The sequence below is a fragment of the Scomber scombrus genome, chromosome 11, assembly GCF_963691925.1.
Source record: "Scomber scombrus chromosome 11, fScoSco1.1, whole genome shotgun sequence".
NCBI lineage: Eukaryota > Metazoa > Chordata > Actinopteri > Scombriformes > Scombridae > Scomber > Scomber scombrus.
In genome coordinates, this window is record NC_084980.1 from 23,058,623 (window position 1) to 23,130,711 (window position 72,089).

Below are 72,089 nucleotides of genomic sequence, written 5' to 3' on the forward strand. Positions count from 1 at the left end.
TATGACAGAGATTAACTCCCCCCCAAAAAAGAAAAAGACCAACTATGTTTCTACATTCTTTTTTTTTTTTTTTTACTCAAACACAGAAAAAAAAACTAACACTTTAGTGACAGAAAACAGTAAAAACCCTCGGATTTTATGTTCAGACTCGAGCTGTTCTGTTTTAGTTTCACAGCTTGTTTCCTTGAAGCTCATTTCAGGAGTGTATTTAAAGTTAGAAAATGTTGAGTTCCCAGCAAGCGCTGTAAAAGTAATCTGCAAAGGTTAAGCTTTAAATGTGACAACAACATTTTAAGGTTATTGAACTATATTCCCCCAAAAAAGACGACTGATTTGATTTTTACGAACGTTTCCCTCACTTTATCACTTCTCATGAGATGCATACTTCAGCTTTGATGATGCAAACGTGTCTCAGTGGCACAATGCTCTGTAGAAAAAGTAATTACGGCTGAATATCGAGCTTAAATTCTCTTTATTTAACGATTTTTTTCAATGCTGTCTAAATTTTGGCTTCAAACTAAGCCCGCAACGATTATTCTCATTGATTTTAATCTGTTAATTTAATTGATTTTGTTATGTTGTTTGTTTAGCCCTGACTGACAGTCCACAACACAAAGATATTTAGATTATTATGAGAAAGGACAAAAAAAAAAAACTTAAAATATTCAGTTAAGAAAAGAAGCTGAAACAAGAGAATTTTATGAAAAACCCAATCGACCAATTAAAATAGTTGGTGATTCATTTTCTGATTGACTAATCATTGTAGCTCTACACTGAATGTCTGGCCTGATTCGTTAAGAGCTAAATTACCAATATTAAGTCATTAATAGAGCAAAACTACCAAATTTCTGCTGGTTCCAGCTTCTCCAACATTGAGATATGCTGCATGTATTTATTCTGCTGCAACTTAAATATCTTTGAGGTTTTTTTGGGACTGTTTTTCACATAAAACAAGAAATCTTAATTTGTATTTTCAAACTACACGCAGTCTTAGAGATAATATATTGAAATAAACTTAAATGGGTGGTGATTCCAGTTTAAAAAAAGACATTTTCAGATAGTTGGAAGCTCTTTATTTGGCACTTGACATGTTAACTACACTCATTGGCCTCGTTATTAGGGACACCTGTGCAATCTAATTCAATCCAATACAACAGCCCTGCTTTAAATTTGGGTGCATTATATTGAATGGAGTTCTTAATATTTTGTCCACTCCATTAACATACACGAGGGGGGCAAAATATTAGGAACACCAGTTAATATAATGCACCTCAGTACGCCACCACCACTTAGTACGAACTTTAAAAAAAAGTAGAATTTAAAGCAGAACCGCTGTATTAGATGTACAGGTGTTCGTAATAATGAGGCCAGTGAGTATAAACTACAGCTTCATGCTATCTAGAAGTTGCCATCAGCTGAATTTTTGTCATAATTTGACTATTTGTTGTTATTTCAAATATCCCAATTATGTTTTTCCTCTGGAGAAGTTCTCCCTCCTTAAAAAAACAAGCTTCAAACTAAACAGTATGAGCAGCTATTAAAAAATGTAAACATGAACAAACTGCAACTGTATGTTTGCGAGTTGTATTTTTTTTTTCTTCACAGCTTTAAAACAGAAGACAGTGAAACCTGACGATCCCTCAAGCATCTGTTTCTGAGAGGAGGGGATCCTTTCATCTCAGACACATCGGGAGTAAAAAGGCACGAACATTATCCAGATTGTCTCGTTATTTAAGGTCATTCAGGTCCAAGTTTTATCATCCTCCATCGATGTCACAGCAGAGAAATACACTGAGGGGTGAAATAGAAGAACTCAATTATTACCAAAAATAGATGTTTAAACTGAATAGAGAAAGAACAGAAACTTTGATTTTTGCTGTAGGTGCACTGTATTAACTTTTATTTAAGTTTCGAGGCTATCAGTAAAGTTTTACATTATGTTTTAATGGAATTTTATTACTTTGATTTTTATGGTAAAACATTTCTGAAAAGCAACACTTCCTGAGGGAACTGTGAAATTTGAGCTGGATCGAACTGAAATACAAAAAAAGTCAAGAGTAACACATCTGAAGAGCCTGTAAAAGCAGAAATAACACTTTATAGAAACACATAGAAAATAATACATTGTGTGCTGAAGAGCTTCAGAGTCAACTCTTCTTAAATGGATCTTATGGCGCTTTTCCACTACACAGTTCCAGCACTACTCGACTCGGTTTTTTTTGGGTTTCTACTAGGGATAGTACCTGGTACCTGGTACTTTTTTAGAACCTGCTCTGGTGAGGTTCCAAGCGAGTCAAGCCGATACTAAATGTGACGTCAACAGACTGCCGGCCACTGATTGGTCAGAAGAGTTGTCGCTGGAAGAGTCATGAGCCGTCCCACACAAGAATCAAACCCAGCATTTTTAAATATCGGCAACAGCGTTAGAGCTATATGGCTCAATTTTCTTGCTTTGTGTTTGACAAAAAGCCACATACAGCAGCAAGTACTCCACTGCCTCCATTGTTTATGTGTTTGTGTCGCATATAAAACGAAGTCATGGCAGTTTCGTGCAGCCGTGCTATGACGACCACGCCCATGTTGAGTAAGTACTAATGGAAAAGATAGTTCCTGGTACCGAGTAGTGCTAGAACTGTATAGTGGAAAAGCGCCATTAATGAAATGAGCCGTCATACCTAATTTTTCATAAAACATCAAATTTAGTTGAAAACCAGGAGTCGCTACTTACCCAAATCAAGATCAATCAAAGATCTTCTTTTTGAGTTTTGACTTCTTTTTCTGGAAATAAACAAAATAATAATGTAAGAAAGTGTGGTTCAGAATCTGGCATAGACAGAGGGGATTCTTACTGTGATGGTGTTGAATATGAAAGTATATGAGGGTTAAAATGACTTTTACTGCAGCTTTAGTAATAATTAGATGGTAAAATCATCACAGTAATAGGCTCATTCATTAAACTCATCAGCTACCATTAAAAACACATTCTGATCACTACATGGCTAGTTTCTTGTACATTTCAAAAGAAGAATAGACCAAAGAAGATGTATCTATTGTGAGTCAAAGTGTGATTTCTTGTGAGCAGAAAACATTTAGGAGTGTAAAACTATGAGCCAATAATCAAACATATTTTTTTCTTCTAGTTGGCGTCTCACCGTTGAAACAGTTGCTGGAGTGTCTACATCTGGAGCCGGTTCTGTCTCCTCCACTTTCTCCTTTAGTCTGTTCTTCTCTGCAAACAGCATCACATGAATATCAGCACACCATGAAGTCATGAATCATTTCAAAAGGAAGAGCTGCACTTCTTTCACAAAATAAAACAAAGACAGCCTGCAGCTTCTGTAGTTAGCTCTTATAAACAATATGGACAGAATTTGGTACAAGATGCACTAAAAACACTGTTTTTCTCTTTTCTCAGTGACAATAAGGATGTTTTACTTGCTTCTGACTACAAATAACACATATTGGTCTAAAATAGCTGTGAACTTGGAATAAATTGGAAAATTCTGTTAAAAAGTCACGAAATGTATAATATTACTTTTTTTCTTTGCAGATACGTCGTGGGCTGGAGTGGTGGGAGTTGAGTTTTCCGTCGTCTCTTCGACTTTACCAGCCTTCCCTTTTTTCTTCTTCTTCCCCTTCTTTGAAAGCGGAGAGGAGACGGCAGCTTCAGGAAGCTCATCATTCTGGTCACTCACAGCACCTCCTTCCTTCTCCTCCTCCTCAGTCACCACGCTGCCCTTCTTCTTCTTCTTCCCTTTCTTCGCCTTTGGAGGTTGGTTTTCTTTTGAGGAATTCTCTTCTTGTTCAGTGTTCATTTTCACCTTTTTCTTCTTCTTCTTTGGTGTGTCGTCTTCCACAGCAGAGTCCGGGTCAGGCGGGGGTCTTTTGGATGCTTTTGGTCTGAAAAAATGTTTAATATTAAATTATTTTCATAACCCTTGAAATAAAATATTCACATTAAGCATCATGTATTATTACTATTGTTTGACCCTGAGGAGAACCAGGGAGCATTTGATATGTGTGGATTTTGTTTTTATCATAACGCCACTATAATGAAGCCTTTTAAACTTTCCTACTTTTCATTTTGCCTTTTTGGTGAACATATATATTTTTTGTGTGTTTTCCTTATTGCACATTCGCAAATCTTACATATATCTTCTATAGGGCCTGATCGATACTGGATTTTCAGGTTCGATGGATGCCAATATTAGTGAAGAAAAAAATTCCAATCTCAATATATTGGTTGATAATCTTATATATACAGAATATATACATAAACACACACTTATAAACATTTTCAATAAAAAATATGTAACAGAGGTATGTACAATTTAAGAATAAACATTTTTATAAAGTGACATCAGTGCAATGAAGCAGTAAACTTCACTTGGAATATTCCTTTTTTACTATGTAAAATCAAAAATATAGTATCACAACATTAGTATGGTATGGATATAATTACTTAACATTCAAGTACCATCATGTTTAGCCAGCTGTGACTTTTGCTTGTTCAAATGACATTAGTAGAAATAGTAGAGCCTAATTAGCCTAATTAGTTGGCTACACCTTTGTTTGATAAAAAAAAAAGTTAATGCACCCATTAGACTGGTCCTTTTTAGTTTTCTTTGTGCATTTTTCCCCCGTACTCAAGTTTGACGGACATTTCTGCTTCTTGTTAAGTGTGATTACAGGAGCAACCTCACTAATTTGGGTGCACAAACTTCTTTCTGTGCTTTCAACTTTCACTTTTGGTTGAGCACAATGTTTTTTTTTACTTAGTGGTAGCTTAATAATCAACATTGCACATCCTCTCATATCCTCTGCAGCTGTAAATAGTATTTTTAGAATGTGTATTGAGAATCTTTAGCACAAAATATCTTTCAGGGTGAATTTATCTTCTCTGTATCTCGTGTGAGCATGCACAGGGAAGTTGTTTAATTTAGGTGTAAATTTGACGTTTTAAAACAAAGATAATGCACTAATGAAATGATAAAACTGCACTGACTTCTTTTTGCCTGAGAGGTCTTTCTTGTGGAGTCTCAACCTCTTCCTCAGGCTGAGTTTCTTCCTGAGACGGTTTTTCTTTTTGGCCGAGGAGAGCTGAGAAGAGTTGCCATCTGCAGGAGAGAAAATATCAGTGAACAGATGATATAGAAAGAGAGAGAGAGAAACCAGTGAAACAATTACTGGTGTCTTCCTTTATAATTAACTACTACTAATGATGACTACCTGTGTCCTCCTGTGTCTTTTCTTTGTCGTCGTCGCCCTCTGCTGGTTTTTCATCAGACGGCAGCTCCTTCTTTCTCTTTTTCTTCTTCTTCTTTTTCTCTTCCACCGTCTCTGCTGGACACTCCTCCTCCTCCTCTTCCTCCGCCACTTCTCCTACAGCCTCCTCTTCTACATCTTTTACCTTCTTTTTCTTCTTGGTCTTAGTTTCAGAAGGTGTGACTGGAGTCTCCTCCTCTTCCACTTCAGCTCTCTCCCTTTTCCTCTTCTTTGCCGCCTTCTTCTCTGATGGAGTGACCTCAGACAAATCCTCTTCCTCCTCTTTCTTCTGATCCTCCACCTCCACTACCTCCTCCACTACTTCCTCCTCCTCCTGTTTCTTTTTATCCTTCTTTTTCTTCTTGCCAGTCTTGGTGGAGAGAGGAGCATCACTGGATGTATCTAGCGCAGATGTGTCTGTGCTGGTGGAGTCTGCGGTTGCCGTGTCCGCATCCTTTTTGCTCTTCTTTTTCTTCTTCTTGGGAGATTGGAGGGTTTCACTAGAGTCAGCAGTCTCCTCGGAGACCAGTTGGCTGGTTTCTTGCTCCGCTGCTTCAGCTTCGTCTTCCACTTGTATGTTGAGGGTGATGGAGGCGTCTGGGTCTGCTGGCTCCTCTGCATCCTCCACAGTTACCTTTTCTGGAAGAGACGTGAAGAAATTGCAAATTCTTTTTCCCGTTTCTTTGACATTATTTTTGAAACACAGCATGTATGAATTTAAATAAATCATAAATAATATATCATATACAGATGTGCAGTGTTGACGCTGAGAAAGAACTGAAATGACAGAAATCTTGATTTACCAGCATCAGTGCCGTCTTGCTCTTCTGTGGTTGCTGGCGTCTCTGTCTGGTCCTCGGGCTTCAGCGAGGATGTGAGGTCAGCGTCCTCCGTCTTCTACGTGAACATACATAAAAAGTCTTATTAGTTTTATTTATATTCTTACTGTCTCTCTGATTCCAATTAAACTCTGAGTTAGTGTAGATTTGTGCTTTTTTAGCCAACAACCAGCCAAAAAACTCAGTCCCATAGAAACATTTTTTATCTTTTAGTACCTCAGATTCGTCCTCTTTTTCTGCTTCCTCTTCTTCTTCCTTTAAATCCTCAGTTGTGGCGACAACGTCAGGCTCTAGACGAGACAAAAACACCACGTTATCTTTTTTTGAAATCTTAGGAAAGTTATTACTGTTGCACAAGCAGACATTTAAACTATTTACTCATGATATTAAAATGTAAGTCTGTGTCTAGAGATTTTTTTAAACTTTATTATTATTTTTCTTTAATTTGCTCACAGCAGTTTGCTAAAACAATCAGAGACGAGACGGTAAGCAAATAAACTGAAAATAAAAATAAATGTAACCAAAAAAACCAGAAGAAAAATACCGTAATGTGGTTTCTGACAGATTAAAATACAATCTTAATAGTTTTTGCTACAATCTAAAGAAAGAAAATGTACCTAAAATGTTAAAATGTCACCTAACTGCACCTCTTTTTGCTCTCAACTTTAACAGAAAGAGCATCTATTGTTTTAATTTGTCTTTGATTCTGTAAAGCGTCTTTGAGTATTAAAAGTGCTCTATCAATAAAATGTATTATTATTATTTACATGTTTCTTATTTGTTTAATTCAAACAACACATTTTCCTTATAGGGGGGTTAATCTGCCGGACTAATTCTTGGCTGGGTGCAATAACTTTCTGGCCTCTCGTCATCACTGTGAGGTAGCCAGGCAACCAGCAGAGACACCAGGGAGTCACTACCAATGTTGGACTGTTTTTTTTTTTATTCATCCTTCATCAAAATAACTTAAATTATGTTTTTTCTTGGCCTCAGTAATGTCTAATGTAGTACACTTTACCCAGGCTTACGACAACAGCACTATAATGTGGATCAATAAAACCTCTAGCATCAAAAAAACTACTCTTTTCTGACACAGCATCAGCAAGCATTACATCAGAATTAAGATACAATATCCGGGTATCTAATTTTAGATTTTCCACTCATTAATGTCCTGTCACCTTTCATATAGTGTCAGATTCCTGCATCTCTGCACCAACATCACAAAAACAATTGGTGAATAAGGTGATTTGTGCTCCAGATGACTGCGATTCTCAGGCTAGCCATCACTCTAGCTTTCTTAACAAGCTCTGACAAGCTTAACAAACCCCCTTTGAGAAGTTAAAACAAGTGACTGACATTTGAAAACTGCTGTGAACAGAGCCGCTTCTCTGAGCTTTGGCAGCAATCCTTCAAAAAACTCTTTACAAATGGCGTTGAATCCAAGTGCCCCAAGGTAAAATCTTAAACTTCACGACTTACTTTCTTTTGCTTCAAATAAAATGATCCAAGGGTTCGGTACTAAAAAACAGCCAGAAACAAAAAAACAAAAGGGAGTATGCTTCTTTTTTCCTCCAGAATTACTTGTAAGTGTTTGATGTAAAATGAAAGAAGGCGGTTGTGCCGAGTAGGAAACTTGCATCCAATTCACAAAAGAAACTTGTTTTCTTTGATATCCACCCCAATACAAAGGATTTTTGAGGCTCGCAGCATTGAAAAATTACATTAATAAAACCCCACAGTGATGAATATTCCCAGAAACTGTGTCCTAGTCACTCTGGATTATTCAGAAATCTTTTCATTGGAACCATGTTTGACTGGAGGTAATAGTCTCTCTAAATGCTGCTGCACGCTCTCTGGATTCTCCAAAAGGAACAGCAACACAATGTCTGTGATTTTTCTGGAAAATACTCAATGTTTTTAAGTATCACAGGGGGAATAATCCATTCATTACCATTACTGGAGGTAGCAGTTTAACTATCTAAATGTTTTTTTAGTGATATGGGCGAACTGATACTTTAACATGCATCACAGTATCAGGGCCACACTTGTTCTCCTATCAGCTGTGAATAGGGTTTCACAATCTCTTTGACATTCATTTTGAAGACTTGTCATCAATGTTTGACGTTTTCTTTGATTAAAAACAAAGAGAGAGAGAGAGAGAGAAAAGCAGAGAAAGATATCTGCTTTAGATTAGTTACAACAAAGTTAAACACCAGCAAGACCACAGTGTGAATTAAACAAAAAAAAAGGAAACATGGCAATCTCTGTAAAAGAGGACCTGCTCTCTATGTAGACTTAAAAAGACTCATTCTAAGCATAGCAAGTGTTATTTTCAGGTGATTATACTCTGAATAAAACATCCATTCCACTAGATGCTACTAAATTCAACACAATGCACCTCAATAAAGACTTATTCCTCTGGATGTGAAGTACTGACACAAGGACACAGAGCTGATGAATGAGGCTGCTAAATGTGTATAAATGTGTCTATAATAAAAATATAGATGATATCGGTTATTGCCAATTCCAAACTTTCACTTTCCTAATTGTTTTTACACTTGCAAATACATGCAATAACATTTAAAATATGTAATTTAACTGGGAACTCAATTCTGTCTGTCACGCATTCCTTTCAGCTTTAATTTTCATAATAAACAGAAAATGATCATGTGGTCTTTCATCTGCAGCTCTGAAATGCAGTGAAAGTCCGCCACCCTGACCCCTGACAGCGGCCTCTGAGTGGTTTCTTCACAACAGCTTGTGACTCTTGTCATCGCAGTGATAAAGACACAGAAAAGATGCCAAGCATAGCATGTAAAGACCAACCCTGTTTTCACTCCACTATTGGTGGTTCATACCTGCAGGGGGCGGGGCATCGCTCTCTGCTGGCATGTCATTGGTCTCCTCAGCTGTCGGGTCGGAGGTGGCGGGCTCGGCCGGGTTTGGCTTCTGCAGGAGAGATTACAGGTCAACCCACAGTCTCCAAAACCAGACGCAAAGTTCCCCCTCATGTGAGGTTTTTTTTTTTTTATGTTTTCTCTTCAGTGGAAACAACAACAAGCTGCAGTAAGTTTCATTTTTTTCCAAGTTCTGATTTTAAAGATGTTGACGTCAGATACAAAATGAGAACCAGAAATGCAGAACCAGAACTAAAGCATTATTCTGGCGTTGCAGCTTAATTAAGTTTTATTTTATCCATCTAAAGTGGATTTTGCAATACTGTGGAACAAAACTAATACACAGGTTTAGTTCTGTCTGCCACCCACGTTCCCCCATAATGCACCTCTGCAGCGCTCGCTTCCTCAGCCTCAACCTCTGGACTCTGAGCAGACGACGTGGCCTCCGTTTGATTGACGGCTGTCTGCTCTGATGTGGAGGTTTCATCAGAGGCGTCGACAGCAGCTTCTGGCTCCTGGAGAGAGAAAAGAGAGCAGAGTGAAGATCAGTTAATGCTGGGTCATAATACTATAACTAACAGAATAGTCTGTTTAGTTTTGTGCCACAGGGATGAAAACAATCTGTTTGGCATTTGAATTTTTAAAAATGGATCTGCTGTAGATTCAGTAATATCATAAAGATGCTACAATAAAGTATGTAGACAACTGAGAGAAAAAGTGATCTTGAGCATAATTCTTGGAAACTGCAAAAAAATGAGAAAAAAAGTGATATTTTTCAACTTAAAGCCAGGATCTCTGAAGTTGATGGTTGCAGATTTTTTACTTCGGTGTTGTTTTGTTTGTTTAAGTTACCATTAGCACACAAATTGAGAGAGAGAGAGAGAATATTAATTTTGTTCATTTGTGTCCATAGCAGCTTGTTCGTTGGGATTCACTTTATTGTCAAAAGCAGTTTTTTAAAAAGTACAATAATAAGATATGGTGACATTAAGGACTGCAACTGATGATTATTTTCATTGTCAATTAATCACCTGATTATTTTGTCAACTATAGATTCCTTTTTTCTATAATGTGTCAAAACAATAGTGAGAAATGGCTTCAGCTCAAGGTGACATCTTTAAATGAACACAAAGACATTCAGTTTAATTCAATGCATCACAAGAAATGTAACATTTCGGTTTAAAAATATTACCAAAATTATTATTCATCTCCTGTCAATCATCTTGATTAGTTGACTAATCTCTAGTGACATTTAATCCCAAATTTATACTTGGCAGAAAACCTCCTGACTCAGCAAAAAACAACAACAAAAAAACCCCTCTGCTTTCAGTGTTGCCTACTACCGGCACAAACAGGCCAGTCACAATCCTGCAAAATAAGTTTCAGATGTGAGCTGTGGGTGAGCTGAGGGAGAAGAGGTTCGCCGTGCCAAGAATCAACAACTACTCCTGTTTTTATGGGTCGTGGTTAAACCTGATTAACATATATATCTGCTCATTTCTTCACACTTCAGCGCAGTTTAGTGGAGCAGGAAGAAAATATACTGGACTGATACTGAAGTAGATTTGTTGCTGGACTGTTAGAGGTGGAAGAAAAGCAGAGCAAAATAACCTGCGGACGTCAGCAATTTAAGGAAATGTTTTAGTGATGACTCCAGTGTGTTCTTTTTGATAAGACGGACTGTTATAATTACTGCCTCGTGATACGTGCAGGTACCTGGGAGAGAACTGACTGAAGACTTCAGACTGAAGAATCCAGACAGCACTTTTAAAGTAAAAAGATGTTTTCACGCTGTTTGGGAACTCACAAAACCACATACTTGGGATTCAGCCTTGGGTCACTAACCTGCTTTGCCTCATCCTTATCGTCTTCTTTGAGCTGAGAAGCAGCTTGGCTGGAGTCGACCTGAGTGGGTTTAACCACTTCCTCAGAGTCTGAGGAGTCAGAGCTGGTACTAAGTCTCAACTATAAATTTAAAAAAAAAGGAAAACGGGGGGGAAGAAGGTTTCACAAAAATGTAAATGTTTCAAGACACATGACGTGAAATATGTTTGGCAAGATTGTGTTAATTCTGTCTTCTGCACGCTGGCTAGATTTAGTTTGATTTCATTAACGATGAGCTCAAGGCAGGAGAAAAAAAAACTAAAAACAAAACTGTCTGCGTTTAATTCTGTTAAGTAGAAACATCTTTGTTCTGTTATAAGTCAGTTAGCAGAGAAAGACGAGAAATAAAACCTCACTGTTGTGTGACTCCACCAACCAGTCAAATTACAATTTAATCAAGTTAAAGTGTATTTTCCTTGAATGCGTCCACATTCTTGATCAATAAAAGAAAGAAAAAATCACACTAAAACGTGGATGCTTCACACACATTTACAACTCTGTAGCACAGAAGATCTAAACAATCACCACAGTTTTAAGGTGGAAATCAAAGATTAGTGTCACCAATTCAGTTATCTGACCAAATGTGTGAAATATGGTTACAATCTCCTCTTCTGTTCCTGAGTTACAGTGGGGGGAAATAAGTATTGGACATTTTTGTTTCAGTAAATATATTTGCAATGAGGATATTCACATGAAATGTTCAGCAGACTTTGGTTTTAACTCAAGAATTCCAAACATATAAAGACATCAAAACATTTAAATCCATAAATAAAGTTATGTGCATTAATGTGGAATGAAACATGAAAACAGTATTGAACATGCTAAGAAAAAGCAACACACTAAAAAGGAAATTCTACCTTCTATCTGTACAGATTCATATAAGCTGGGTTAGTACATATTGATGAGCTATAAAAAAAGTTTTTTTGTTACCAAGGTGCCACATAAGAAACATCTCATGATGGGTTAAAGCAAAGAGCTCTTCCCAAGACCTTTGCAACCTTATTATTGTAAAACATTTCAGCTGAATTGGTTACAGATGTATTTCAACACTTCTGAATCTTCCAAGCACCATTGGGGCAGCAATTGTGGAAAGACCTAGAGATCAGGGTTCATCAATTTATCCTGTTTCATTCCACATTAACTTTATTTACAGACTTAAATGTTTTGATTTCTTTACACATGTGAATATCCTCATTGGAAATATATTTACTGAAAGAAAATGTGAACAGTCAATACTTATTCCCCCTCCAGATGGCCAGAAAAGTGTTATTTCAGAACATTATGATGTCTCAGTGAAGCTGACTTTTGACTTTCTGGGATATAAAATGTCATCACTTCATCATTTTATCCTATCAGGCATTTGTGTGAAACTTTGTAATAGTTTAATTAACGTATGAATTCTTGAATTACAGCCAAAAAACATGTTTTTGGTGAACTCACTGTGACCTTTGACTACCATATTTTTAAAGTCGGTTCATCCTTGATTCAAAGTGAGCGTTTGTGCCGGATGTTATGAAAATTCCCCTCCAGGCATTCCTGAAATTCATGAGAATGGAACGGATGTACAGACACAGACGGATGTATGGATGGATGGGGAACCCGAAATAATAATGCCTGCGGCCCCCGTCTGTCGCCAGCATGGAGGTATTTAAAAAAAGTTAAAAGACGTTAAAAAAACAACAACAATTTTTGCTGTCAGACACAAAACAAAATAATCAGAGCCTCAAAACTGTTGTTGACAGAATCACAATGAGCCATTGAAAATAAGAGGAACACACACACAATTTGTCTCAGAAGATTATCATTCTGTCACACACACAGTTTCTGTCCAAACAGCATTAATCACTGCATCACTGAGCCAACATAAAAGAACAGAGACAAGACTTGAACACTCACACAGACAGACACACACAGTTAAAAGTCACACACAGACACACACAGAGTTAAAGTCACACACACACTTGAAATAACAAAAAGAGCAACGTAACACAAACTAACAGATACAGGACAGACGGGTAGACAAGAAATCAGTGTGTGTGTGTGTATTTCAGAAGCATATAACAACACTGGAGCTACTGTCCATCCATTCACACATTATTACAGTGACTGGACAACAGTTATGTGTGTGAGTGTCTCTCTGTGTCTGTGCATGTTATGACAGCGGCGGTTTCTTGCTGATCTGAAATGTTCAGGACAAGTTACTTTCATGTTTGAATTCATACACATCAAAAGTACCTATACTTTCTTTCTTTTCCAAATCTTACCACTACAGTTCATTATCTTAGCTTGTTTGTAGCATCAGCTTTGAAAACACAAAACCAAAACATTAATATAATTGATAGAAATCAAATATAAATGATGCATAAACAAAAGAAACTCCTTCAGAAACTAGTATGAAAGCACCTAAACTGTAACCATGCAATTCAAGTAATGCATATATCTTGCTTTGTGGTAATAAGTTAGATACAAGAGGTACAACCAGCATGGGGATTTGTTACCGCTGTACAGAGCTAGGCTAACAGTTTCCCCCTATTTCTAGTCTCTATGCTAAGCTTACTGACTGCTGGCTATAGTGTGTTCATATATAAGGAATAGTTTAACAGGAAATACATTTAATCACTTTTTCCACTCTAATAAATAGGTGAAAATGGGTGAAGAAAAGGTCCAAATAAGCTAATACCTGTATTTTGTTACTATTGGACAGAGCTAGGTTGGCTGTTTCCCCATCCGTTTCCAGTTCATCTTAATATACAGACAAGTTAGTGTAAAATATGGAACTACTCCTTTAAAACGTGGCATGTGGTACTCCCAACTCCCACAAGAAAGCAAAGTCAAGTTATGTTGACAAGAGTAATAATCCTTTTTTTCTTTTTCTTTGTTTCTGGTGAAGCAAGAAAGAGAAATTAAATTACATTTGATATTCAAGCCTGACATGATGCCACACAACTTTTTTTTTTTTTGGATAGTGGATGAAGACTTCTCAGCTCTACTTCTGCAGATGTTGCCACGACTGCCCCTTTCATTGTTTTCCTTTTTTTTCCTCCTGCATATATTAATACGGGTGCCAGTCTGATCTCCTTGGAAACGGTGGTTAACAGCTGGACCTTGTTGACGTAAGAACTACGCAAGCAGCAGCAGCAGTCCATGGATAATAAAAAAAAGTGTGAAAGCCAAAACAAGTTACTGTAGAGGGGATTAGAGGGAGGGGGACGTCTTCAAACTCAGAGAGAAAGAAAAGAAAGAAGAAAAGCCTGTAAAGTGTAGTAAAGTAAAAGTTGACTTCTAGCTGAGCAGCAACAGATTGTTTAATGCCATGCTCTCCTTCCCATAGTCTGTACAATAATAAAAACGGACATAGCCACTGTGATGCCACTCATTGGTTTGTGGACTCCCGTTTTGAAGCCTCGACCGTTGCCATTTTGGACTTTTGGAGCCAGAAGTGACCATATTTGGATGAGAGGGTGGAGCTAACCCCCAACGCTATCTGGTTGCGTAGTTAGTCTATGGATAACTGTGATAGTTCCTAGGCTGATTTTCACAAGCCGATAAAATAGGCTGAAACCATTAAAATACTAAATGTATCAACGGAAAAACTTAATAGCAACAACTACAGCCAAACCTATATTATTGATGCCATGGTAGTGACTTGTCAATCACAACATAGCCACACTGTAAAACTTGCATTTTTGTCTATTTCACTCTAAATAGGACCATTTATTAAAAGAACATCATGTTGTGTTGAAGAAGACTTGATGCCATTAACTCATTAAGAAAATGTTTAATTAGGTTCTACTATCGGCCGATATTGACCTATCACAGATCTATCGGTATCAGCGTATATGTTGTCTGATATGTGCCAAAGTTATATCGGCAGCATTTTAAGTATATTTGATCCTTTTTCTTAATTCAAGTTTAATATATAAGTTGTTATATGTTTTCTGTTATTTAGTTAGTGAGTTTGAGTGCACTGAAACTCACTATACACTTTATACAATAAAGTTAATTGTCAAATGGTAAAATATCATGCCTTTATTAACATATCTTTGTCACAAGTATTTTCAAGTGATCACTAAAAAGCAAGCCTATACATTCTTTATATATAAAATAAGCAGGTGATATATATTGATATTGGAATTTTTTTACTCCTCCATCGGCACTGGCCCTAAAAATCCAGCATTGGTCGGACCCTACTTCTGATAGTGAAACAAGTTATTTCACTGCGATTGTGATGCAACAGATTTCACTATGTAAGTCTACGAGAAAAAGGATTTTTGGACCCAATCTGGACACTAATGTTGTAGTAACACGGTTAGTCTGGCAAAAAATTGACTTCAAAGCCCGGTGGTGTTCCTAGAGGCTCAGGAGCTTTTTGTTCCCTTACTACCCTTACTTTCTCAAATGGTTCAGGGGTTCAAACTGGTGACCTCCCAATCATCAATCATTACTTGCTTCTCTTACTGTTATACAATTATATGCCTTGAGTTGTTATTTGACACCTGCAAACTCCTCACCTCTTGCTCCATTTTTGTTTCCTCCTCTACTGTCTCCGTCGTCTCTTTTTCCTCTTCACTTTCGGAGGATTTGGGCCTCTCGTTGTCCAAGTCTGTAGCTTTGGTTTGATTTGCAGGATCCGACAGCTGCTCTGAGACAGTCTCAGCATCTTTCCCCACACTGGGGAGCTCTGCCTCAGACGACTCTGCAACATCTGTCACGGACTCTGAAGCAAATGAATGTAATGATTCATGTGAAAAATTGAGGGGAAAACTAAATCACGACCATCTGAACAGCTGAAAAAAGTACTTTCTGACAAATTGTGTAAAGAAAAAAGCAAAATATATCAAAAATAATCAACCAAACTACCTAGTGGAGGTTTGGCATCTACATGATCTTCTTCTGTGGAGTTGGACAGTTTGGTTTCTGCAACTTCTCCTTCTTCTTCTTCACTGGTGGCTGGTTCTGGTTTGATGTTCTTCTTCTTCAAACTGATGGAGTCCTCCGTCTCCTGCTTGGCATCTTGGGCCAGCGAGCACAGCCTACACACACACACAAAAACACACACTTAAATTACTTTTATCACTTATTTGGAGAGACCTAAAGTGATTTAGACATACTAGAAACACTGCTATCTGAAGATTATGTTAAAAAAGTGGGTGTTATATTATATTTGAGGATTTATTATATCGGATTATGGGTTGTTTGTAGCCTAATATTGATAATTTAATGAGTTGAGGTTCATGTATAGTATGTTATTTGGAGTTTGTCAGTCATAAAAGACTTTAAGAAGTCCAGATTAACCTACAGGAGTTACTCGTGTGATACATTTCGGAGAAAATACATTCCTGACGAGTGAAAACAAGTCGACAGCATCTCCTGACATCTTTGCTGCAGAAACAAAACTGACCGGGGACCGAGACATCTGTCAAGCAGCCAAGAATTACAGCTGCCACTTTTAAGTCATGATGAGCAGCTTAAAAACAGTCTGAAAAGTGATAAGAGCCAGAAAACAATCATCTCGACAGGGGGAATGTGTGAGCGTGTGACTGATAAGCAGATGGGAAGAATGAGCTTAGACAATCACCCTGTGGAGTTTCTGTCCTCTAGTAGCGGTATGAAGCAGTTTTTTTTATTATTTTAAGAGTGGGTCTGTTTGTCTCACAAATGCACATGAAGACTCACATGCATGCAGGTGACGTGATACACAATCATGATAATTGTGTCAATCTATGCTAATGATCTAGTGCACCAAAAACAAGCAAAAGCGGGGAGGAAGTGGTGAGTAACACTCAATATAAACAAAACTCCACAGGCCATCTTTAATTTGACTTAAAAGGAGATGTATCATGCACATTTCCACGTCTGTATTTATATTCTGGGGCTCCACTGGAATATCTTTGCATGATTTAAAGTTTAAAAAACTGCTTATTTATCTTATACTGATCCTTTATGAATTAGAATTACAAGTCTTTATTGTAATTGTACATGCACAATGAAATTGAATGCAATCCATATAGTACTCTAAGTAAAAAAAGAAGAAGGTGCTTATTAAATAATAAAATAAATGACTAATTAGTACTAAAACTAACTAAAAACACATAATAAATACACACACACACACACAACAGTCCACTCGCTACCATCAATATTGCACGATTCCCTTTAAAATTACACTCAAAAATTGTTGTTGCAGTTATTACAGGGTCAGATTTTTGGAGCATTTAGAGCAGTTATTGCTTTAGAATAAAAACTGTGTGTCCATGTTTTAACTGTCCTGTAACGTCAGACCCTCAGTTTAGCCTCTGTCTGAAACAGGCCGTTTTAGCTGCTCTCTTTAAGGACTGATCTAGTAATATTATGTTTGGTGATTTGCACTAGAAAATACAGTAGATTTTAAATGTATTTAATGTATATATAAATGTTCACACAGAAATATTAACATATAATCTCAAGTATTATAGGAATAATCATTATTCCTGAACCCTACATGTCTAAATACCCATTTTCTAAATTTAAACTGAGATTACACATCATGTAACTTCAATGCAGGAGCTGTTCTAACAATCTGACGGTTGTCATGTGTGCACAGAGTCACAGTTTTATAACAGAAGGACATACAGAGGTTTTATTCTGAGCTCAAACTGAATTCATGCTGTGTAATATTTAAATGTGAAAGCAGAAAACCACTGTTCAAAGAAATGACTGATGTGGATAAAAGAGGTAACTTTAGAAAGTCCCTGAATAACTAAACTAATATCCAACCAGGATTTTGACATGAAACCTCTTCTAATTAATGAGCTCACAGAGTGGTAACTAACTCAAAGTTAAAATTACTTCTGTTTCTGGGACTGCAAAGTGCAAACCCAGAGTTTCCCCTCATCTCAGGGTTAACAAACTCAGAGTTTTCACTAATCCCGCTTTCTGAAACGGGGCCCAGCTCTAAGCTCTGCACCATGAGGGAAATGGAGCCTTCTGCTCTGCTGCACCATGTTTGCTGGAACAGCCTCATTAACCATCTGAGAGCAGCACAGACCCTCGTCTCTCCTAAAAAAAAGCACAAATACCTTTCTGTTCAAGGAGGATTTCTCATCTGAACACTTACTTTCTTTATGTTGTGTGTTATGAACTGTACTGTAATGCTTTAAGTTTCACTATGAATGAGAACTACAGTACAAATCAGAAGTAATATGATGATAATTATAATATGGGTGGATATCAAGAACCGGTATTAAGTTGGTATGGGTTATTAATAATTATTATTATTGTTATTATTGTTCTTTAAATGTATCTTCTGATAGTGAAGCAGCATTACATTACATCACAACCAGACACTTGTAGCAATTGTTCCACACAGGAAACAATTCAACTTATTTCTGCAAAAAAGTAATAATAAACTAACTGTTGAATCTTTTCACATCATATCATGACTTTTTTTTTTTTTGCACCAAATTATGGAGAATCAATATTGATTTTGGTACAAATAAAAACCTAAAGATACCTATCGCTTATTATTAATATCATTACTATTATTGCTATATGTTCACCTCATCTTTTGGAACTTTGACCATATATAAACATAAATATTGAACATTATAATAGTATAAAAAGAAAACAAAAATCACAAAAAGCATGATACGTCCCCTTTACATTCTGCTTTAATTGAAGTATTTCATAGTTTACTGTTACCATAGAAACATCTTCAGAGATAAGGTCTAATCTTCTGGTATTTTGGGGAAACTTTTCAGATTCCTGACAATTATAAACTAATTAACAACTTCACTGACTTGGATTGGAAAAAAGTAGAATCCATGAAGGAAATCCCAGACATGAGGTGATGTCATTCATTCATTCAATCACTCATCTGCTGCCCATTTAATCCTTTTCACGGTGGCAGGGATTTGAAGCCAGTCCCAGAATGCACTGGGCAGAGGGCCAGGCAGTCATTTACAGGGAGAACACACACACACAAACACACACACACCCATACACACAGAAACACACACACTAATCGCATCCTGTTCATGTGCACAGTTTGGAGTCTCCAGTCCATCTAATCTGTGTGTCTTTGGGCTGCGTTACCTGCTGAGCTAACGCAAATCCAAAAAGCAAGGTCGTTATAATCCGGTGACGAAAAACAAACAGAGTAGTTCGAGATAATGAGTGAAACTAAAAAGTGTGAGTGAGCTGAAAAACCCTGAAAGAGCTGACTAATGAAGTCTGGAGCAAATACAAGCTACTTTATACTCTACATTTGGTTTAATCCCAGTTTAAACTATCAACCCTTCTGATATCCAACATCACAACCACTAAATCATCAAGTTTATTGAACAGGGTTGAATATTCTTTGCAGGGCTGAAACTAACAATTATTGTCATTGTAGATAAACTTGTCATTTGTTTTCTTTAGTAATTAATTAGTTGTTTGGACTAAAAAATGTCAGAAAATAGTGAAACAGTCCACAACTAAAAGATATTCAGTTTATCATAGAGGACTAAACCAGGAAATATTCACACTGAAGAAGGTAGAAAGTAGAAAATGTGTATTTCTTTCTTAATAACTTACTCAAAATGATCATCGATTATCGACTTATTCGTGCAGCTCTAATTCTCTGAGGTTTCTTTTTGAGTAGGAAAAAACTAAGTCGGATTCTTGCATACAATTTATAGATAGTTCTGTTCTTAAAATGTGTTATATGATACTTTAAGATTGATTACGTTGCCTCTTATTTAAACCTGTAAAGCTGCACGTACTGTAGGTGAACATATACTAATTTTGCATGGTTGTTTCTTTAATACTTTTATGTACACGTGTAGGTTTGTGTGTTTAAATGCGTTTTATCTCAGTTTCAGACTAGACTTGGCTTGATGTAAAAGACCACATGCTGCATTTTTGACATTTCAGAAGGGGTGCAGGTCAGCTCCTCTGCAAGCATTTTACGACCCCAGCTACCCATTACACCCGTCTCTTTTTGGGTGTGCAAAGATGTTTTTGTGCATCATCTCAACAATACATCAACTGTTAGACTTCCAGCACTGTGTAACATTTCCAACTTACTTCATCCAGCCTGTGTAGATATCATGTAGATTGGAGCTCTCTTCAGGTGTCTCAACCTAAACACACACACAAAAAAAAAACCCACATTCATCACATAAAGAACAGTTTTTTTTACTACTTTGGACCAGGTCCCTGAATGTTACATATACTAACATGTGGTGTAGGTCGGGGGAGAAAAAGGGAGGGGAGCCAAATTTCCTGTTGGTCAGGAATGCTGCTACTTTGATGCAACACACACCCGGAAATGAATCCATGCAAACCAATCAATAGTGTGTGTGTGTGTGTGTGTGTGTGTGTGTGTGTGTGCGTGTGTGTGTGCGTGTGTGTGTGTGTGTGTGTGTGTGAGGGATTCAAAGACCAGATGGGAAATGATGCTCAATATTAAAAGAATGTGGCCTCTGTTTGAGAAAAACTTCCCTCTTCAAGAGTGAAGTAATAGCTTTGAACTTTTGAGAATGTTTACTTGAAGGATTTTTTACTTTTTTTTTTAATCCTTTGTGGTCTTCAAAAAAACACTCTTGTCAGCAACATTTAGGGGATATTTTTAGCCTAGCAGCCTGACACTTGAAACTTACAACTGACTCAGTTTTCCTCCCCCATGGCAGAAAAAAAGAAAGAGCACATTTGTAATCATTGTACTGCACAGTAAGCACACAAAAAGTGATGATATGAAAGGAGAACAACTTATATTATAGCTGCAACCAAAACAAAGTGAGTTCACTTATAGGTTTAAATCTGATTTAGTTGTTTTTAAGTCTACAGATAGTTGGAAAGATTTAATTGGGCAGTCTAGAGTGTCTGACTGAATCATGACTATGCATAAATGCACTAATTGGACAATTTAGGCTGCAACTCACAGCAATGTCTTTTTTAATTATCATTTAATCCAACAATTATATTTTTCAGTTAATAATTTGATCATTCACTTATAATTTCCTACAGCCCAAAATGACTTAAAAACATCTTATTTCGTCCAAACAATCAGTCAAACATCCATAAAACATTACATTTTCTTTACTGTAATACAATGTAACAAGAAAAGTAGCAAATGCCTGAACACATTAAAAGTTTCACATTTCTGCTTGAAAAATAAACCACATGGTTAATCAATTATCTAAATAATTGCTGACTCATTTTTCTGTTAATTGACTAATTAATGCAGCAGTAGGGTATTTTACTACAAAGCAGCGACTTTTATCCTTAAATAAATGAATGTGAGCAGCTTGTGAATGAGGGTCAGTGTGCAGCAGCAGCAGCAGCAGCAGCAGTAGGCCTGCAGCAGCCTCCTGTAACATCATGTACTTTTCTTCCAGCAGGCCTGGACAAAGAGCCATGTGCTTTTAAACACACACAGGACTGACATGCAGCTTACAGACAGTCACACTGAAGCAAAAATCATCTTTAATTCATACTTATAATTAATTTACAGTCTTATAAAACATGCAAGGGGCACGTGCCCGCCCAAGAAATAGCAATAAAATGACAAATATGAGCAAATTTCACACGAATTAGTGCAGTAAACCCCACTGAGGTTGGCTCGACACTGAAAAAGGGTACATATGTTGAAGAATTAGGTGAAACTTCTTACCTGAGCAACGTGTTTTTCCAGCCCCTTGGCAGCTTTCTTGTAGCCGTGCACCTTAAGGTGCTGGTATATTAGAAAGAGCAGAACGTCGTCCTCCTCTGAGGCCATGCTGCACCACTACACCGACTGACACGACGAGCAAAGACGAGAAAATGTGGAATATTATTAACCTGTTTATTAACAGTTCAGTTCATGCTCGATATGCAGCGTGAGCCCATGCGCGGTGACGACGCCCCCCTCGAAATGCAGCATGGGAAATGGAGTCTTTCTTTTTTTTTTAAAGGGACGACTACAAAAGCATCTTATGTTTGTTGCTCCATAAAAATAGAGTTATGACACATTTAACATAAATAAATACATAAATAAAAATAATACAAATAAATAATACAAATAATAATAATAATAACAACAATAATAATAATAATAATAATAATAATAATAATAATAATAATAATAATAATAATAATAATAATAATAATAAGTAAAATGCATATAGCACCTTTTACAAACCAAAGGATGCTTTACAGAGAAATAAAATAATAAAAATTAAAAAGATTAAGTCTATAAAAATGTCAAAATAAAACTGTAGGCTGTGTGAAAATATTAGATAAAAATGTTATGGAAGCATCATATTTTCTAATAATGTTTTATTATTACTGCAACCCAAGTAGCCTGTATTAAAAACATGCATTGCAATTAGTGCTCGGCGATATATTGATATTATAGCAATATCATGATATGAGACTAGATATCGTCTTAGAATTTGGATATCGTGATATGGCATAAGTGTCTTTTTAAAAGCTGCAATACAGTAAAATTATGTAATTTTCTGAGCTTTTCAGATTGTTCTAGCAGTTCTATTATTTGCCTTTTACCCACTTTGTCATTAAATCCACATTACTGATGATTATTTAACAAAAATCTCATTATTTAAATATTTTGTGAAAGCACCAATAGTCTGCAATATACTTTGCTGCTCATACCCTAAGGGGCGTTGTCAAACATACAGCCTACAGGCCAGAACCAGCCCACCAAGGGGTCCAATCCAGCCCACTGGAAAACTTTGCAAAGTGTGAAAATTGCAAGAAAGTAAGCCCAGTTTTTCAATAAAATGCACTGCTATTTTCACTTATTTTCACTCACCCTTCACCATCAAGGCTTCTGATCTTCCTGTGAACGTCCAAATTGAGATAATTGTCCTTCAAATCTGATTCACACTGCAAGTCAAATCTTATCATTATGTTATTATATTATGTCAAAACTAGTTATTATGCAATGGTTTTACTAGTCAGGCCCACTTGAGATCAAATTGGGCTGTATGTGGCCCCTGAACTAAAATAACACCCCTGCTGTAAAAGGTCATGGGGGAGTTTGAACCAATCCCAGAACAGGACGCCAGTCTGTATAGTATAGAAACAGACAACCATTCAATTCACACCTATGAGCAATGTAAAGTCATTGATTAACCAAATCTGCATGTTTTTGGTCTGTAGGAAGCTGGAGTACATGGAGAACCCACACAGGCACGAGGAGAACATGCAAACTTGCTGGCGCCATATTATGAGTCACTTTAGGAAAAATAAAAAAAAATCCCTAAAAAATTGATGTTTAAGGTGTTTTTTTACTGCTCTCAAATGTAAAAAATGGTCAAGTTTGACCTGAACAGTATGTAAGAGTTAAAGGTTGTTGATTATAACCATGTATTCTTAAATCTATGTCATTTAAACACATAATTAATATCAGTTTAACAGAGAAATATGGGACATTTAAAGTCTAAGATTGTGTGTTTAAAGTGTGGTTGAACAACTATTCCTCCTCTGAAGGAGCTATACAACAATGTCTGGCATCATTCCCTCCATGTGTTGCTCACTGCCAGTGAATCAGGCTTTAATAAATCACACACCACTTCTTTCACCACATCATTCTTTGGAAACTTTGAGAGTGAAACGTACTGCCAGCTCCCCAACAGAGTCGAAATGTCCCACTCAAGTCCAGATTGTTTGGACTGTTCGAATAAGGAGAAATGATTTGAAATAAGTCAAAAGAAGTCAAAATATATTAGAGTTTAAAAGATGTCAACAGAAGATCTTCAATGGGACAAAAGTGAGATTATGTTTCGATGTTTTAAAGTTCAATTAAGTCCAATTTTTTACAACGTGGACACAGCAGACTCTGATCCTCGTTAATCTCTCTTAACTCCTCACATACTATTCAGGGTCAAATTTGCCCCATTTTTACATATTTCGTGTTTTTTCTCCATAAACGAAAAGTGTAAAAACTGAATAATAAACTCTCTCAGCTCTCTGAAAGCTTCATTAAAGATTAATCTCGCTTATTATCTGTGACTGATGACGTATTCATGGATGATTTGTTGTGCAGGAATTTAGTAGAGACTAATTAAAAAAGGGATATGATGAAGAGTCTGAATATGAACGGTATGTGAAGGTTAATGAAAAGCTTGTGAAGAAGAATAGAAAATAAACATGCATTCGATCCGGCGCAATTTACCTTTCAGACACACAGAGAAGTTGAAAATGCAACAATCACCCTACTTAACCTTTTCTTTAAACACCCACACCTGCTATTTATTGATTTTAATTGAGCTTTTTTAACAACATCCAACCCCAACACCACATCTTAGCCACGAAGCTGACAGAACATTTTGAGTTGAGTCACAGTCTGGCAGCTTAGATAGTGGATTTTTTTTTGGACAAAAGTGTGAAAATGATCAACATCTTGTATCAGATTCATTATGTTCCTCTACTGGCTCACCTCAGCGCCGTGTTTTCTCACCTTTTACTTTATAGTCGGAACACAGACGCGAGCCAAAGTAAGCACAAGAACAGGGCCGCATTGAAACCTGCAGATGATTCAGTCATTGAGAGTCCAGCCATGTCCCAGTCATTGATGAGTTTGTCACCTGGTGTGACGAATCTTTCTTGGAGCTCAACATGGCCAGGACAAAGGATATGATCACAGATTTCAGAACTTCAGACTATGAGACGACAATCGTTAAATACCAGCCAGTGTGTTTTGGGAGAAAAACAAACTCTGAATTGAATAATATATAGAAGAAGAATTGTGAGGTAATGTGCAAAAAGGGACATTATAGTGTTTGTTTTATATCTTAAACCTGTCGAATTTTCACATTTATTCAACCATGATACCCTTTTTTTATATCAGATTTTTATTGAATCAATCTTGTGCCATGGTTAGGTAACCTGTCTTTAAAAAAAACACAAAAGTAAGAATGAGAACAAGGCTGTATTGCAAATCTGCAGATGATTCAGTCATTGAGTGTGCAGCCATGTCCCAGTCATTGATGAGTTTGTTACCTGGTGTGACGAATCTTTCTTGGAGCTCAACATGGCCAGGACAAAGGATATGATCACAGATTTCAGAACTTCAGACTATGAGACGACAATCGTTAAATACCAGCCTGTGTGGACTGTGTGTTTTGGGAGAGTCACAAACTCTGAATTGAAGAATATATAGAATTACATTAGTTAGTGACATTAGTTTGCCTCACAAACCTGACGAACTTTCACATTTATAAAACCACATGTAGGAGTATAGGATGTATTTGATTTTGATTTGGTTGAGTGGTGGTGTTCCTCCCAAACACTACGGAGGAACATGGTAAAAGGCCGGCTGGGCACAGGTTCATTAAAGGTCATACCAGTCATCACAGGTGTGCTGATGGTGAGAGGCAAAAAGGTTTTTTAACTGTGCTCAGGAGCAAAGGGGCTATATTTTGTTTTTGTTTTATTGTGTAATTTATGTGAAAGGATTACAAAGTGTGCGGAAAGTGTGCACTGTGACATTTGGTAAGAAATTAAATACGTCATTTCATCAACTGGAAAAGACTGAATAGCCTTTGTTAATTGAGTGTGAATTGTAGTGGCAGGGCTTTTTAGTGAATCAATCTTGTGTCATGGTTTGGTAAACTCTAAACCCAATTATCAGGTGGTTTAGAAAGCTTATCATAGGTGAGTTTTAACCCAATATATCACTTACTTACTCCTCACAGCTTGCAGTGTAAAGCTCAAAGCTCTTTTCTTTCAGGACTCATCAACCCATCATTTCATTTACATGGTGAATTCCAGCCCCTTCGCTCCGGCTGACGGTTCGTGGCTCCTACATGGAAAACAAAATGATACACTAAACAAAGCCGGGTAAAAGATAATGCACCTCACCCCTGCATGACACTTTCGGCTTTTGAAAAAGTGTGTATGCATGTGTGTGTAGAAGCACTTTGTGAGCAGCTTTATGACTTCTTATTCTCTGACAGTACCTTTGACGCCATAATGATACTTGTGTTTTGATGTCTATTGAAACTGCACAGCTGTGATTAAACTAATTTACCCTTGTGAGCACTAATAAAGAGACCATGACGTTTTAAATTACTGGTGTGAATCATCTATCCATCCACCACTGATTCCTGTTTACTGTGTTTATTCAAAGCTGACTGATGAACCAGCTGCAACACGTCGAGTTGTGCAAACTTTTGTGCAACTCGAACAAAGACGTGTGAAAAATATTCTCTGGGCCTTTTTAATGTCATCTTTCCACCTCCATACTTTTCCTTTGCTCCTTATTTACCGTCTGAGCAAAATATAGTAGGGCAGTAGTAGGAATATAGTGGTTTGTGGACAAAATTACGCCTCCATAAAGGATATTTTGACTCCTAAAGAAAGCTGAAGTTCTCTTTTTTTGTAGATTACATCATTTATTTTTTACTGGACTCTTTATAAATCTACAGTAGATAACAATATAAACACTAAAACTCACATAATTCCCATTAAACATGAGCTTATAACCTCTTATACGACTATATAAGAACTTCAACTTCAGCTATAAATGAAGCAAGTCGTTGTTTTTATTGTGTGTGGATCGCTGGTGTGGATTATAACATCTGCCCTCTGAAACAACCCTGAAACTGTTTTATATCAACACAAACATATATAAAAAAAACCCCACTATGCCTGTACAACTTTGCTCCTAAATAAACAGAGCTGTAAAAAAAAAATCTGGCTCATGGTTGAAGCTAATTCCTGACACTACAATGCCAAACTTACAAAACAAAAATGCACAAATTACACATTCTTTTCTCCCAAAACATGTGAATTTTCCCACAGAAATGACGAAATATTATCTTAGGCTACAGTGTGAATTTGCTTTGAACGTGAAGTGTTTCCTGATCATGTTTTTATAACCCTTTATCTATCCCTTATTGCATCATATCCTTTTTCTTCTTCCCTCCCGAGTATGTAATAGATGTGTTATTTCTTGATTAATGTGACCTATTTCCGGTTGTCTGTGGATGCAGTGCGTCAAACTGTGCATCTGTACAGTGTGTTGTTGCGTTAGGACAGAAACTCCTGGGCTTTTCTCAGCAGTGCCAGCTGGCTCCTCTGGCTGCAGTCATACTACTCAGCTGATGTTCAGTCTGCTGTGAACAAGCTCAGTCTGTCTCACTGATTGTCAGCAGAAAGCATAAAAACACATTAAAGTCACCTATAGACGCTAAATAAATGGTGTTAAATGGAAAGGGGGGGCTTTATTACCGTTTTTCCATGCGTCAAAACACACAATTAAAACCAAAGCACACCGGATGTGAAGCAATGCATCCTTCAGAATAAAAGAAAGTACACATGAGCCATTTATGAACACAGAAAAATGCACCAGTTTGTGTCAATGCAACTGCAACTACATTTTTTAACTGTATTTGTGTCATTATGTTTCCTCAAACTGGTCATCTGGGTTGTTGCAAAATAAGTGTACTCTGAGCTGAGACTCTCTAAATGGTTTGCTCGTCACACATTCAGTGGAATAAAGAGCATTTCAAGTTCTTTAACAAGTTCAAAAGGTTAATGAACTCTAAAAAAGTAAAAATACTACTAGCAGAAGGAGACAGGGAATATCTTTCTGCCCAATATATGGATTAACATGCTACAACCTGAGGGGCAGTGAATTATCTAAACACACACACACACACACACACACACACACACACACACTAACCCAAACCTTAACCCCTTATCCAAAAATCAGCTTTTTACCAATTAGAGACACAGCTTTTCTCTCTAATTGGACAACCCATCCCCAATTAAATGTTCTTTTACACACATACACAAACACACATATAAGATCATGATAACATTTAGGGGACACTACATACACTTACATTTATTAACTGAACCACTGATGCACTGGGCATTGGGAATAAGGCGGCTTTTGCCCCCAATTAACTGATCCTAAATCTGAAATATGTCCCCAAAAGTAGCTTATGGCCGACCACAAATACTATTATTAATACTATTTGTTATTTTGTATTTTCCAAATATTTAGAGAAATTGTATTTTGATGCTTTTGCAACATTGTTTTTGATGCTTAAATGCTTGATTTTAATTGTATTGAACTGATTGCTGCTGCAGACTATACATAAAGAAAAGAAAGAAAGTGATTTTGTGACATTTAGCGGTTTAAAAAATCGTGCATTTTAGCATTAAAGTCACTTTTCAAGTTCCAAATACATTTTACAAGCAGCTAAACAAAATAAAAGTTGCACGGTTAATCTAAAAAGTTGCAAATCTGGCAACAAAATTGCTCAGTTGGCATCGCTGCGTGTTTTACTCCTGCGGGGCAAACCGGTGCTGTCTGCGGCTTGCTGCAGCTGCTTGACTGCGCTCGTATTTCATCGGGAGTGTGTGTGTGTGTGTGTGTGTGTGTGTGTGTGTGTGTGTGTGTGTGTGTGTGTGTGTGTGTGTGTGTGTGTGTGTGTGTGTGTGTGTGTGTGTGTGTGTGTGTAAACCCTCACACCGAAAAGGAAGGAAGGCTCTTGTTGAAACTTGAGGACATGCGGCGTCTCTTCCACAAACTTTCCGCAGAAGCAAACTCTCGCTCCCGAGCTGAAGAAAGACCCGACGCTTGGAGAATGAACTGAAGAAGCGGAGAGAGAGAGGAAGAGGAAGAGGAGAGGTGAGGAGAGGAAGAAGAAGCCGTTCACCCCCATTGATCCTGTATCGAGGTATTGATTTAAGGCTTGGCTGTGTGATAATACAGCTGTTGTGAGGAATAGATGCATGTTTAATTAGAAATGTGATGATTTTTAAACACAATCTAGGAGCAGTTTCTATAGTTTGCATCAGATGTCAGGCTTAAAAAATCCAAATGAACTTAACACTAAATGACATGCAGGCTACCGGTTTTCTAATAGGTTGCAGACTATTTTTAACTTTTATACAAGCTGCAGGATTCATCAAAAGACATTTTTATGCAGGACCAGTCTGTGCTCACACCGTCTGAAGGAACACACTCAAGGCTTTTCACAGCAAAGTCCAGCACACACACACTCACACACATTGACACACACATAAAAGTAGATGGAAAGGTGTGTGTGTGTGTGTGTGTGTGTGTGTGTGTGTGTGTGTGTGTGTGTGTGTGTGTGTGTGTGTGTGTGTCCAGTGCTGTTTCCATGAGCACCAGTATCTCATCTGTTGGGAAACCAGTTCAGACAGCAGCAGCAGTAATGAGCTATTCTCAGTCATTGTTAGATATTAAAATCAACAAATGACTAATAAACTAATGATGCTGCTGCTGCTTGGCTTCCAAGTTAATAAACATGGAGCAAGTATACAATCTGACTTTTTCCTCTGAAGGCTTCGGGTCATTTAACTGAGAGAAAACAGGGTGAAGACCTTTTAAAATGACCTGTACAGGCTTTAAGAAGTGGAGTGCTACTTTTAAAGAGCTTACTTTTCCTCTTTTGGTTGCCACTGTGTTGCAGAAGTGTTAAAGTCTGTCCTAAAACAGTAATCAGGTGCACAAATGAACATTGAAACATGTTTTTCTTGCTGTAATGATTCCTCCTGTTCATACTGACCAAGTGATGGAGGCTAATATGAAGCTTTAGTCATCCAAATTAGTCAAATAGCGTAGATATCGTTCAACTATCCATCGAGACAAAAAGAGGTTAGGAGGACTGTAAATGTATAAGATATCGGCTTTATTTGACTTACTCAAGATGGATAAAGCTTTATATTTGCTTCAGATAAACTTTTATGATTAATTTCTGCTCATTTCAGTCTTTTTAATGCCAGATTGAACAGAAAAACACTATCCATCGAGACAAAAAGAGGCTAAAAAGACTGTAAATGTGTAAGATATTTGCTTTATTTGACTTACTCAAGATGGATAAAGCCTCATATTTGCTTCAGATAAACTTTTATGATACATTTTTCCCCAAATTAGAACAAAGATCTTGTTCTTCATCACTTACATTGTGAGCACATGTGGAGAAGATCTTCTAAAGCTCAGTATGAACAGGAGGAATGATCACAGCGATGTTCATTTTGAGCTCCTGATCTCTGGTTTTAAAGAACAGACCTGAAACATGGTGAAACCGCCCTTTTAAAACAACTCTTTGGCAACTTTTAGGTTTGTTGTTTTGTTAGTTTTTTAATTAGATTGTATTATTGTGAGGCGTATGGCGAACTTTTATAGGGATTCTTTTTTTTTTATAGGACACATAATGAAATCCACAAGTGCTGAGATTAGCCGATCAGTCAATCGGGATGAAAAATAAACTCCACACTTTCTTCAATGAACGAGTCATCTGGCTCCATCCTGTGTAATATAATACAATTTACTGCTTTGGCCTGTTTTATATTAATGCATGTTATATATCTTTGTGTTGAAAAAGACACTTAAAACATGTCGGCTAGTGTTTGTCAGAACGTTTAAATTATGTTTTTCACATTTGATAGACTATAAACAATCCACTTCAGCACCATCACACACTGCCGCCTCAAGATAATAATAATATTTTTATGGTAGAAGTTCAATATGAGGTTTATTTGGATGCAAAGTAAAGCCAAGCATTCGTGCAAAACAGATATAAATCTCAACTCTGAATAAATCAAACTTAACTAACAGTCTATAATGAATAGCAGATAACTGATTTATTAATGTTATATGTGCAAATGTACATATTGTGATACAGCTAAAAAGAGTCAGATTTGTATTTTTTATGTGTATTAAGTTAAGAACTGGCTGATTTGACCATTTATACTGTAAGATAATATGAAATTGTCACCCAACAGAGATTATCCTGTACATATATAACATAAAGATACTATTTCAGGTCTCATTTTTTTAAAATTTACATCAATTTTATTGAGGTGCTTTTGATTTTCCAGCTGTTCAAAGGCAACAACACACATTCCTCTTTAACTATTTGAAACATAAACTGCTCCCTAATCAGAAAAAATAAATACTCCAAGCGTATCACAGTTTATGTCATTGCCACGATATAAAAATGACATTTAGCGCGATGCAGGAATTTGCCAGTATTGCCCTCTTCTGAATTATATAATGTAAAAAGATCTATAAAGTACAGCTGCAGAAGCTGACGGAAAAATTATCCTCATCCTGTCGCTCAGCGTGCACATTTAAAATGTTTTGTCTCTGCTCTCTCTCTCACTCTCTCTTGGGTACTAATATATTCACCACATATTACTCCTCTCATAAAAAGACTGTAAATGGTTAAAAGAGCCCTCCTCTGAGTGTTTTAGCTGTGCGACAGATGGATGTGTTTCAAATTGTAGTTACAGCCAAGTTGGCAAGTCCAGCTCAAATGTGGTTCTGTGATTTACAGTTGGTCCTGCAGTGATTGCATGCTAGTGTGAGTTTGTGCCGACTCATTGCAGACATTTTTTGAGCCCTGCAAACCTGGTACAGTAGTTTTGTTCATAGAAAATCTCCTTGTTTTGTTTTTTTTGGGTTTCTTTCAGTAGGAAAGATGCAGGCTGCTGCCGTCGCTCTGACTGTACTGAGCGCTGTCTTCAGCCTGGACTGTCTGTCCGCTCAGGGGTCCAAACCGAACCAGATTCATCACCAGAGGGACGGAAATGCTCGAAATGAGGAGACGCCACCGAAGCAGAAGAACCAGCCGCACATTATATTCATCCTCATAGACGACCAGGTGTGTGTAGGGTTGAGTGTGTGTGAGTAGGAGTGCTCAGATGATGTTTCCTGCAGCAATTATATTACATATAACAAGCTGTTAATGTGAATACAACACCAGATAACTACTCTGAATACAGGATTTTACAAATAAGCCCAAAATATCAACTATATAATGACATTTATATAAGGATAGATGATTTTTTAAATGTATTTTACACCAATTATAATGTATTACTTCGTTTAAATGTATATTTTATTTACATTTCTGCATCTCATAAAACATAGAAAACTTTGTAGTCAGTTTTTCATGATCCAGTTTCAAGCTGCTTTGACATTTACTCAACTTTAAGAACATATTGTGTATATTACAAATAAATAAAAATCTAACATTTTAGTACCAGAAGAAAAAGGAAAAAATTATGTTTGTATTATGTATGCGTATGTGTGTATGTATAACGTAATGTAGATGTGGGGCAAAAACATTACATTTATAAATTAACAGGTTTTATTATGGCATAAAATTGGGAATATCCTTTCAAGTCAAAAATATTTTTTTTTAAATGATTTTTTTTCTTTCTTGTAATGGAAGAAAAAACTCAATCACATATAATAATAATAATAATAACTTTATTTTATATAGCACCTTTTAAATACAGAGTTTAAAAAATGCTTTGACAGACAAAGCAAAAGCAGCACAACACAAAGCAAAGACACACAACACAGAGAACACTGACAAGATGAAGGTAGAGCACAATGAAATACAGTAAGGAGATGATGAGAACATAATATGAGAACATATAAATAAGATAAACGAGATAAAGTAAAATAAAATGAAATAAAAGACAGTAACAATAAACAAACAAACAAACAACATCACATAAAAGCAAGTCTGTAAAAGTGAGTTTTGAGAAGTGATTTAAAAGAAGTCACTGAATCTGCGAGCCTTATTTCTATTCTACTATTGTATGTTCAAATATGTGTATGAACTGACTGAGGGATCAGTTTCAAGGCGGCTGGCCCACCCGATGCTCTCAATGGCCAATTTGACTCTTATGAAAACAGCTTTTTTTGTAACTTCAGGGTTAGAAAAACCAGCATCTAGAAATGGTTACAGTGTAGTGACTATGTGCTGCCCTCAAGAAGCCACTGAGGAGCAGCGGCTGTGAGGTTTAGTAATGACTCGTGACTCTTTGTTGTTTCTGTTTGCTTTTCTTCTCACATGAAATAAACCAAAATGTTCCCAGAGAGGGAAAAAACCCAAACAAATGGGCATGAACAAAATACTGGGAGCTCAGCTTGGCATCTCTCTCACAGAGCAGCAACTTAAATTTAACATCTCTATCAGATATCTGACAAAAAGGATGCTTTGTCTGGTGGTCGGAGGTTTAAACATGAACACATATAAAGCTGTAAATGGCTCCTACACTCAGAAAGATATAGAAGTTTGTATAGGAATCAGTTTTGCAATGACAGCAGTTACTATTATCTGTTACTAAATGTGAATAATGTGAATCTGAAACATATAACTAAACTATTTTATGGCTCCGTGACTCTGAAAACAGGGTTTCAACGACATAGGTTACCATAACCCGACCATCAAGACTCCCACGCTGGACAAGCTGGCGGCGGAGGGCGTGAAGCTGGAGAACTATTACGTTCAGCCCATCTGCACACCGTCACGCAGCCAGCTCATCACCGGCAGGTACGGACGCCTCCTCAGAGCGGCCAACTGCATGAAATTTGAGTAATGTGTGTGTGCATCTGCTCGTCCGTCTTGACTTTTTTTTTTTTAAGTTACTTTAGTTAAAGCAAAGTCCTGATGTCAGTAGGATTCATGCTAATACTGAAATTAACAACTATTTTAAAGTTTTTATTTGTCTGTCAATTATTTTTTTCAATTAATTATTTTGTTTTTATGTCAAATAGCAAAAAAATGCCATTGCCCCAAAGGCCAAAGCAGCGTCTTTAAATGACTAATTTTGTGTATTTGACTTGAATCACAATGACAAAGTAATGAATTAACAAATCCTTTCAGGGCTAATTCATACACTCTGGTCTTATTTTGCTCTGGTTTCAGTGTCAGATTGCTGTAGAAATGTGTCAAATGTCTTTTTTTTAGTTCATTAGATTATTAGTTCAAGGTAAGATAAGACTTAATTGATCCTCAGGGAGTAAATTCACATGTTACAATAGTACAAGAAACAGGCAGGAAAGAGGTAGGAAACCATATTTTTCTACTTTTACTTGAGATGGCTGTGAAACTGTGGCATTAATTTAAAGAAAAGCGGATGTGAAGATTTGTGTATCGGCTCATCTGTGCAGTTAACGCGATCCCGACTTTGTTAATTCTGTTTATCAATAAGCTTAATTTGTTCTGAATGTCTGATACTTTGCTGGTATCTGTTAGTTCAGAGCGGTCTGACACGAAAGATGTTGAAGCTGACCAAAGAGTAGCACAGATATTGAGTCTAAAGCTCTGGTGTGAATGAAGTAGCTGCTCTGAATAATCTGATTATTGATTAGTGAAACTAAAAGATCCAACCTCTATCTTTACTATTGGGTACAAATGAATCCCTGATCATCTGTACCTTGAACAAACGACAGTAACTAGTTTTTTTTCTTCCAGATATCAGATCCACACAGGACTGCAGCACTCCATCATCAGACCTCGTCAGCCCAGCTGTCTGCCGTCACACATGGACACGCTGCCCGAGAGGCTCCGTGAGGCCGGATACACCACACACATGGTCGGCAAGTGGCACCTGGGCTTCTACAGGTAAGATAGAGACTGCACAGACTATAACCTGTTATCAGGAATGTAGTTACAAAGAATTGAATGACTACAGAGTTATTATATTATTTTAGATTCCAAGACAACAGAGCTTGATTTATTACTTTTCCTCCTCACTTAGACGTGTTTGATTATTTGATTTTGTTCAGGTATTAATGTGTTCTTCATCTGCCTGATGTGGTTATTGCTGCTTATTGACAGCTACTCAACTTTATATCTATTTATTGCAAACAAAGCTGATTTTAGCAATGTTTATTTTATCGTTTAATAATCCCAGGTTAAAAAAGCACAGCAGATTTCATTATTGAAACTGGACCAATATGAAGGCTCCCTACTTTCTAAGCAGTCTGGTAGTTCAATAAATTTAGGCTGGACCACCACCAAAAATGAACCTTGCCAGGTTGCTGGATTTGCGAGATCACAACATCAAATCATCACGTGAGAATCCATCTCATCAGGCTTCAAGTTATGAGCTTGGTGTGGTTGAGACCAATCAGGGTCCTGTGAGGATTCTTGTGTTTTTCTTGTAATTTTCTTGAATCCAGCTGCCTCATAAGGTAATATGATGATAGACAGAAGGTTCATCCAAGTAGTATTAAGTATTTTTTGAAGGCGCCCACCCTTCTCCAAACTATTGCCAAGGAGGACTTCTCAATAAACCATCTTACACTGAACAAAGAGGCTGGGTTTTAATGGTTTCAATTGAATTAAGTAGAACCTAATAAAGCAGTTTGCCAGTTATCTTCCAAACACTGCTCAAAAAGAAGTAATACATGGATTTAGATAATAGAAAACACTGTATATAGTATTGTGATTGCCATTGTTAGCAACTTTTATCAAACAATGTTGAAAATCTGATGCTCAGTCCTCTTTCTCTTTGACTTTTCTTCCAGGAAGGCTTGCCTGCCCACCAGAAAGGGATTTGACAGTTTCTTTGGTTCATTAACAGGAAGTGTGGATTACTACAGGTATGATCATTATTATTACTGGAATAAACAAGTTAGCAATGCATAGACTTGAACTATCTACAGACTGATTTGCATTATCACTGCCTGTCTTTCCTAATCTGGCATTAACATGCGACATGTGTCCGGATGTCCCATCTGGATGAGGAGAACGCATGTTAAAGCAAAGTGCAAATACACAAAGAACACACTGTGATCAGAATAACCACATCTGGAGGTGGTCTGGTCCACATTGTACAATCTGTACAGTGTGACTACATCCTGTCAAGTTGAAAGGTCGCCTGGCTGAGACTGTGTCTTCCTGCTGGCTGAAGCAACAGCTACAGAGCATATAAGTAATGACAGAAGCTGTATAGCTTCCCTCCTAAATATTATAAAGGATGCCTCAACATGGCATTGCTTCCCTTGACCTATGCGCCAACACCAGGGGCGGCTGTGGCTCAGGAAGTACAGCGGTTGTCCACCAACAGAAGGTTGGCGGTTCGATTCACAGCTCCTGCAGTCCACATGTCGATGTCTCCTTGGGCAAAGTACTTGACTCCAATTTGCTCCCTCTGCCTACGTGGAAGCCCCTGTCATCGGTGTGTGAATCTGTGAATGTGACATGTAGTGTAAAAGCACTTTGAGTGGTCAAAAAGACTAGATAAATATATAATATATAAGTACAGTCCATTACTGTCTTACCAATAAGCTCATTAAGATCTGTTCAAGGTGCAGACAGAATGGCCATAACAAGAGCACGTATTAATATCAGGTTTAAATGCCTGTAGATTTGATGCCGCTATCCCGAAAATTGGTTCTTTCCATTAGCTGACGTGTCTATTTTTCCTTCACTTGCGCCTCTTCCTCACGTTTTAGCGCCTCCCCAGTGGGTGATGCAAGAGAGATGCACGAAAGCGAGGATGGAAGAATTTAATTTACCAATTAAGACGTCGTCACCCATCGTTTGATCAATCTCCAGTATTTACAATCAATCACATCACAGGTTAATTCCACTTCTCTTTCATTTCCCATAAGTCATACTGCATTTCTCCATCTGTCTCTAGTTACGGGTCCTGCGATGGCCCGGGTCTGTGTGGGTACGATCTCCATGACGACGAGAGCGTGGCGTGGGGCCAGGAAGGAAAGTACTCCACCGTGCTCTTCACACAGAGGGCTCGCAAGATCCTCGAGAGTTACGACCCAACAGACAAGCCGCTCTTCCTGCTGCTCTCCTTACAGGTGTCGTGCTTATGTTTGACATCCCAGAAATTAATTTAATCCTCTCAGAATTATAAAGATTGAATTGTTTGTTTCAGATACCGTCAAAGATGCTAAACATATTTTAGAGAACAATGAAGCCTGAATAGATGTTTTAATGCTATGTTAGTTTATGTCTGGTTGTAGGAAGTAAACAGAGTTGGAAACACATGGAGGCCACATTGAAGTGTTTACTGTGCTGTCCATGAGCACCAGTAATTTATTCTGACACACTATTTAGGGCCCGATGAACTCTAACTGTTAAATTAAAAACGTGCCATGCAGAAAATTTAACTTGTGTTTTAACTTAAAAGAGGAATATTTGCTTGATTTTTGTGGTCCGTCATGTTCATTTGATTTCAGGTTGTGTGTGTGGAGGATTGGAGGGTTTGAGACAAGGAACAGCAAAATAATTGATTTTCCCAGCAGTAGAAAGTAGGAAAGTAGGAACACTGAGTTCCAGCTCATGCACTTTGAATAAAGAGGCTGACAGGAAGCAGGGAGGGAGAGAGAGAGAGAGAGAGAGAGAGAGAGAGAGAGAGAGAGAGAGAGAGAGAGAGAGAGAGAGAGAGAGAGAGAGAGAGAGAGAGAGAGAGAGGAAGGACCTGCAGCAGGGGTCCCTTGCCAAATTCAAACTAGGGATGCTGTGATTATGGCGCTTTAACCACTCGACTACCCAAGTGTTCCCCATTTCTGTCACTTTTAATGTGCACAGACAAGTTAAGCCTTCTAGGAGAGGCTGTCTGAAAGTGTGTGTGAAGTATGCTTTTAGTGTTAAGGGGCATTCTGGGAAATGTAGGTAATCACTAATTGATGTAGAGGTACACCAGAAAGTGGTGTAACCCCAAAAAACATGACATTATTCTATCCAAAAATATTGTAGCTATATTAATGTTGGTAATGTCAACAACAAACGGTGTCAGCATCTATAATAAGACACTTTCCTTCTATTATAGTTGATCATACCACCATGATAAGATGCTCTCTTTCAACTATAACTTTAAACTTTACAAAATGAACACGTGCAGATTAATTGTCTAAATGTTTTCCACCAGGCGGTTCACACTCCTCTTCAGACCCCAAAGTCCTACATCTACCCGTACCGTGACATGGCCAACGTCGCCAGGAGAAAGTTTGCCGCCATGGTTTCTACAGTGGACGAGGCGGTCCGTAATGTCACCTACGCCCTCCGAAAGTATGGATACTACCGAAACAGCGTTATCATCTATTCTACTGACAATGGTGCTCAGCCGTTCACAGGCGGGAGCAACTGGCCGCTACGAGGTCGCAAGGTATCATTCACTAATTGAATTTTGTGTCATACTTTTATGTGCTTTAGAAATGTTTATGTGATTTTAATCCATGTTAGCGCGTGTCGATTGGTCGTTCAGTTGGTCGACTACTTTTGTTCAGACTGAATCAACTATTGGATCGATTATTATGAAATTTTATGAAGAAAATCATGATTTCCGACACTGAATCCTAAAAACCTTGGTTATACCCTTACTTTTCCTCTAGTGTCGCCAGGTTGTCATTGTTGCTTTTGAGTTGAAACGCTTCAACAACTGTTGAAAGGATTGCCATGAAATCTGGCACAGACATTCATGTTCTCCTCAGGATCAATCTTAAAAGATTTTGATGATCCCCTGTGGCAGCTATGACTTAGAAATTACCTCTTTGTATTTCCACACACAGTGTTTTCTTGCTCAGCTGGTGTGGATTAATAGTATTAAAGAGGTAATTTCATACTAAAAGGACTGTAACTTTGGAAGATACCCATTTCATCTGACTAACTCTGCAGACTGACGCCTGCAGATACTTCATATTGGCTTCATATAAACTTTTGAATGTGTTTTTGGACAGATAACTGGATTGGATTTATCCCTCATCTCATGCATTGGAAGTGCATTAGAGAGCCATTGTGTAATAGTCGGTATAAACATAGTATGGACTGGTTTAAGAAAAAGATGAAAATCTGTGTTGAGTTAACATGAATAAAGAAAGACTGCAATCAAAGTTGATAACTGTGTTTTCAGGGTACGTACTGGGAGGGAGGAATGCGTGGGGTGGCGTTTGTACATAGCCCTTTGCTGAAACGCAGGAGACGGGTCTCTAAAGCTCTTCTTCACATCACTGATTGGTTCCCCACACTGGTGGGCCTGGCCGGGGGAAACATAAGCCAGGTTAGTGGTACTCAGAACTATATTTGAATAACAAAAGTAGTGAATGTTTGCATTTTTCTGCCTCTTTTTTATCACTTTTTTGTGTTTGGCTTTGTATTTGCTTGCATGTTGTTTGTTGTTTCTTAGCCAGGCCTCATCTTGACTACAGGATAGTAAAGATTAAATACCATGAACGAGGCATTGTCATTGAGTGCATTACTGACCATTTTAATGTGCTGCAAAACAGAGCAGAGATAACAATGTAAGGCTCTTCCGCTGGATTTTAGTTCTGTATGTTTTTCTAGCTATCTCACCAAACATTTTTACTCCACTATAATCTGTTCTGCGGTAATCTGACTCGCTCTGTGCCTCCTGCTGAAATTATATTAATGCTTGAGTTTATTTGCTGTCATGGTTAAAGCAGCATGAAAACCTCAATCAACATGAATAACTGTCTTGGCCTCAGATTTTACTAATGTTCAGGATACACTGCTACTGTAAAACTGTCCTTTTTTTTTACTATGATGTCGATAAATGTCTGTTGAACTGTTTTGATGAGGGCACTTTTAATAGTTCAGACATAAATTACTTTTATGTCCAAGTATGTGCACAGCTCCCAAAAAGCTTTGTTGGCTTGTTATGCTTCATGGGCTCCACTGCCAAAGTAGATAAGCACAACTATCTTGACTGCAATCACAACAATATCTGATTAATATATGAACTCGATAGCCTCTATTACCTAAGAAAATCTTATTATTTATTCCTGTGTGGTCAATGGACAAGTATTTGTTCTGGCAACATCAATGCAGGAAACATGAAGACAGTTTTTTATGGTTTCACAGAACCTCCTGGGGCCTCTCATTAACCTACACATAACTCCTTGTGCTCTTTCTGTTTTCTGTGCTTGTCTCCCTGTTAGAGTCAGGGTCTGGATGGTTTTGATGTTTGGCCCACCATCAGCGAGGGAAAGGAGTCACCTCGCCAGGAGATCCTTCATAACATCGACCCGCTGCACAAATCTGTTGCTCCAAGTACGACTGCACGATCTGGACAAATTATTGTATATCAGTATCGAAGCCAAATATCTCGATATCGATACGATATATGATATATGATATATGATACAAAACAGCATAATAACACCAAATGGACATTACAGTGCAGTTACTCAACAAAATAGTGTATTAATCAAAGCAGACAAATAACTGTCTTAAGCTGTGTTTAAATAAAAAATAAAAAAAATTTCTGCAGCCTCTACTTTGCAACAATGCTTAACAATATTTTAAATATAACAGTGAAAATTAAGTCTTTGGCTACATTAAAATAAATACATTAAAAATAAATAAATAATGTATTATGCTGTAATGTCTGCTTTGACACAATGCTTCACAGATTTATAACACTTATTGTAAACAGCACTTAACTAGTAAACTCGGGGGGAGGGGGCATTTGATATCGTCCATATCGTTGCTTTTTGCGATATTAATATCGTGCACGTTCATATCTAGATAGATAGATAAGATAACGATATATTGTTCAGGCCTAGCTCCAAGTATGACGTGGGACGCTAATAGCGCAGAATGAGTCTCAGGTAACCAAAATAAGGAGAATACGGTTGTTCTCAGACGCTACTCGAGTAATTTCAAGGCAAACTCCTTACTCATTATGAGATAAATTATTAAAATGCACACATATACTGTAGCAATGGGTTGTCAACTACCTAATTCATGAATTTTTAAATGTGAACTCATATAAATCTAGATTAAAGCTTTCGACCACATCTTAGTTTTCTCAGTGGTCATGGATATTAGTAAGATATCTGCACATGATTAATAATAATTAATAATTAATTTTCCAACTGAGCAAACTCCAATCTCCTGATGAGCATTGTGAGATGAGTGTTAAAAAAAAGCTTTAAAAAAAGCTAATATGTGCATCTTGAGTGTTAACAGTATATTCAGTTTTAAGCTAGCAGTGTAAATCTAGGGTTAGCAATGTCTAACAGCTGGTCAGTCTACCGCTTTGGTCCAGACTAAAATGTTTGTGAGACTCTGGATAACCTTGATGATCCTTTACCTTTCCACTAGCATCATCATCAAGTCAAAATTTAAGACCAAATATCTGCAAAACTAACAACATTCATATTAATCTCAACTGTACTTTGTGTTTACAGCATTAGCAATAGCTACGTGTTAAAATACGCTGGTGAACATGGTAAACAATCCACCTGCTAAACATCAGCATGTTAGCATTCAGCTCAAAGCGTCACTGTGCAGCTTCACAGAACTTGCTACTGTAGCTGTTAACACATGCCTATACCACAGTTCGGGATACTTTCAAACCAGATTGAGAAGAGTGGGAAGATAAAAACAGAGAGCAAGGAACCAAGACAAGAAGTAAACACAATTAAGAAAAACAGGAAAGTAGGGAAGAGAGAAATTAAGATAACATGGGACTAAGGATTTATACAAGGAAGACAAAGAAGATAGACATATAAGCCCCAGTGTCTCTTATAGTTATGTTGTATTAAAAAATGATGTTATTTTATCTGCTTACACAGCATCAACAACACTAAAAGAGTCTTTACTTCATATTTCTAATTTACTTGTGTGTTTTCTTTGATTTGGCAGTGAAAGCACCAAAGGATCCCACCTTTAAGAAGCTAAAGAAAAAGAAGAAGGTTCTGAAGCAGCAACCAAAGCAGAAGTCAGCGTTCAAGTTAAAGACCACAAAGAAGCCTCGGGCGTTTTCCCATCAAGCTGCTAAACTAAAACCCAAGCCTAAATCAAAGCCCATTCCCAAACCGAAGCACAAGTCCCTCCCGAAATTGAAGCCCAAACCCAAGAGCAAAGTCTACTCTCAGCATCAGCCACTGCCCAATTACAAAGTCCATCTGAAGGTCCACTCCAGTGGTACTCCATACGGCCACCGGCAGCCGTCGGTGTCAGGAACATCTCGCCCCACATCTCAGCCTCAGATACAATCACATTTCAAGTCAAAATCCTGGCAGACTATACCCCAAAACAGGGAACTGTCACAATCAGGACCATCTCAGTTAAAATCTAAGACACAGATGAAATTGCATTTAAAGTCCAAGTCTAAAAGGACGTTACCCGAATACCAGAACATGTCTCTACCGGAAACAACCCTACCCCAAATCCACCCAACGACCGAGTTCAGGTTTCAGCCCCCGCAGCCAGTGTGGGACACATCAGTCCAGGCTGCCATCAGAGTTGGAGACTGGAAGCTGCTAACAGGAGACCCAGGCCACGGAGACTGGGTCCCACCACAGGTACTGATACTGCATTTTAGGTCCAGGTAGTCTTATTGATTCATAGGGAAACAATCACACAACCAGCATACAGAAACAGCATGCTTAAAGCCAGACAACTAACAAACAAGCTAGAAAATAAAGTCATAAAAAACATCAAATAGTAAAGGAAGATTGAAGTTTTTTCCATTTATAAAGGTGCATGATACCTGAAACCAGTTCTGCCAAAATTATTACAAACATATGGAATATCTAAGGATAAGCAATTTTTAAATAATCTTGTACTTTACTTACAATATTTAAGATTTATATTATATTATATTATTATCGACAAAAAGGTGATACAAAGTGAAATTTACTTAACATCCTGTGATAAACAGTACAGAATAACTCTAATCAAGTACAGACATCAATGTTGACTGACAAATAATAAAAGCACACAGTCTTTAATTATATACGGGAAGCCTACTTTATTCAAATTTGAGGCTAAATGTTTAATATGAATCTTGACTAGCAGCCTGCTAGAAATCCAAATTCAAAAAGTGTGTTGTGGTTACCATTTTAAGTTTTAATAGCATAGATAGTCAGCGATATGGGAATGTGAAGGTAATAACAATGTACTAAATCTAATCTGCATTTAAAGGAATGTTTCAATATTCTGGGAAATATGCTTGTTTGTTTTCTTACAGAGGGTTTGATGAGAACATTGATACCACTCTAATGTTTGTACAGTAAATATGAAACTACAGCCAGCAGCTATGTAGCTTAATTTAGCGAAAAGACTGGAAAAATGGGGAAAACGGCTAATCTGGCAACCAGCCGGGACCCCAGGTAGTTACAGGTCCCGGCCAAGAAATAGTCTGCCATATAATCTCCATTAAATGCTGAATTTCAAGTCGCCTTGGTTATTGTGTGGAACTGAAAAATTAGATAATAAATCAACTTTTAGAGGTTCTGGTCAGTGGATTGTTACCATTGGAGAAATACAGTGTGTGTGCTAAATACAGACAAGTAAAGGGGAATCAATCATCTAACTCTCTTTAAGAAAGTGAATAATCTCCCAAAATGTTGAAATATTGCTTTAAGGTATGTCTGTTATAAACAAGGGATATCTGGAAAGCCTCAAAGGCAGAGTGAAGCGGAGTTAGAGCCTAAGTTGGAGTGGAAGCAAGTGCATACTATAAAACTGTGTCATCTGCATAAAATGAATGAAATGAATCTCAACACTGATTAGATGGAATGTTATTTATGCATAGTATAAATAAAATCCATTTGGTGGTTTAGATCCAAGAGCAAAACTGTAACACATTTATTCTGACTATATTAACTCTTCTGTTTCATAATTCAGAATCAGAAACATGTTTACTGCCAAGTAGGTTTACACATACAATTGCCTTGGTATCGTGGTGCATAACAATCCAAAAGTAGAAGGTAAAAGAAAAAAATTAAGTACCTATTCGAAGAGAGCTCTTACGACGGCGAATGAGGTGTGGGGGGGAAAAAAAGACCAGGAGGAGGGGAGGTAATACTTCGAGAGAAAAAATTAGATATTCTCTGACATTATAAAGTTGCAAATTTGCGAGCAATAAACCCACAAACTTATGAGAAATACAATGTCTTTTCAAAGTCTGGATGCTTACGATGATATGGTGATTCTGGGCTAAGATAACAAGTATCTTCTTATTGCTAAACCCCACTGAAAAGTACAATTTGGCACGGCAGGCATAATGCACGACGAGCAACTTCTCTGCAGTGTTGCAAAGTGAGGCTATGTGATTGCTTGGCAGAATAAAACGCCTTTTTTCCCAAATTTTTTCTCGAAATATTACCCCCCCCCCTCCTCCAGGTCAGTATTTATTTATTTTTTTTACATCTAGGGCCCCAATACGCCGTTGTTGGATCTCGATCATGAAGAACATAAATCTAACATTTTGATCCACAGGTTCTTCCCACTCTTCCTGGTCGCTGGTGGAACCTTGAACGAGGCTTTTCGATATACTACAAATCCCCCATCCACAAAAACGTGTGGCTGTTCAACATCACGGGCGACCCGTACGAGCGGCAGGACCTGGCAGACCAGAGACCCGACGTGGTGCAACGTCTGCTGGCCCGGCTCGTCTACTACAACCAAACGGCCGTGCCGGTTTACTTTCCACCCGACGACCCACGAGCCAATCCCAGCCAGCACGGTGGAGCCTGGGTCCCCTGGGTGGACGAAGAGGAGGATAATGAGGGAAAATATGATGGGGTCTACAAGAAAAATAAAAATAAGAAGAAGAGGAAGAAGAAGAAGTGCCAGCTGTGTAAGCTGAAGTCGTTCTTTCTGAAACTGAACACCAGGATGATGTCCAATCGGATCTGATTCAGATCGGTGAACATTTTCAGCCACGAGATGAATGTCAGACTTTTAGAATGTTTTTTTATTTTTATTTTTTACATTTTAACATCTTCTGCAAACTGGTGAAAAATTGGTTAAGTTGGTTAATTCCACTAAGGTTTAGCTGAAGTGAACTTCTTTCAAGAACTCATGTAAAACATGTCCTTCCACTGGTTTTCATTTGCTTCTTATTCAAGTCAAAACAGGTGATTTTATTTTATTATTATTCTGAAACATTACTGTCATTATGTCATGTAATTTACAGTATAGACCAGAGGTTTTCAGACAGTAAGGTACGAAGGTGAGAGTTGAAAGTAGGTACTCTCCCATTGGTAGAGTTGAAGGGGAGGGAAGCGTGTGCATGTAAGTATTGTAAAAAAAAACAAAAAAAAAACGGGAAGTTAGTTATTGGCTGCTGATTTGGCTGCTTATCTACACAGTCAGCAGTTGAGGCTGCAACTCATGGAGGCAATTAATTAATTTGACCTCCATCTCAGGGGCATAACTCATTCCAATCTGAACACACAGACATGATTAAGAGCTTTACATTCAGTGTGACTTTCACTTATTGAGTATATTATATATATTTTAATACATCATGAATAAACATCTGTAAATCTGAATATAAAAACATAGAAAAATTACGCTCCTTATAACTCCCAACTTGCCTGAGAATCATCCATAAACACTTGTAGTATAAAGAATAACTTTATAGAAGGCCGATGCGTTTTGGCCCTTATGACCCTCATAAAGGCCATAAGCTGAAACGTATTGATCACGATCAAGTGTTGCTGGATTTTTGACCTCTTTAGACTTTTCTTCCTTCTCTGTGCATATTGGAAGTTGGTGAAATTAAGCCTGAAACCCGTTTTCTGCCTCTACAGTTATCACATTTTTAACTTGTCGTCAGTATCAAAGTAAAACACTGATACTTGTCTGACTGTTAGTGGGTACATGTCAAACAGGAACTGCCAAATGAGCCTAAAAGTAAAAAAAGATAAACAATAAGCTGGGCTCAGATTGATTCCCACAGATAACCAACTAACTGGGACAGAGGCAGATGTCTCGGTTGTGTGTCTGAAAACCTCTGGTATAGACTGGTATAGATTCTGGTCATACATGTAGCATATGTACTTTCAAAGATCTGATCTGAGCTTCGGGATCTGAGGTGACACTGACAGTCCTACTTTTCATTTGGAGATTTAAAGGGCCAGTTCACTCAGAAATCACACATTCATATTTTCTCACTTAGTCATGCAAACAGTTTCTTTGGCGGCCTGATGACCCCGGTTGTCCGTAAGTGAGTGAGTGATGAAGGTGTGCCTCTAGTTTCCCCATAGCTCCGATGCTCTTTCAGAATAAAATTGGCACGAGATGATGAAAGCGGAGGACAGCAGCGCAATGCAGATTTAATTCCTCTGACTTTTTCACAATCATAACAGCATTAAAACACGAGTCTTCCAGATCAAACATGTGACTCATGTAGCTGTGATCTCAGTTTAATGTGAGGCAGCTGCTCTGCAGGTGCGGCTTTATTTGACTGTAACTGCGAAAGAGGCAGAAAAAAGGTGCATAGAGGCATGTGGGAGAGTGCACAGTAACTCTAAATAGCAGCTACTCTGACATAACGCTCAATACAGAGTGAAAAACAAGATGAGAGAACAGAGGGAAGTTAACAGATAATTAAAATAGTTATAATGAGAATTAAGTGTTCTTGCAACTAAATGTACAACTAAGTAGTGCCTGATAAGCTAATTCAGTACACTTTAATAACAAATATTACTGGGATCACTACAGAAAATTGTAGATGAACATTTAATATCCAGGAATTCACATTATAGACACTATTATTGGCTATCCCTGGAACAAATTGGCCATACACAGTCTAGCCATTAACTAGGTTTTGACCTGGTCTTGTTTAATTTCCTCCATTAAATGGAGGTAAATGGAGTTTGGCTTGTGAAGCTCAAGAAATCACAGGAAAAACAGTTTAACAGTTATTAGTTTTCAATGTGGAAACACTGAAAATTGATGACAGTGACCTCTGTGAATTATCTTAAGTAATTTCAGTACTCGGGACATTGTTTCCGATCGTTACCTCAATGGTTAGACAGACGCTGGCAGTCGTACCTGAGTAGAAAATAATAGAAAAACTCGCTAAATGAAATGGAAACTGTCTGCATGGCTGAATAATATTATGATTAGTTAGGAAAATCCTTTTTTTGTGGTTTTGTTGAACTGGCCCTTTAATTTCTTAAGTATCCTGCCTGAAGGTGGTTTTTTGTAACCTCTGTTTCAAAGGCTGCTATTAATTTTCAACATCACTACTTGATTTATTCTGTGATTTCAGACATTGTCAACTGTTTGCTAGTTTATCTTTTTGGTTACTCCGTTTAATTTTAATCACTCACCATCTGACAGAGTTCTCGATACAGGGACTGACACTGTGTGGCAGTAAAAATGTATTTTGACATTGATTTGATTACATTTGTCTTTAAAGTTTTGGACAGGAGATTAATTGTTCTCAAGAATCTGCAAACTGATGTAAACAGGTTTTAATGTACTGTGTATATTTTAATGTGTAATTCGTAATACTTAAAACTCCCAAATGTGGGTTTTAAAACAGATGTTTACTTATTTCAGTGACAGTGCATGATGATGTAATCTATAAATCTCACTTTTTTTGGCTGTTGTTTTTACCTGTCTGCCACATACAAGGGTTTTTTTTAATACTTAATGTTTTTTAATGCTGTATGTTCAAAATTTAAGTCACACATCAGTGAATATGGAGGTATTTTTAACATCTGTTTTAAAATATATGTTTTTTTTGTATTTCTCTGACAGAAACTAGCCTTTTGATACTGTGGTTGTTTGAATGTATTGTCAATGGCAAGCATGTTTAACTATGAACTGTTGAGTCTCCTCCACTACATGTTACTGTGAACAGCAGAAACCATCATGTGAACATGTTTTTACACATCTTATTCAGCCTTTTATGAGACTAACATCAATATTTAAACACTTTTAAAGCATTTTTCGAGACATAAAGTGACAAAATCCTGGACAGCCTTACTTTTAAAAACACCATATTTTATATTTAACAAGTTTTGTTTTGAATGAAGCCAGTTTCAGGGGGAAGTTGAGTTATCTAAACCAACTGGCTGAGGTTTTCTTGTATTTTAAGGAATTTTAAATTTCTAATAGCTCAACAGAAGAAAGCATTGGAATAATGTAATTGATAAATGATTAAGAAAACCCCCAAATAGTACAGTGCTCTGTTGTATCTGTATAATGATCTCTTAAATCCAATGTTAGCATGCACAACATGAACCAGCAGCTGACTTTCCCGCCTGCTATCACAGACACTTTACTGGTATACAAGTCATGAATAAAGCTAAAAAAAAAGAGAGAGAAGAGGAAGTAAAAACTATTTTTAAAGTGCAACATTGGTTTGTGTCTCCTTTGAGCAAGACACCCAACCTCTAAATATTTCAGTGTATTTGCTCAATATCTTACAAACCGTGACTGTGGCTGTTCTGAAACAACGACCAGTTTCTCAAAGGAGCGACAGTGGGAGTGTTGAAGCAGAGTGTTACTCAGAAACTGAAGAGGTAGATGCTTTATTTCTTCACCCTCGGTGGATAAAGATTAAAAGATTTGTTTTCTGTTTACTAGCAACAGCATGCCTTTCCTCACATCAAGTTATAATAATAATAATGTGTATTTTTTAGAGATGTGCAAAGAGCTCATCAGAGTATTTGTATTTCTTGAAGCAGAAAAATAATTTGTATTTGAATAAAAGTTGAAATAGGCGAAACAATCATGTTCTTGTTGTTTTTATTGCACTTCTAATTTTAGGACAGTTAAAATGTTAAAATAAGTAATTTTGCAAAGTAGGGGTCACACCACACCAGATCTCAGACCACGGAGAACTGCGCTGACCTCTCAGCCAAAGCTCGAACACACAGACCTGCGGCTATTATATTATAACTGATATCTCTCAAAACTAAAAGTGACACAGCTTTTGGACACTTTACTATTTTTCTTACATAGACATATTTTGGGAGTTAAACAAGTCAAAAACTGAGTCCGAATCAAGTTTCAAGTCTCAATTTTTGCAAATTAAATCAAATTTAAGTTCAAGTATACAGCTACGATTGTTATTGAAAGACAGATGTTTGATTATAATTGTTCCTAATAGATATCTTATGGACATATTTAAGATGGTACTTACTTCAAACATAACAAAATATCAAGAAAACCAACATCACACACATATTGACTGATACATATATACTAGACACAGAAAATGTTCTGAATGTTTAATCCTTTCATGAGAATTACAAATCTGTGGATCTGTTGAAATGTTTTATATTAGTGTGTGATTCAAAATCCTGCAGCACAAAATACAGCAATGTTATATTTTTGTTTTATAACAGGAATTTGTCACATTTGTGTTTCATATTGAAAACTGACCGCACAGAGTTCATTCAACCACCAGGTGGTGCCAGAGATTAAATTGACTACACACAGTTGAACATCTGCTGAGCTTCTTAATATTAAAAACCTCAAAGCACACACACACACACACACACACACACACACACACACACACACACACACACACACACACACACACACACACACACAGGCTAAAACAGGATTTTCCACGCTTGCTGTTGCCTTCCTACTTCACACTGTTTCCACAGAGGAATAATTCAATTGAGGGTTTCTTTTATCTCTGAACACAAGTGGGATTATGTAATCCTCTGGGATTAAAATCCCATGAATCATGAAGCTACTAATATGCTGCTTTGATGCCCACTACCAAAAAGTGCTGGTGCCTGCCAAGGTGTCTCTGAATATTCAACAAACACGGTACACTGGATGTAGTTAGCAGCTGGCTCCAGGATGAGAGATGAGCCAAATCCTTTGATACAACCTACAGATCAACTGGTTGTAAAATGCTGTTGTATTTAAATATACAAAACACATGATCTGCTTCATTTACACTCATCTGTGCTTTACCCTATCAGGAGAAACACATATCAGACAGGCTGCTCCAGTGGGAAAGGAGTGATGCAGTGTGATGCACCAAAACAACTTACACACTCTCTCTGAGCTCAGGATCTGTGATTTTTAACCATCACTTCACTGGGTTCAATAAATCTCACTGCAGTCAACACTTGAACTTAAAGACACTGCTGAGGGAGTCTCAGCTCTGCTCTCACTGATTTTGAAACACTGCTTATGTAAGTAAATACATGAAATTACATACATGATGTTATGTAGTCTGGTTACATTATCAGGTTATTACCAAACAAGTAAAAATAGCAGTATGTCTATCTATCTATCTATCTATCTATCTATCTATCTATCTATCTATCTATCTATCTATCTATCTATCTATCTATCTATCTATCTATCTATCTATCTATCTATCTATCTATCTATCTATCTATCTATCTATCTATCTATCTATCTATCTGTCTATCTATCTATCACAGCTGTTTGGAGGTTTTGTGTTTCAAAAATATAAGAAATCCCAAAAAGTAACTATTAAAAAAATCTAGTATCGGTCCGTCCGTGTGTGTGTGTGTGTGTGTGTGTGTGTGCGTGCGTTTGTGTGTGTGTGTTCATGCAAAATACAGAAAAAAAATAAACATTACAGAGATGAAGTGAGGACAACCTGACATCCCATAATCCTTTCTGTAACAGAAAATGTCCTTCCAAAAATGACTAGCAATAACACACACACACACACACATACAAAAACACACAAACGTACACACACACTTTGACTAAGCAAGCTCATACATGAATTATGTTCTTTCATCTCTCACACCTTCATTTAGCAAGTTTACATAAAAATATCTCCTTTCTCACCCTCTCTTCCTCCCTCACACTCAGACACACACACACACACACACACACACACACACACACACACACACACACACACACACACACACACACACACACACACAATCACGTAACCAATAATCGTGTCTTCATCTTGTTCCACTCCAGGGAAACGGGGGGGGGTGGGTGAGGGGGTATGAGATCTACACCACTGCAGCATGTGGGCGTCTGTGAAATTAGGATTCCCTCACCGCAGAGCTGCTGTTTGGATGTTTTCTGCTGACACGAACCAAAACTTGTAATTGAAGTCTGTTCTGTGGTCGCACTGAGACAAGTTTCAAGTTTGTACTCTTTTGGTGTGTTTAGGAAAAAATGGCTAATGTGCCCTACGGTCATATTCTGAATGTTGATGCTCTCAAGTGGTACATCATAACTTTTCAAAGCATCCATCAGTCTTATTTTTGGACTGGAGACATATTAATGCGACTTTACATCATGACCCATGTTGCGGAAGTTTAGACCGGTCTGACACAAGACTACCGGCTGCATAAAAATTAACACTGACACCACGTCACCCTTCCTCCAAGCTCAACCTCAATCTATTTATTTATTTATTTTACCTGTCACATCTTTTCATACAACCCTTCACTCATCTTTTCACCTCTTCACTCCCAATTTCATCTCCTTCTTGACTCACTGTCGCGGTTTTCATGCCTCAAATTTAAAAGCTGAATAATACATTTATTTTATATTTTAAAAGGGGGGCTTTTTGGCTGCTATTCCTAGTGCTCTTCTTCCAATTATACTTGTATTAAAATGAGTATAAACCATTTGTTCTGCTGTAATTTAATTCAAAAGTCCTCTTCAGGCTATTATTTTGTTTGCTGACACAATGGCCCAGTTCACTCCAAAGGATAACTGATGTTTCCTCTCTCATCATCATCTTAAAGACCTCAATATGTTTCAGACAAAGTGCATCGAAGGCAACATTCAGAACAACAGTAAACCCCACATGGGAAAAACACAGCCACGTCATCCGTTTGAATAAAGTCAACCCATCGAACGCAGAGCGCTTAGCTTCAGAAAAAGTTCCGCCTGGCTTTTTTCACTTTTGCCAGACAGCGATGTGCAAAATCCAACAAGTTCCAACAAGTCAGCCAATCAATCAAGTCAAAGAACACATTCCTGCACTTTGACTGGTTGCTAGACTATAAAAGAGTCATATAAATGCTGTCCAATTTACATTCCTGTTACTGTTATGCTTTTAGGTGAATGCATCATCAATGATCATCACAATTAAAATGATCCAGACTTGTAAAATCCTGCCTCAGTTTAATACATTTTACTGTAGTGTTTCGGTAACTGACGAGGCCTCAACATGCACGGTGCATTCTTCCATCACATGGGACTTTTTTTGGTTGGGGGGGGGGGGGGGGGTAAAGGGAATACGTATGTTTATTTTACTCAACATTCATATATATATATATCATAAGTTCTGATCACAAATAAATCAGTCAAATGTTGTTTGAAAAGTTTTTGTATTAGTTTGCAGTCTGCTTATGACAAAACAAAATGCTTATATTTATGTTTGTATACAGTTGATACAGTTTGTATAAATTACCCCAAATTTCCAGTTAATTCCTGTTAATTGCCATTAATTCCATGTATGTATGCATTTTTAATTTCTCCAAGATATTTGGGATGAGTAAAATGTCCTCTACAATGGGGACAATGGGTTAATTTTACTGTGTAACACATTTAATTCACTCGTGTATCAAACTATTTATTTCCTTACATTTACACCTCCTCTTTGCATGAAGGATAACAGAGTCCCAATGTCAAACTACAGACATTATTAAGCATAAATAAACAAGTTTTAACTTATCGACTGCTGATTGACTTGGCCAAGATGCCTACCGTCTTATTTTTTTTTACAATGTAATGTGCTTTTGCGACCACTAGGTGGCACAAAAATGCATGTACGAACAAGGACAACAGGTCAAAGTTCAGCAGAATGAAGTATAAGATCCAGCAATGCCAAAATGTAATGTCCCCATATGATGATGCAGGAGGTTAAAATGATCGACGGATATTACAAGCTAGAAAAAAAACCCATTGTGGACCAGACACCAATCAAATACATTGCATCAAAAACGAGCCAATCAGATAAAAAAGTAATTACGAAACAAAGCCGCCAGCACCACGAAAAAACAGTCAGCCCCCCCTCTAGCCCCGCCCCTGTTCTTCACACAACTACTACGACTACTTTCCATTTTTTGTGTGAACAATCGAGCCAAACACCACGACTGCCTTTAACAAGAAACCGTCCGAAAAGTGCAGCATCGTCCCAATTTGGACATTTCATTTGACTGGAAAAAAAGTAATACAAGAGAGGCGTCAACTTCTTGGAGAGAGAGATTGGGGAGCTGGTGGGCATTTCACATAGTTCCTTTAAAGCATGCTGAGACCTTTAAGAGTTTCAGACTCTTGCTTAAAGATACACTAACACTAATAGATGGTAGCGGACAGACAATAGAGCTGCTTGTGGTAACCTGAACAAAGTAGTCAGGCATTTGCAGACAACCTTGATCAATCCCTTTGCTTGCCCTCTGACTCATCAGCCTTTAATGAGCCTGCCAGTCCGACCATGTCTCCACTGAGCATGTCTGCTGTTCATTAAGGGCTTTCTTCTCCCCGGTAATTGAAAGCAGCGAGTGTAGATGAAGATACGATGGTGGCTGTGGGGGAGATTAAGTTAGTATACATGCGAGCGAGCCAAGAGCGCAGATAATGAGGCCTGGGTGTGAGAGCGTCTTTGTGGGCCCGGCTCGCTTCCGCTTTGATTGTGCTCTCTATAGAAAATAACCTCTCTTTAAGGTTGCCTGGCAGCGTTGCACAACTCTCATTTACTGCAGCAGCAACTACAATTTACAACTCGCTAAGTCACTGGTGTCAATTTAACTTAAGTATATAACAAAAAATGCAAGTTTTTCCAAAGTATTGACAAAATAATACCTTTGCCTTTTTAATATTCTACATAGGAATGATCCAAGTTATGAGTAAATACTATAAAAACAGCTTTCTGTCCATTTCTATATACTTTAAAGCCTCTACAATGCCCTCAATCCTAAAACCGCTGGTTCCTTCTGAGGACTGCCTTTAAAAACAGCTCAAAATATATAGTTACATTTATAAAAAAAAAAAGGTCAGTAATCTCCTAAAAAACAGCTGGGAGCAGTAGTTTTTTATCAAATGTTACTCAAAAAGGAGGAAATAGTTGCATTTGTTGCGGACTATTTTCTGCTGTGGATAAATCCGGATTTGGTGCTCTAGTGAGTATTTCTGGCAGCAGGATTGTAGGATTGAGTCTGAATAAACTTTTTTGGGAATAGCATGTCACTCAGTGCAAATGGTGTGGTTCACTGATGTGTTTTTAACATTTTTTGGAAAACAGTGAAGGTTTATGGCACAGATGAGTAAGATATATCAGGGTTTGGATTCACAGACTAATTACTTGTTATCAAGATGGTTAGAAGGATTCTTTAATTTGGCTTTTTCATTAGATATATTGAAATAAGTGCAGAATATCACCAAATATATTCTTTAACCATTACATACTGTTCATATTCTACTTCCCCAGTCTAAGAATCCCCTCATAAAAAGTGTCTATACCAAATTCTGAACCACAGATGTGTTTAGAAAGCATCAATAGTCGATCTGACTGATCAATAAATGTGATTAAACCTTGATTCATGTTTCAGAGAGCAGAGAGAGTGTATTTTTTAGGTTTTACAACATTTGTTGTTGGAGAAAAAACACCTACTATCACAAAATATCATGTCCTATTTTACCTAAGACGTGAAAATATAACATAGCAATAATGATGGAAATGTATTTTATGTAAACTGAAAATGACAAGAACTTTATGGAGCTGTGTAGTTTATTGTATAACCATTAGAGCCATCAGTCTTCACTGCTACATCATAAAAAGAAATCCTCATAGCTACTATCTTATTAAAACTATTAACTATTCATTTAACAAAAAGACATGTCAATAGATATGAGTCAAATTTGCCCCATAACAGCCTCAATGGTATAACATTTGTAGCACCTATTTTCATGTTTGTGCATTTTGAGCCACTTTAGTAAAAGTCATTTGAGTGCTTTTACAGCTGGCAAATGTCAAAACAGGTCAGATTTTACCCTAACAGTATGTAAGGGTTAAAGGATGCTTTGGCACTTTGCTAGTATTAAAAGTTATACTCTTCTATATCTCAATAACATAATAACCAACACTTCCTTAGTTCTGTTCTTATCTAAAGGTGCAGTGACATCTCTACAGGTCTGAAGATCAGCTTTTCAGTTCTGTTTTACACACAGTTTGAATCCTTAAACATCTGGTGAAACATGGCAGTGGGCAGTACACAAGAAATCATTGTCTGAGCTACAACAACACTGGTCTAAATACCCTTCAACCCAAAATCCTGAACTGCTCAGTAGTCAGCAGTAGAAATCTCAGAATATGACTAAAGTCTGACTAAAAACCCAGTCTTCTTGTTTTAATGAACATTATTAAGCCTTATTAAATGACAAGACATCTTTGATGCTGTGGTTGATTTTTGCAGATATCTTCTCTCAGATCACTTCTCAGTCAAACATTTAGAGCTATATAACTCTTTCCCCTCTTTCTTTTTTTATTTTTCCATAAATATTTGAGTTTGAGGAAGTAGCTGCTGACTCTGCAAAAACAGTTTATCCAGATGTATGGACATTTTTCTCATACTGTCATATATAGAAATGGAAACCAGATGCTCAGCAGATGCTTTATGTAAGCACACACTATGCTTTGAGCTAAATGCTAAGATGCATATATAGATACATTTTTAATCAACCCCACAAGTAATTAAAGCATGATTCCACCCACAACTGTTTACTGTATAGATATTAGGATAAACAGGTGGTGGCATGAAATCACTAGTGTCCTCATCGCCCCACACAGATGTGATTCTTTAGTCTCTTCATTGGAAGCTTGAGTGATGTTTAAGTCACAGATGTGCAGATATGTTATGTTTTAATTGCCAAATCTACACCAAATTTTCCATCTCTGACAAGTGAAAGAACTTATTTGCACCTTTTTCCAACATTTCTACTCATTTTTTTTAATGCACAAATGGAAAATATGCATTAAAACTGGTGGATGGAAACACTTCAACTTCTTGCTCTGCAGCTTTAACTACCTACTCAGTTTTAGTTAAGTTACAATCTTTATCCTTCCTGGTCACTCAAAACTTTGTTTTAGTGTGCAAACATAAATAAAACACTTGGATAATTATAGTTTGACACAGACACACACACACACACACACACACACACACACACACACACACACACACACACACACACACACACACACACACACACACACACACACACACACACACACACACACACACACACACACACACACAACCATTTTCCTGTTTTTTTACCCCCTCCAGTCAGTTTATCCATTTATTACTTTTTGCTGCATCACTGCATTAAATCTGAAGACAGATTTATCACCTTCAGACGATTGGGTCTTGCACTACTTTGCCACCTTTAGATGTACACAAAGAAAAGTTATATCAGCTTCTCTCGTATCTCTTAAAACTTTTCTCATTTACACTTTTTCCTCTTTTTCATGCCTTTTTTTTGTCGTTGGAAGAAGCAATTACAGGCAAATATCCAAATATGATCAAGTCAGACACACAGTGAACACAATCTCTCTCTCTGGGAGTTGCACTCCGCTCTGCTCATTTATTTCCCGTCTCTTATCGACTTGCCCCTTTCCCTCCTGTAAGAAGTAGAATTTACATTTAAATGATTTAAAAATCTCTTATCCAACCCAATTTGTGTTTACTCTGGTGAATAAGAGCCACAGGTAAACAGCTACAGTATTCCTCTCTGGTATTTTTCAGCTGCTGAGAAAAGTGAGAACAAATTTATTTATTTTTCTAAACTTTCATAAAGTCAAGGTTACACTGCAGTACAGCGTTATTCTATAAAAAGCTGCAGGTTCTTTTCTATGGATGGCTCCGCTTCTGTTTGATCGCAAACCACCTCGATGTCTGCAAAGTATGTATTACAATAAAAGCTGTGATAATGATATATTTGATGGTCTTTAATTATCTCGTGACCTATACTCTCTACACCTACGTACACAGCTTAATTTATGGTTTGAACAAAGCTTTAAAACAAGAGGAAGTTTGTCGTTTTCTGCAGTTAATTCAGTTTGAAAGTCTATCCACTAAATGAACCCTTAAACAAGAGGCAGGAGTGGAAAATGAGGTGCGGAAATTATGCTTTTTATTTACTTTGATGTTACTAGTTATCTCATTTGAGCCCAAGTAAAACATTTCCACAAATAATTGTAAAATTATGTATATTTTGGATTTTACGAGTTGTATCTCCACCAGGATGCGTTGCCCCTATTGAGGTATAAAAAAAATGTATATGTATGTATTTCCTGGTGCATGTTGCCTGATCAAAGGTTAAACAGTTGGATAAAATGTGGATATTTGGCATAAAGAGATGAGCAGTATAACACACAAAACACCTCTATGCATTATTGGAAGATTTTCTTCTTGGTTTCTTTTATCTATGATTAAAAAAACAAACACATGCTTCTAAGACGGGGCTTTGTTGCCAACTTTTACATTAAGAACAGAAAGCTGTTATATGTGGGATGCTCACAGACAAGAGACTTCTCCTGCAGAGGATGGAAATTTAGTTTGTCTGCCTGCTTTTTAAACCTATAACAGCTGGGTGAAAAAACCTCAGCACAAAATCCCCCAATGATAAAAGATGTGGTGACCATTTTTAAGTGTTCTGGATAAAGATATGGCCACTAAATCCTGTTTATGACTGTCAAAGTATTTGAGTTTCTGCATCTTTCTAGGGTTTTACAGAGAATAGATGAATTTATTAAATTAGAGCAGAAACAATACAGCATACTCTTCTTGACTAGTTTCCACTTCATTTTGGAGAGGAGATAGTGTTTAAGATTGCGGACTGAGAAGCAGGTCAAATAAATAACAGTGTAATTGTGTCTATAAACAGATCTTATTAAACTGTCCTGAGAGGCAAGTAAAAGGTGACAGATCTGGTTTAACTTCTGCTTTCAGCCAATGTGAACATCTCTCATATAGACCGGGCGATGCAGACTCACACAACTTTCACTCAGCTTAGTGTCTGATTTATCACTGAGGTCACATTTCATTGGTGCACTGGTTCTCTCCCAGTGTGTATAAACCACTGAGGAAAGGCAGGCTGTGATTTGTCAAGACAAAGAAGGATTGTAAGCGTTTGAACGCTCAAGTTTAAGATGCAGAGTGATCATTTATCTTATGTTATATGTATATTCTTGCATTTATTTCTTGTCTGATTCTGTTGCTGTTTCTGGCATCAGACGTGTCTCTCTGGTCATGACCTAAAATGCCCATTCACATTATATAAAAACAAACTTTCTAGCTTGTTTGCAGACTTCTCATTTACTTTATATATCAGGACTCAAGGTCTATTGCTCATACACTAGAATTAGATTTCCTAAACTACTTTCCCCCCTCATAAAATCACTTACATTACATAAATGACTTGTGCAGTCGCTAAATTATTGTATTTGCCACTGAAAAACTACTAACACTGAACATATACTATAGTATTATCCTTCACAGCTGCAGCAGCTGCCTTTGAAGATAGAAAATAAGATCAAGAGTTTGCTTTACAATCTTAATTCCTGCATTTTAGAGGAAGCTACATCTGTGTAATTATTGACTGTGAAAAAGTAAAAGATGATGGCAGAAAGGAAATTGAGTATTATTGTTATAAAGTGCAGGTACGTCCATGAAGTCTTTGCATGTGCTGGGTATCAGAAACAGTGACACTGCTTGTTTCTTTTGTTAAAAATGACGGACTTCTGACTAAAAAGATGACCAGTAAAGTCAACAAGGAACTGTGCACAGCATCAATAGTCAGAAATATGCGGTTATATTTCCATCTTTCAAAATAGATATTAGGCAAACTCATTAAGAAAGCTGCCTTTTTAAAGTTGCTTAAATGTGGACACTGGTCTACACAGTAAGTGGTTAACCTCATATTTACCACAGTTTTCCTGCCATTGTTAAGCAAGAAAGCCTTCAAAATGACAGGACTGTTAAGTTCAACTCACAGCACTTCTTTTTTTTTTAACCAGCCTTTTTGTTGTATAGTTTTATGATAGGTCATGATTGATTGTGTGATGCTTAATGAATGTAATAGTATGTTGAAATACCACTGTGATGGGCATTAGCAGTTTCTTTGTATTTAAGTACAATGACAATAAAAGGCATCTTATCTTATATAAGTCCTAACCTGAAAATGGACACATAAACCTCAGTTGGCAGAGAGAGGTCATTTGCCACTCTGGACATATACTGGATTTAAATGTGTTCCCACGTCAGGAAACGAGGTAATAAATAAAAAAACGAGACATGCTGGTCCAAACACATAATGCCCTGGATTTTTATTTCATTTTGTGACAATTCAAGAGGATTCTTAGTCTTTCCCAAGTGTGTGTGGTGGAAGGGTCTACAAAAAACAAAACAAAAGAAAATATACTCATGAATCAGCTGGGCCACTGGAATGGGCATTGGGATTGTGGTACAGACAAAGAAAAACTACAAGTAGCCTTGTTCAGTACCAAACTCTTCACAGAAGAGAGCTTTTTTTGTTAAAGGTTTTGTTTTTTTCTTTCTTTCCAAATGAAGGCACCCGATAACTTGTGGTTCATGAACTTGTAGCCTTCTGGAGTTTTTAAAAGTAGAGAAAACTGTCTTCTTTTTATTATTATTATTATTACTACTCTTATTATTTTCAATTAATACATGTTTTCTTCCTTATTATGTAGAAGCTGGAATGATAATAAATGTCAGTTACTGCATTTTTTAAAATTTTTAAACTCCCTTATAGTTTCTTTTTTAGATCAACAAGTAACAAAAGAATGAAGTCTTTCGTGAGGAAAATTTAAATAAAAAAAAAAAAGGGAGATATAAAAATATTTATTTTAGAAAATGATACGTTGGAAGGTGGTGGAGGTGGGGGGGATTATCTTTTAGAGAACCAAAATAAAATAAAAAACAGTGAATGAGGCCATCTGATACAAACCAGACGCCCAAAAATTAAAAACATACAAAAGCAGCAAAATCAATCAATTAAAAACAAATTATATAGTGCTTAGATAAGTCAGAAGCAGCAAAGTCTTCTGGGAAAGAGTCTTCATCCCCATTGTTTTGTTACTTGTCTCAGGAATAATAATATATGTATGGAAGAGCTTTGTGGAAACTGATTTGAACCCACTGACAAACTGATGCCTACAAACAAACAAATTCACACACCTTTCGTCTCCTTCTTATTCGTCTTATTCTTCTTCTTATTCTATTATTTGCCCTGCGCTTGAATCTGTATGAATGCATGTCTCCATCACGGATTCAACATTACACACATACACACCGGGAACATTTTGGAAGAATGCCCAATGGAGCAAAAATGATTTTTTTTTTAAATGTAAAAAAAGGGAAAATCTAAAGAAAAATTTGAAATGAGGCGAGCTCCCGGCCATGTTCACAACATCCCAAAAAAAAAAAAAAAAAAATACATAGAGTTCTTGTTTTTAAAAATCTAGCTTAACACTGACTACAGCACGGGGAACCAGTGAGGGGTACAGTGTATAAAAAAATGTTTAAAAAATGTTTTAAAAAACGGGAGGAAAAAGGGGAAAAAATATAACTAAAAAAAAGAAAAAAGAAAACCCTTTGTAAACACGGCACAATAAATAGATCAAACAGCAGGCTCCGCACCATGCATGTGATGACATACATCATTTTTTCTGTGGTACAACTTTCACACCTCATACTCGCACCAGTTGCAGTTTGTCGTTTTCTCTTTTTAATTTAGATTTTTTTTATGTCGTTTTTTTTCTTCTCTTTTTCTCTTTTATATCTCGAGTGCAAAACATCACAAATGAACAATTCTGTATTCAAGTAATGTTATATACAAGAACAAGGGGGGGTGGGTGGAGGGTATGGGGTGTTTGGAGGGGGGGGTAAGGAGGGAGGATAAGGAGGAGGGGGGGTATTACAAATATGCAGTACTGTACATATAATTGCCATATTAAGAATTTACAGACGATCTCTTATTAACAGTAACAAATAAGGAAATTCGGGGGGCAGTGGGGGGGGAGTGAGAGGGAGGAGGGGGGGAAAAATTGTACGAGACGAGCATTGCAATTAAGTCCCAAAACAGTTGCCATGGAAACCCAGCCTTGCCGTGCTCATTCCGCCACCACTTGCATTCACGACTAACAAACGATGCATAGCACCTAAAAAAAACAAAAACAAAACAAAAAAAGGGTTACATTTCCCCCCGTGCTGCGTTCAAGGAGGCTACGTAACTTCCATGGCCATTGTGTTCTCTGATAGACTGTTCAGTGCTGGCTTGTCTTGTTCATGATTCTCCCTGCAGACGAAAGAAGACAAAAAAACCGTGTTAGACACAAAGTCAGCATGAGGCGGCAATTATTTAAATCATTTTCATTAACATACAGACGACCCGATTTTAAAAAAAATTTCCACTGTAGGAAAATGTATTCATTATCTGAGGTTTTAAAAGAGGCTTTGGAGACGAGGTTCCACTTTTCACAGACTGGGATGTTTTGAATACACACAATTAAATAAAAAGGCAACTTACCTTTTTATATGCATTTAAGAAATTAAGGCTGCGTAATGGACCGAAATAAATCAACTTCATAACGTTTTTTTCTAAAAAATATCAGCCCCCCTCCTCCAGATGAGTATTTTTAATATATATATATATATATATATATGGCCCAAATATGCCGTTGTATTTTCAATAACTCATATTTTCCACTCTAATAATCTTGAGTATATGATTTTTACTCCTTTGCGTCTTCACATCTGTTGCACGTTTTCTCTCACCTGGGCACGATGTCGAGCGGCGATGCCGAGGCTGCGGGGACCTTGGGTTTCTGACAGTTGGCGGTTGCAGCGGCTGCGTGGGCGAGCTTTAAGGCGGATGTCGACATGTTGGTGCTCAGCATCCGCGGGGCGTGGACGCGCTTGCCGCTGGGGACGCCCAGACGGAGGCTGTTGTTGTTGTTCCCCAGCAGGACCTGAGTGGTGGCTGTGTTAGTGGTAGTGGTGTTGGCGGGGTGGGCCGTGCCGTTGTTGTTACTGGTGGCGGAGGTGGAGCTGGTGGTGCACGGGTGGAGCGAGGCGTGGCTCGGGGTAGTGGTGGAGGGGGCCGTGGTAGCGGGGGATGGGGACACTGTGCTCGAGAGGTGCAAGCCCTTGTAGACACCTGAGGAGGGGGGGGGTCAAAGAGGCGGGTGGTGGGAGGGGATGGGGGAGGGTGGTTGGGTGGTGACAGGGGAGGGGGTTTGAGATTTGGAGATGGAAGGATTTTATTATTAACCGTTCTTTAATTAAACTAATTTAAGTGGAAACTTGAAGCACTAAGATGACACTTGAACAGGCAGGTTGAAACATCTCGACTGAAGTAAATAAAGCATAAGGGCTGGGTGATATATCGATGTCAATATTATATCCAAAATATATTGATATTTTATAGGTATCGTAAGTTTTTATGTTGCACTTCTCACTATAGGAGAGCCACCTGACAATCTCTGAAGGGTTTTATTGGCTCCTCCTGCACATTTCTCTTTAGTTAGTGTTATTTTCTTAATCTCAAAATACATGCATGTATTACTTTTGTTGTAATATGCATTTATTTATTTTTATTTTCTCTTTATGTGCAAATAAACTAAAGTAAAACTAAACTTTTGAACGTAGACTGTTCTATTATCTGCCTTTAGCCACATTACATCCACATTACTGATGATTACTTATCAAAAAATACAGTGTAAATATTTTGTGAAAGCGCCAACAGTCATCCTATAATATTGCCAAAATATCGATAGAGGTATTTAGTCAAAAATATCACAATATTTAATTCTGTCTATATCGCCCAGCCCTAAAAAGCTTCTTAAAAATATTATAAAGGGAGCCTGTTGATCCTGTGTGTGCTCAGGTTTAACAGAAGTCACCTCAACGAGCAAAAGAATAAATGTCTGCTGAAGGTAGAAATGTCATTTATGAACTCAGTTTATTTACATATTCATCAGAGAGGTCATGCATAATGAAAATTAAAGTTAAAACTACTGAAAACTCTTATATTAAAAGATAAAAGGACAGATCCTTAGTGCACCGTTTTCATCTGCATAATCATCTTGAATAAATGTCACTTTTGCATCAGCTGTTCCAGGGTCCTGTCTGGTTTTTGTTTGTGCACTCCATTAGTTTGTTTTTAGGACTCTAATTAGTTTACCCTCATTGTTTGATTTCTCTGTTCAATGGAACATTTCGGGTGAAGTGCACTTGATATGTGGAGTGCTCTTTAGTTTTTTATAACTTAAGTGCAGTTGTATTATTTTTCCAAAATAAAAACATTATTATGAAGTACTTAAAACAAAAAATATACAAATCCAAGCAGCTTTGCTTGGAAATCAACAACATGGTAAACAAAGTAAAAAATATAAATTACACTAAGACCATTTTTAAGCAGCAGCTCTTTAATGTTACTATTCCTTACTACTATTGTCAGTTTTATTGCTTGTGTACTTATTTATCCTTCTATTGACGCTCTTCTACTTTAACTATCCACTTGTACATTTCCCAGCTGCGGGACTAACAAAGGAATATCTTATCTTCTCTTTTTGGGGGGAGGGTTGGGTTGGGGGTTTGCCGTACCTGAGGGGGAGAGGACACCATTGACTCCGCCTCCCAGGCCTAGCTCCTCCTTTGTTTGGTGAGCCAGTAGTTGGTCGGCGGTGACGACGGCCGAGGCAGCGAACTGTGCGCTGCTCTGGTCCAACGTGTTCGCCAGGCCCTGTCGCCAAAAAGAGAGAGGGAGAGAGGAAAACTTAAGTAAAGGAGGTAAAGAAACAACTAAAAAGGCAGAAAAGAGCAGTGAACTGAAAGAGGCTGAGCTGTTTACTGCCGGCTTTAACCCAGCAGGAGGCTGACCTGTGTGCTGTTGGCAGTGGCGGTGCTGTTGGCTTGCTGTTGGAGCTGGATTTGCTCCAGCTGCTGTTTCTGCATCAGGGCCAGCTGCTCCTGATGCTGCTGGTACTGTTCGGCTGTGAAAGCTGAGAGAGAGACAAAGTTTGTTACCAAGTGGGAAATATACAGTTGTTTTTTGTTTTTAAATACAGCTTCATATCACAGGTTCTTTCAATTTGAAGATACACACACAGTGTCATGTCTATAAATTGTTGTTTAGTTGTAAAGAAAACAAATCTGCCTCGGATTAACTTAGTTTTTGTACATTTAACCCTTACATACTGTTCATATTGAGGCATTTCTCAGTATACCCAATTTTTAAGTCAAACGCATCATTCTGGTGCAGAGGTTATATATATATATAAAAACATAAAAAATGTGTACTCTAAACAATTTTGTGCTTTAGTACAGACATGTTTGGCTCACTATGAAACTGTGGTGGCACAAATTAAGACTATGGTGGGCCGCCACACTATATAATTAATAGGAAACACTGGTATCCCCTCTCTCTCTATTGACAAATGTGTGTATCAGCTGCATTTGTTTTTTAAATATTCTGGGTCACATGAAGATAAGCCGTCAAATTTCTGGCTAAAATAAAAGTTTTTAATGTTTTTTTTCTTTTCTCAAATGTAAAAAAAATTATCAGTACGTAAGGGTTAACACATTTTTTCAAGATGCAAACTTGATTTTTTTTTTTAAACACCAAAAATACATCTCTCTTCTGCGACAGAGACACAACAGATGTGTTCGACTGGCGATCAAGCAAAGCCGGGTTGAGGGTCAAAAGAGGGTTGGATGACACGTTGAGCCATTATACATGACCTTCAATGGTGTGTGTGTGTGTGTGTGTGTGTGTGTGTGTGTGTTTGTGTGTGTGTGTGTGAGATGTGACGAGGGTCTTTCATGTGTGTGTCTATTTTTTGGCTCTTATTGTTAGACTGGTTTGGCCATACCTGCTTGCAATTTTTGGCAACTACAAGCGCTTATAATAGAACATCCGCCTCATATTAAATCCCAGAAAAAGCTTCACTTGACAGAAAATCTCATCGCTGATCCATAAATCCAGTTTCTCCTACAAAAACACATACATATACACACACACGACACCACTCAAGAGGTCCATAAATAATATACAAAAATAGTCCTAAATATTTGTTTTCTGATGCTTTTCGGAGTGAAGTCATGTTTCAAAGTTTGCGACCATTTTCTAATAGTTTTCTTGAAACATTTAGTGATTTTTTACAGCTGTGTGCCTGCTTGATAAATTCATGCAGTCACGCAAGGACACAAAAACATCTAAACCAACCAACCAACGCCGACCCAGTACTGCCTTCTATTGATAAGGCTTCTCCCTCAAGCTTAGAACAACATAAAACCTCTGATAGTCTCCTCACTGTTAGATCAGACTGTGCTGACTGATGATACGCGTTTTTAAAAATGTACAAAAGCATACTATTAACACAACTTGCATGTTTCTCAGCTTCCCAATTGTGACTCATTTGCTCCACTCTTTAAGGCCCTGTGAGTATCAGTATTTCAACACAGATATGAAGCCTGTAGTCAGACAATGAAAATGAAAGTGAGTGTGTCGAACCTGGACAAGTCTGTTTCCTTTTTACCAACTTACCAAAAAGTGATAACAAATGTTAGTTCTTGCTGATTAGTACGCCGAGTTAAATATTCCAGCCTGGCATCAAAAAAGTGTTTATTATTGTTGTTGTTGCAGTGTCACCACTACTCCACCTTTAATTTCTTTATGTGCATATTTAAAGTTTTTTCACAGTCTCATTTGCATCAAATTGTACACCAAGTGTGGTTATCGTCTTTTTTCCCCCACTGGTTTTCTGTTGATTATTAAGTTTTAAATCATAGCTCGTCCCATTTGGAAAGCACTAAACGGTCTTATCGTGCAAATCTGACGTCTCTGTTATAAAAAAAATCTACAACCATTTATTCACGCTACTTTTAGCCGCAGGCTCTCTGTAGGCTGCAGACAGCTAATGTGCAGCATTAAACAGGGTTTCTTGAAAACCTCACCATTATACCTGCATCTTTTTGGTATCTGACACCAAAAAACCCCACTGAAATTAAACTCAAGCAGACCAAGATCACAGTTTTTGCAGGAGAACTAGACTCATTAGTTCTCCACCTGTAAACTACTCCTGAAGGCGTAAAGACACCGACTGACCACCTGCCTGCCTGTCCTCCTCGCAGTAACACCACCAGGGAGCGGTGGCATTTAGTTTGTATTCAACACCGCACAACCTCTTCAACCCTCATCCACACATCACCCCCCAAAACAACTCATGTGCATCTCATGAATTCATTTGTCAAACCCAGTTTTTAATTGAACGCTTGTGGACTGGGAGGTGAAGCAGCATGAATGTCAAACTGCAACAGCTGGATAAAAAAAACCCACTGAAACTTGAACAATGCAGCTGGTGGACGAGACGAGAGACGTAGGTCCTATAATTAAAACACTCCCAACATATAAAGAACTGAACAATGATCACAAAGGAGGGAAAAAAAGACACAATGGGAAATAAAAGAAGCTAATGTACCATGAGTCTATAATTAGAATAATTTAATGAATGGACGGATAGTTGCTAATTAGCCCTCATGTTCAGTCAGTCACATAACAAAAATACACATTTTAGACTCTTTATACTCATCAGATATATATTGAAACCTAAAAACATAAATCCACCGATATCTGCATAAGTTAACCCCAAGTCAAGTCTTCCCATAATGCAAAGACCTTGTTATTAATAGTTTTCATAGGCATTGCTTTCTAGGAAAACCTCACATGGAAACTGATTATTTAGAGTAATTTAGACAGTATCCAGGAGAGAAACTGTCTAAAATACTAAATTATATTCATCAAATGACTTTTTAGGGTTTTTTTTTTTCTGGCAAAAACTAATTTTCCTCTCCATAGTAGAGGAGTGATGGAAGGAATCTAAAGTAGAGAATATTTTTACACCAGGGCGAACGAAACCAAAAGTAATCGGCATCACTTAAAATAACTCACACAATAATACAGGGACTTGCCCTTTATAAAACATGCTCACAGACACAGACAAATGGTGCTCGTGGGTTGTGCCTAGGGGCGTATGTATGACTTGTTCATAGGGTTGTGAAATTCTGGGAATTTTTTAAGTTGGAAACTTTCCATGGGAATTAACAGGAAATAAAGTGGAAATGTACAAAATTGCATTATAGCCTATAACAGGGAACTTAAATGTAGTTAGAAAAAAAACATCTGGAAGCCTAATCTTGGTTAAAACAACCAGATTTCATGTAAATACAGTTGAATATCTCCTTTATTCCTCAATCACATGAACACAGCACATTACTTACTGCAGGGAAAGGGGTTTCCTTTCATTTTACATGGGACTTTTTTTGTTTGTTTTTTTGTTTTGTTTTTTTGGGGGGGGGGGGTGTCATCATAGGGAATATGTTTATTTTACTCAATAAATCATGTTTTTGTTGTCGCAAAAAACAAGCCGCAAAAAACAAAACAAAAAAGTGCCTGACGTACTGAATCCACAACATGCGTGTCTGAAAGCAGCGGAGCCACTTACCAGCAATGGGTGCGGGTGCTGGGACAACCCTCCCAGGGCGACGCGAGGGCTGTCCTCCAGCTGTGGAGGCAGAGACTGGCCGCTTCAGGCCTCGGCTCAGCCTCCTGAATAGAGGGTGGGCATTGTCCAGCTCGTGTAGTGGTAGTGTCCGCGGTCTAAAGTGCCTCCATCGGCACGACTTTATATTCAACAGTATCTGACTGAGGTCCGTGGAAGAGGGAGAGGAAGAGGAAAGAGGAGAGGAGTTGAAGGTGTGGGAACTTCCGTCCGAGGTATTTGTTTCTGAGGTACTGGCAAACTTGTCGGTGGCCGGCGTGCGTGAAGTAGTTGTAAGAGTAGGAGGAAGAAGAAGAGGGGAGGGTGGAAGAGGCAGGTCGAGCAGTTCTGGATCCAGTCGGTGGAAAACTTCGTCGTAGTCCGTGTACGCCCTGTCCAGCAGCACCCTGAGAGAGAAGAGGGGGGGTGAGAAAAGGTCAGATCTCTGTCAGAAACAACTGGTTTCATTTGTCAAATATTCTTACAGATAGAGGGTCGTTTATAAGCTGTCTGTGTATCAACCTTTCATACTAGGGCTGCCACGATTTATTATTTTCATACTCAAGTATTCTACTGATGATCCTGACAAGTAATCAATAAGAAACAAAAAGGCAGACAGGAAAAAAGGTGTTCTGAATACAAAAGCAAGAAAAGAAACCCAAAACCTTGAAAAACATAAAATCATATAGAACGAGGATGTAAAGCCGACCTTCCGCCTCGTCCCACGCGGCGTCGAGCCATGCCCAGGCAGCGCCGCGGCACTGTGAGTGTAGTGAGACTGTAGCGATAGCGAGTTTCGGCCAGACCGTCGTCCCAGGCTGCGCACCACGGCCAGCTACCCACACGATCCTGACGAGCCTGGAGACCGACAAAAACGCTCAACTTCTACCCATTTTTTATTCATATTGTTGGGGGGAAAAGACCTCTGATGCTTTGAAATCCGTGACTCAATGAAATACTGAGATAAACCTACAGGATGAAATCTGTCAAATATGAAATCTTAACCACAAAAATGTATCTGCTGGACACACTTTCAAATCTCCTAACATCACTTCAGCCATGCAACATCGGATATTAAAACCCATCTAGACGATAACGACACTTACAGCATAGTACTGGCAGCCTGCCTTCCTGCGGAAAGCGTAGCCACCATCTGGGTCGTTCTCCTCCTCTGCTTCTGATGAGCCTGAGTGCAGCTGTGGACACACAGAGGTCAGAGGTCAGTATGGGGTCACTAGAGGTGCAAGTAACAATTTCTCACCCGCACGTCTCACATGGTTTTGCGATTTTGAGGAGATGTATTAGGACAGAGGGCAGAGTGCAGTGACAGCGGTACAAGTCAGTGTCATTTCAATTTCCTGAATGAAAGATTACTAACAGTACTCAGGGAATAATAATAAATAATTGAAATCATATACTAGACATAAATATACTGCAAGATGTAAAACAAATTTAAAAAATACACATTTGCACGAAAAAAGTTCTTTCTTTCTGTGTTTGTTTTGTACCTGGGACAAGGGCTCGTCGTCTGAACTGGGGAAGTCGTACTGGTTGAGGTCCTTGGCGTTGAAGACGGCCGGACCCGGATGGTGTGGGGTGCTCGACGACAGAGGCAGCACCTTCTGCTTCTTCTCGTATTTCCTCTTCTGTCGGGGAACTTCCGTCTTCTCCGGCTAGAGGAGGGAAGAAGGAGAAGAAGAGACACGTTATGATACTGTCGAGCACAAGTGAACAACACGTTTAGAGGATGTCTCTCATAAAAAATCTACTTTTCTCAACACTGCTTCCATAAAATAATCCCAACACGATCATTTCTAATTACCTCATTTTCACTTCAATTTCATAACAGCCTTTTAAAATTCTGCGTGAGCTCAAAATATGTTTACAACAGTGACAGTATACGCATTTACTTTCCACACATCCTCCAAATGAGATGAGTTTTATTTCAAACGGCAGTCCTCACCTTAGACTTGTAGTCCTTGAGGTCCATGTGGTCCTGGTGTCGGTACTGGTTCGTGAGTGGGACCAGGGGAATTATCTGTGGCCTCACCAGCGCCCGTTCAGCCAGCACCTCTGCCATCACTTCACCGCTGTAGTCTGACATGACGTTTCTGAGAGAGAGAGAGAGAAAAAGAAAGGATTGTCAAACCAAACGGTCTCCCCACTGATGAGCTGTTAACACATTTCAAAACAGCTTAATTTGGCACCGTGGTTTGCTTTCCCCTTTTAAAACTACATCAATGAAAAGTCATTTTGAAGAGGCGCCAAATAGCACAGCACCCCACAAAGTGTGAAAAAAAACCTGCTTTATCTCTCCTTTTATCTCAGTTTCACACTCTGTTATTCAACTTTTCACCTTCCATGGACGCCTTGTTCTCTCCACCCCGCTGCTTTGTTTTATTTCTGTACTGGTGTGTTATATGTATATATGTGTGTGTGCATTAAGAGTCCCAGGGAGCAAACTCACCTCTTCTCAAAGATCTCCAGCGTTAGGTGTAGCAGCTCTCTCTTGCTCTTCTCCCTCCTCTTGATCATTTCCAGGATGGTGACGGCTCGGCTCAGATCCCTGCGTAGCTTCAGCATCTTCTCGTAGGACGCCTCATCGTTCTTACGGTTCTGTTTGTTGAAGGGTAGAAAAAGAAAAAGCAATACTAAATAACACAAAAAAACTTGAAAAATCAAACTATTTAGTGGATATGACATGTGGATAATCCTGTGCCTTACACTCTTGACCACTGCTTTTTATTTATTTTATTTAAGTGCACTATACTCCACATTATCAGGGTTCACACTATTTTCTTGAAATCATTTTCTAGGACATTTTCAGCTGCTACAGTATAACAGACAAGTAAATAATATTGCTGTATTTTATTATTTCTTATTATCACTTTTTTTAATGAGTTTATATCTTTTATTCTTTATCTTGCATTATTTGATTTACTTCTATTTTAATGCTCAGTGGGCATTAGTTACCAAGTACATTTTTAATTTATTTCCTATGTTGTTTTTCAATCAAACTTTAAAGCACTTTGAATTGTATCTGATTAGTTTGAAAGGTGCTTTATAAAGAACATTTGACTGACTGATAGCTGTGATGCTTATTTCGCCATGTTAAATCCCATTAATTTATGCTAACAACATCAGCAATGAGAACCCTTCTGGACCGTTCACTCATAAGGCCGAGAGAAGCAGATGGTGGAGAAATCATTTTCCAGGACATTTTACTTGTTCTCTTATTTTTTCATCTGTTTTCCATGACTAGAAAATTGGTCAATCATTTTCCAGGTCTTCCAGGATACATGGGAACCCTGATTATGTTATTATAGCTGCATCTCATCTTTTTTTTAGCTGCATGTGTGTCTTGTTTTTCTCTGGTTGTCCTGTTTTTATTTGTCTGAGTGGCACCTGTAGATGTCATTATATGTAAAATATAATGACAGTAAAGCTTTCTATATTCTACATTCATTAGTAATATGAAAACATTTACTTGTATAACAGCAAACTGGTTGCAAAGATCATAAACTAAACATCTATGGTAAATACTTAATTGACCACTTGGTGGCACCTACAGCCTTTATGAAAGAGGGTTGAAACAATACAAGGAATGGAGCCACGCTGTGTTTCCACTGTATTCAGCAGCGTTACATCACTAATAAAAAACAAGGGGAGTTAAAGAGGAAATTAAACTTGTATTTTCTGACCAACACTATGTACCAACACCTCTCTCTATCGCTGTGAGTAAGGTAAGGTGTTTGACCACATTCCTTTTTTGTCAGCCTATCAAGTTCAAGTATTGAGAAACTTATCTCTCTCACTCGCTCTGTGTCTCTCCCCTTCAAGGTCACAGGTTTAAGTTTGTTTCAATGACACATGAACACTGTTTACAATACGGCAAACCGGATCTGGTTAATCTGCAACGGCTCCACAAAACACTGACTCAGCAGAATGTAATCACTGTGTGAAAATTAATACACACGATGAGGAAGCGCCAGTGTTATATGACTTAAAACTTCCCGCAACTCTAGTTATGAGAGTGCATCATATATTTCCCTTTGGCGTAGTTCATATCAGAATAGAGTCAACAAACAGCATGTCAAACTATGGCAGCTGACGTTTAAGCTTGTGCGATTTCATCTTGAAACCAAAGAATCCACAAAGTAACTTTAGTCATGTCTTATAGCCCAAATTATATGAAAATAAAGTGGGTTTTTTAAGCTAGATCTACAACCAGGAGAACTAAAATAAACAGAATCATAAATAAAATTGATACCCAATCCTTGCACTATAGCACCCTACTAAAAAAAAAAAAAAACTACCTGCCAATCACCAATTACTAAAAAACAAGCAATCTCAAAAACACTTAGTCTCGATGCCCCAAATTCATTCTGCGATCACATTTCCAAACAAGTTAAGCAATACAGTATAACACTAATAATAAATAAACTTAGTTAGAGAGCACTTTTCAAAAATCCAAGTTACAAAGTGCTTCACAAGGCAGCAAAACACACAAATAAACATAAAATAAATGCATTCTAAAAGAGTAAAAGTCACTTCAACGTAGGAAAAAGCAAGAATAGACGAACCATTTTTTTTTTTTTTCTTTAAGGAGGTAAAAGCAATTCAAGGAAAGTTCAAACTCAAATAAAAGACTAAGACTATCTGATTAAAAGTATGTTTTAAAGAAGGGGCTTGACCTGATATCACCAGCATGCACCGGACTGCTCCAAACAGGAGTCAGTGCAGAAGTTGAACCCTGACAGCATATTGACACATTACTCACCTTCCTGGTTTGCATCTTCTCCGTGCGCCGCCGGAAGGCCACGTAGGGATCACCGGTGCTTGAGCCGTCCCGCTTCTCCTGCTTGACGTTGGGGATGAGCGAGTTGGCCTTGCTGTTTTTCCTCTTGCGGCTCCAGTAGTCGAAGACCTCCTTGATGAGCTCGTCGTCCTCCTTCAGAAGCAGTTTGGCCTCGGGAAGGCTCACCAGCTGAGAGACCAGACAGGAGTTTAGACTCTGATAGACGCACTTAAAACAGCTGTGATGAGGGGCTTTTTACGCTGAGGCTGCCTTACCATGAAAGGTTATCAACTATTAATGCATGCATCACTGTTTGTTTTTAAAGATGGATCTCACTCTGCAACCATTGTGCATTGGTCTGTA

At 37.8% G+C, this 72,089-nt stretch overlaps 3 protein-coding genes across 4 annotated transcripts in view; 1 reads left to right on the forward strand and 2 right to left on the reverse strand.

Annotated features, from left to right (window-relative positions):
* Positions 1–1,702: 1,702 nt before the first annotated feature.
* On the reverse strand, positions 1,703–4,663 carry LOC133990710 (ABC transporter F family member 4-like). Its single transcript, XM_062429110.1, has 5 exons — positions 4,647–4,663; positions 3,536–3,900; positions 3,153–3,229; positions 2,729–2,778; positions 1,703–1,791 (listed from the first exon to the last, which is right to left on the reverse strand). Exons 1-4 carry the CDS (start codon positions 4,661–4,663, stop codon positions 2,740–2,742), a joined length of 498 nt encoding a protein of 165 aa, XP_062285094.1. The 3' UTR covers positions 1,703–1,791; positions 2,729–2,739.
* Positions 4,664–31,316: 26,653 nt separating this feature from the next.
* Positions 31,317–44,379, forward strand: LOC133990410 (arylsulfatase I-like). The gene is made up of 10 exons (XM_062428716.1): positions 31,317–31,503; positions 33,050–33,189; positions 34,114–34,263; positions 35,172–35,246; positions 36,290–36,464; positions 37,538–37,774; positions 38,519–38,665; positions 39,564–39,704; positions 41,832–41,936; positions 43,858–44,379. The coding sequence occupies exons 1-10, from the start codon at positions 31,321–31,323 to the stop codon at positions 44,275–44,277; spliced, it is 1,773 nt and encodes a 590-aa protein (XP_062284700.1). The 5' UTR covers positions 31,317–31,320; the 3' UTR covers positions 44,278–44,379.
* A 14,760-nt stretch (positions 44,380–59,139) lies between these two features.
* LOC133990412 (enhancer of polycomb homolog 1-like) overlaps positions 59,140–72,089 on the reverse strand; it is a 40,025-nt gene continuing 27,075 nt past the window's right edge. For both annotated transcript variants that reach the window (XM_062428720.1, XM_062428719.1), the window contains 11 exons: positions 71,709–71,915; positions 69,396–69,544; positions 68,892–69,039; positions 68,437–68,601; positions 68,035–68,124; positions 67,638–67,786; positions 66,893–67,335; positions 63,270–63,391; positions 62,994–63,132; positions 61,164–61,545; positions 59,140–60,684 (listed from right to left, as the gene is read on the reverse strand). In XM_062428720.1, coding sequence (XP_062284704.1) covers positions 60,612–60,684; positions 61,164–61,545; positions 62,994–63,132; positions 63,270–63,391; positions 66,893–67,335; positions 67,638–67,786; positions 68,035–68,124; positions 68,437–68,601; positions 68,892–69,039; positions 69,396–69,544; positions 71,709–71,915 — 2,067 coding nt within the window. In that variant the 3' untranslated portion in view covers positions 59,140–60,611. The remainder of the gene's footprint in view (positions 60,685–61,163; positions 61,546–62,993; positions 63,133–63,269; positions 63,392–66,892; positions 67,336–67,637; positions 67,787–68,034; positions 68,125–68,436; positions 68,602–68,891; positions 69,040–69,395; positions 69,545–71,708; positions 71,916–72,089) is intronic.

Bases quoted from the DNA above. Each gene is read 5' to 3' on its own strand.
- LOC133990710 (XM_062429110.1), bottom strand. The intron at 3,230-3,535 runs GTAATATTATAC...TGCTGTTTGCAG, and splicing joins CGTATCTGCAAAGAAAAAAA to AGAAGAACAGACTAAAGGAG. The intron at 2,779-3,152 runs GTGAGACGCCAA...GTTTATTTCCAG, and splicing joins CTCCAGCAACTGTTTCAACG to AAAAAGAAGTCAAAACTCAA.
- LOC133990410 (XM_062428716.1), top strand. From the start codon at position 31,321: ATGCAGGCTGCTGCCGTCGCTCTGACTGTACTGAGCGCTGTCTTCAGC. The intron at 37,775-38,518 runs GTATCATTCACT...CTGTGTTTTCAG, and splicing joins GGCCGCTACGAGGTCGCAAG to GGTACGTACTGGGAGGGAGG. The intron at 38,666-39,563 runs GTTAGTGGTACT...TCTCCCTGTTAG, and splicing joins CCGGGGGAAACATAAGCCAG to AGTCAGGGTCTGGATGGTTT.